This window comes from Nicotiana tabacum, chromosome 4, assembly GCF_000715075.1.
Source record: "Nicotiana tabacum cultivar K326 chromosome 4, ASM71507v2, whole genome shotgun sequence".
Classification (NCBI taxonomy): domain Eukaryota; kingdom Viridiplantae; phylum Streptophyta; class Magnoliopsida; order Solanales; family Solanaceae; genus Nicotiana; species Nicotiana tabacum.
Genome location: NC_134083.1, coordinates 78,417,491 through 78,489,579, shown reverse-complemented (window position 1 = coordinate 78,489,579; position 72,089 = coordinate 78,417,491). Strand labels below are relative to the sequence as shown.

At 38.7% G+C, this 72,089-nt stretch overlaps 1 long non-coding RNA gene across 3 annotated transcripts; it reads left to right on the top strand.

The window, feature by feature from the left end:
- The first annotated feature begins 45,087 nt into the window (after positions 1–45,087).
- LOC107768373 (uncharacterized) lies at positions 45,088–49,498 on the top strand. Of its 3 annotated transcripts, none has more exons than XR_001644132.2 (4): positions 45,088–45,611; positions 47,003–48,121; positions 49,022–49,138; positions 49,294–49,498. It is a non-coding gene; the product is annotated as an uncharacterized LOC107768373 (long non-coding RNA). The 3 variants fall into 3 exon arrangements; XR_001644131.2 differs by having other exon boundaries at positions 45,090–47,243; positions 47,402–48,121; XR_001644130.2 differs by having other exon boundaries at positions 45,091–48,121.
- The last annotated feature ends 22,591 nt before the right edge of the window (positions 49,499–72,089 follow it).

Below are 72,089 nucleotides of genomic sequence, written 5' to 3'. Positions count from 1 at the left end.
TTTGGTTGTCATTAAACACTAAACCCCTAAAGAACTAAAAGTGTCAATGAATTCAGGGCTAAGGATGATATTTTACTCAAGTTCGATGCCCCCTTTGAATCCCCCGACACTTCAAAGTTTCCAAGGGACTCAAGACCCAGGGCATTGCTTGTGCCGGGGAGAGCAGCCCAACCTAGAGTTAAACTCCACTCCCAAATACTCTTAACCACTAACAACATATTTTCCTTATGGTTTTAAATGCCAATGAGGCACTTTCAATGTAAACTAAGTGTTATATCATCCCTTACCACAAAAAATATACTTTCCCTCCTAACATAAAAACACACAGACTACATTTGACACAAAATAAAGAATATATATCAGGTAAACTTAAAGATCAGAGTTTCGAACACATATAAAAGAGAAACATAAGCATCATAACATACTCTTAAAGGGTCTGATCATTAGGGAAAATATATTCAAAGGGGAAGTGAGGAATACAGAGTTCATATACGCAGTAACACAAGAAAATGCAGGCAATCCTACCCTGACAAACTAATGATGAACTGATTAGCTTGCTACTAGCACATGCATGGGTTAGCAACATTACTTGGAATTTCAAGAAGTATTAATAAAGGTTCAGACAAATAGTCAGAACTAGCACCTTTTTACATAAGTTACCAACGACATCGGAAACATGACCAAACTCCCAACATGACTGCAGATTCACATATTTGAATATGGAATTCCTAAGGGCTCAACAGGATCATATTCCTAACAGCATTAGCTTCAAACAAACCATCATGTACAGATAGTATCAAACAGGGACTCCTCACAAGGTTAAGGATCAGATTCAGTTTCAGACTAACAATAAGGAGAGGGCTGGGTAATTCAGGACAAAACATGGAATTGGGAGTCAAACAGAGAGCATACAGTATTTAGTCAGTTATATACAGACATTTCTAGTGAGGTTGTGATTTCATATAGACAGGGAAACTTTGTACATTACAGAATCAAGTTAACATGGCATGAAGAGGGGGAGTTATAGATAAAGGCAGTGTTGTATCAAAACAAGTTTAACTCAAGCATATAGTCCAGCTTAGTATCTAAATGTGAAGTAGTCATGCTCAACTTTTTAAGAAAAATTATCACTTTTGATTATAACAAGAATGAATGGGTTCTACTATATGGAAGATACCTCATTGACAACAAAATGTAAACTTTGCAAAGTTAACAGTAGTACCAAAGGAATCTAATCAACAGAAAGATACTACACTAAATAGATTTTGAATTAAACATGTAACTAAAGGTTTTAACTAATCATGAGACAACTAAAGTTAGCTCTATAGTAATTACCAGTTGACTATAACAAAATATGATCATGGCTTATTCTATGAAGAAAATGATAACTTAATCTTAACAGAATGTATACAGTTGAACTATTGGTATTCATGAAAAGAAGACAGTTTAGCTCAAACATGATTTGTTTCATGAAGATGCATCAAACAGTTAGGTATTATCATAAGAATGCCATAGTAATAGCCTAGAAGTTGCCTTTAAAATTAGAGAAGGAAAACATATAAACACTTAGATTTTTAGGCTACAGTTAAATGATATAAACTTATGAACATTCAGATTCATCTCAGTCAGGATTATCAAACAATAAATTTGACCAAAAGACAAACATAATACAAAGAAGCAACATGTAAAGGTAAAGATCACAAGAAAATCATCACTGGAAAACTATGAAGTTTAGATAAATATGAGCAGTCATTTAAAGCACATTGAGGGAAATTAATCACGTATATTAACTAACGGACAAAATCCAGTGGTTCTCCGAACCATTGGCCTAGTCCTCATCAGTTTTGAGGATACTCAAAAATATGACAAAAATCACAGACCAACAGCACATCATCATAAACATGAAGATACCGTTCATATATCAATAATAACATCATAAACAATTACAACTAACAGAAGACAATGAGCATGTTCATGGCATTTTAATTAAAATGGTCAAAAAGAGAAGAGTTAGAAATGTGCTGACCTTTTTGATGGCAGTATACCAAACGAGGATTTCTCTTAATTTCTTAGGACCCAAAAACTTCAAGCTCGAAGCTGTGATAGTACTCAGAAATGAAAAGGACAACAGTAAGGAACCTAGGCTTTTGAATCTCAGAATTGCTCTTAGACTACTGTATATATGTTTTTCAGTGTTAGGTTTGTGTTGGTGAGAACATTAAAGATCTCTATTTATAGTGCCATTTAAGGCTCTTAGGATTTTATAGATTCAAATCGGTAGTGGAAAGTGACGAAAGGTCGATGATGATAGTAAATCGAGTGAAAATCTCAGATTCAGAGGGGAATTAGTGATAGTTTTTACATGAGTGGGGAGCAGTTGACCACTAAGGAAAACCCATCGGATAAAGCCCCAAAACCAGATGTCACTACGTTTGACCTCTGGGTATAGAATATTCATGATGAAGCTCTAAAATTTTTTGTAGAGCGAGTTGAGAAACCAGATGAAATGAAAGTTCATCAATTAGTTCTAGGGTTTCGAATTGGGAGTTTTGAATTCAAACGACGAGAATGGAAATTGGGCTCACTGGCTTCATCTCCTAGGGACAAAGGAGACGAATCTGCAAGTTGATTTGAAAGAACGAAGGAATGGTGTTTCAACCATACATGTCGTGTCTAATATCTCATATTTGGAGATAAAAAAGTGAAACTAGCGAGATTCGTGGCGTGGAGGAAGCTTTAGGTAAAGGTCTTGTGACCTTGTACTGATTTGTGCAAGTTTTCTCTGATTGATAGGTTGGAAGGGATGAGGGAAAAGATATAGAAATGGGAAATGAAGGCAGTTGGGCATCGTAGAAATGACTAGGGTTTTGGGGGGGATATGGTTGGTCTTTAGGATTAAAGATGAGAGTCGGAACGGGAGCCGTTGGATCTGTTGATCAACGACTCTGATTATTTAGTAATTGGATTTTTTAAAAATGATTTAAGTGGGATAATCGGTGACCGTTGGATTAAAAGATTATTGAAATGAAATACTGCAAACTATGGGCCTCCTCTAGAATCAACTCTCGCAACCCATCCACATTCGGAACACAGATACGACCCTGAAGCCTCAATACCCCATCATCTTCAATAGTTTCCTCCTTAGAATCACCATAATACACTGTGTCCCTTAGGACAAGCAAATGGGGATCATCATACTGACGTGACTTGATGCGCTCAAACAAGGACGATCATGATACAATGCAAGCAAGAACCTTGCTAGGCTCCAAAATATCTAATCTCACAAACCTATTGGCCAAAGCCTGAACATCCAATGCTAAAAATGTCTCTCCAACTAGGATAAAAGCAAGACTACCCATACTCTCTGCCTTCCTACTCAATGCATCTGCCACAACATTGGCCTTCCCTGAATGATAAGGAATGGTGATATCATAGTTTTTTAGTAAATCTAACCTCCTCCGTTGCCTCAACTTTAGGTCCTTTTGCTTGAATAAGCGTTGGAGACCCTTGTGACCCGTGAACACCTCACAAGACACGCCATAAAGATAGTGCCGCCAAATCTTGAGCACGTGAACAATGGCTGATAACTCCAAATAATGCGTTGGGTAGTTCTTCTCACGGAGCATCAACTGATGCAAAGAATAAGAAATCACTCTCCCATCCTACATCAACACGCACCTAATGCCAATCCGTGAAGCATCACAATAAACTGTATAAGAACCTGATCCCGAAGGCAAAACCAGAACTGGAGTTGTAGTCAAGCAAGTCTTGAGCTTCTAAAAGCTCTCCTCATACTCATCAGACCTCCTGAATGGGACACCATTCTGCGTTAATCTAGTCAATAGGGCTGCTATAGATGAAAATTCCTTCATAACATGGTGATAATACCCATCTAACCCAAGAAAACTCCAAATCTCTATAGCAGTAGACGGTCTGGGCCAACTCTGAACTACTTCATTCTTTGGATCTACCTTAATTCCCATACTAGATACCACATGACATAAAAATGCCACCGAGTCTAACCTAAACTCGCATTTGGAGAATTTAGCATATAGTTTCTTCTCCCTCAAAGTCTGGAGCACGATCCACAAATGCTGCTCATGATCCTACCAACTACGAGAATACACCAATATATTATCAATGAAAACTATAACGAAAGAATCTAGATAAGGCTGAAATACGTTGTTCATCAAGTGCATGAATACTGCTGGGGCATTGGTCAGTCCAAAATGGGACCTGATAATAGTCTTCGTAAAATCGAAAGCCCTGATCTGTAACTAATTGTATCCTAATCTTAAGTTAATCTTCGAAAATACCCTAGCAACCTGAAGTTGATCCAACAAATCATCAATACGTGGTCGTGGATACTTATTCTTGATAATAAACTTGTTCTGTTGCCTGTAGTCAATGCACATCCTCATAGATCCATCTTTCTTCTTTACAAATACAACTCGGCACCTTAAGGTGAAACACTTGGTCAGATGAAACTTTTTTCAAGCAACTCCTAAAATTGTTCCTTTAATTCCTTCAACTCTGCCGGTGCCATGCGATATGCTGGAATAGAGATGGGCTGAGTACCCAACACTAGATTAATACCAAAATTAATATCCCTATCGGGTGGCATGCCTGGTAGGTCTGCTAGAAACACATATGGGAACTCTCTCACTACCAGAACTGACTTAACGGTAGGAGTATCAACACTAACATCCCGCATAAAGGCTAAGTATGTCAAGAACCCCTTATCAACCATCTGTTGTGCCGTCAGAAAAGACACTACCCTACTAGGAACATGATCTGGGGAGTCTCTCCACACCAACTTCGGCAACCTCGGCATAGCCAATATCACGGTCTTAGCATGACAATCAAGAATAGCGTGATATGGTGACAACCAATCCATGCCTAGAATCACATCAAAATCTACCATGATGAGCAATAAGCGATCAACTCTAGTCTCATAACCCCCAATGATAATCACACACGACCGATACACACGATCCACCATAATAGACATATCCAAATAATAAGAAAAGTCTGATGATACATATGAATAAGTGAAACTAGGGTCAAATAACACTGAAACATCCTTATGGCACACGAAAACAATACATGTGATCACGGCGACAAAAGAAATTATCTCTGGCTTGGCAGGAAATACATAGCAATGGGCCTGTCCACCACCTTATTGACCTCCCCCTCTAGTGCGACCTCACCAGGTATGACCTCCACCCCGAGTTGACTGAGCAGGTGGTGTGGAAATTGATGTGGGAGTCATAGTCTGGCCTCCCTACTGCACTGGGCCTATGTAAATGGGGACAATACCTCCTCATATTCCCCAACTCCCCACACTCATAGCAGCCTCGAACTGGGAATGATTGCGGGGCCTGAGTCGGACCCCATGAACCAGAATAACTACTGGAATGGCCCAGTTCTGATGAATCTTGAACTGATAGAGTGCGATAAGAGCTCTGAGCTTGAATTACACTGAATGAAGAGTGTACGAAAGCTCCTCAGCTAGGTGGTGGCGAATGATAAACTGGTCTGCTAGACTGGCCCCTCACTAACCGACGTCAGCCTCTAGACGAGTCACCACTGAAACCTCCAAAATAATGAGGACTCTTATTAGAGATCGTCTCCCTAACTTGACCCACAATGCGCTCGATCCTCCCGACAATTTCCATAACTCAAGTAAAAGAAATATCATCCTCAATCTCTCTGGCCATCTGTAGCCTGATACCGTATGGGCCATCTATAAACCTCCGCACCATCTCCCTCTTAGTAGCGAACATGATAGTTGCATGGTGTGATAAAGCCATAAATCCGGTCTCATACTAAGTAACGGTCATGATACCCTGCTGAATGCGCTCAAACTAACTGCAGAAGTCCTCTCTCTAAGTAGAGGAAATGAACTTCTCTAATAACAACGGTGAGAACTGAGCCCAGGTGAGAGGAGGTGAACCTGCTGGCCTATCCCAAACATATACCTACCACAACCTCTTGGCAGAACCATGCATCAGAAAAACTATGAAATCAACTCTGTTGGTCTCCACTATACCCGTGTTGCGCAATATCTCATGAAAATAATCTAAGAAATCCTAGCGGTCCTAAGAAGGTGTACCACCAAAGTGAGTGGGACATAACATGGTAAACTTATTCAACCTTTTTAGCCCTTCAACTGACATCTTGGGTCTTTCTCCTGGCTGTGTAGCAATTACAGGATGAACTGCCCTAGCTGGAAGAACTACTAGGGTATCATATCTGTGAGCTATCTGCTATGGAGTGTGAGAAGTGGGAGTCTAGGCTACTCCTCCAGATTGAGAAGTGGCTGGTGCTAAGTGAAATACACCGGCCTGGTTCCACACTCTCCATCAGACCAATCAAACGGACTAGGGCGTCTTGGAGCACTAGGTAGCGATGAACCCCCCTATGACCTAAGCTGGTCCTACTAGCTTGGTCAAAAAATGGATCTCCTCCTCCTACTCTATTTGAGGCTCAACAACTGGTGCTGCTACGCATGCTTCAGCTCATTCACAAACACAAAATATTATACATGCTTTTTAAATATAATAGTCAAAGCTCAATCCTACCACCAAAATTACTAAAACATGTGTTTATCAAAGAAACTGTAATTTTCAAACTTTCAACAATCGGTAAGAAATTTCATTTACCATCTACATGAGGAAAAATACATCTCTATGCCGACATGTCAAATATACAAATCAGGTCAATTATATCACAGTAAAGCCATAAGGTATACTCACACTCAGCACCTCGTGGTGCTAGACACAAATGCCCATCACCATCACACACACAACCACACTAAGTATTGTGCTGATTCCTCGCACAAATTTCCCTCACCAAAGCACATATATGGCTCTGTGCATGCGCTCACTGGGAATACCAGACTTCGGAAGGGTGGATCCTTACCTAAGCGCTAGTCGAATATAAGCCAAAAATCAATATAACAATTATGGCGTGTAACCCGATCCAAATATCATTCCGTTACGGCGTACAACCCGATCCAAATCTCAATTACAATACTCTCTACGACCCACATAAGCCATCCACCGCTCAAGTCATAATTAACCACATCTCACAGTACTCAATTTAACAATGTTATGCATATGGGGAATCAACAACATGTGAGAAATCTTAATATGAATGTACTGAGATAGAGATATCATATACGAATATAGCGTCATGATTGAGAGTATATCTACAATTAAGGAAAACAGTTCAAAAACAGCAAGAATAGACCTATCATGTCTCAATCAAATAAGCACATAGCCAAGGCATAATTTTTAATATGAATCATAGCTCAAATAATCATATATGTATAGAAAATACGGATATAACGAGGACTGATAGAAAAGCAATTCTCATAGTAGTATGAAGTCTACCCAAACCATGAATACCCCGGTGTACTCACACACGCCCTTCAACTAGCGTGTGCGTTATTCCCAATACATCTTGAGTATCATAGTCTACATGAATAATGACCCTTAAACTAAGTTTAGATATGTTACTTACCTCAAAGTGTGCGAATCGATACTCCAAAATGTCCTTTCCATGCGAATCGACCTCAAAGAGACTCGGATCTAGACAAGTAGCTTAATATTATCAATAAAATCCATAAAAATAACCCAAACAATAAAGCTAAGATCCTGATTCAAATGTGCAAAGTAAACCCAAAAAGTCAACCCTGGGCCCGCATCCCAGATTCCGATAAAACTCATAAAACCTGAACACCTATTCCAATAAGATTCCAAATATATGTGTTTTATCCAAATCCAACTTGAATTCGACCTTCAAATCATCAATTTTCACTCTCCAAAACCATAGTAAAAAACTCCCAAAATTCTACCTTTAATTCACATAAACTAGATGTAATAATCTATGGGTAATCAATATCTAACACCAAAATCAAGTAAAGATTACTTACCCCTTCAATTGTAGTGAAATCCTCTCTAACAATCACCTTTAGCCGAGCTCCACAATCCCAAATAATGAAAAATGACCAAACCCTCAAAATTATATAGTCTGCCTAGTGATTCCACATTTGCGGTCTAAATTACCGCATCTGTGGTCAAAATCTCGCATCTACGAGTCCCACTTAAAACCCGACGAACCGTGCCTACAATCAACATACCGCACTTGCGCACCCGTATCTATTGTCCCATCATTGCAGATGCGGCCTCGCTTTTGTGCCCATCCTTCCGCATCTACGGCTCCTAACTCCTCCAGCCCATATCCGCTTTCGCGGCTCCACACCCACATCTGCGGACTCGCATATTCGACCAAAATTTTGCAAATGCGAAAACATCAGAACTCAGAAATCTTCAGCCATGCCAACTTAATAAAAAAAGATCCGAAACTTATCTGAAATACACTTGAGGCCCCTCGGACCCCATCCAATAATACCAACCAATCCCATAAAATAATACAGATCTACTCGAGGCCTCAAATTACACCAAAAATATCAAAACTACGGGTTGCACCTCAATTCAAGCCTAAGGTAACTGATGAACTTCGAACTTCCAAAACTCATGCCGAACCACATCAAATCGAATCGGAATAACCTCAAATTTTGCATACAAGTCTCAAATGATACAACAGGCCTATTCTAACTCTCGGAACTACAATCTGAACCCGAAAACAACAAAGTCAACTCCCGATCAAACCTATGAACCTTCAACTTTTCAATTTTCGCCAAAAAGAACCAAATCAACCTACGTAATTCAAAATTCAAATCCAGACTTACGCCTAAGTCCAAAATTACCATACAAACCTATTGGAACCATCAAAATACCATTTCGGGGTCATCTACACAAAAGTCAAACTCCGATCAACCCTCACAACTTAAGCCTCCAACCAATAGACTAAGTGTTACAATTCAATTCAAAATTTCCTCGAAATCAAACAAATCGCCCCCGTAAGTCACATAGCGATAAATATACATATGTAAAGTATCAAATAGATGAAACTGGCTAATATACTCAAAATAATCGGCAGGGTCGTTACACTTTTAAGTCATTCTTCATTCACAAAATATTAGGAATCAATATTTTTGCCACGAAAAGTACCGTAAAGTGCAGAAAAACAAGCTAAGGTAATAGCTGAATGCAAAGGCTAAATGGAATGAAGCTCAGGAACTATAAGAACAACAACAACATAAATCTGCGCTGATTCTCAGCTCTTTAACCCCAGAAATAATAGGAAAATTTGAAGCCAAAAACTTTAGAACCTTTGAAGAAAACACATATTTGTAACCTCATCAGAGCATCATTTTCTAAAGCTTACTGCACACTATTTTTCTCAGAAAATTTTCTCCTCCCTTAAATTTTAACTCTAGTTTTTAGCTTCTTCTTTCTGTCAAAATTCCAAGAAAATTATCTTCAGGTTTCTCTCAAATGGTATTAAGAGTCTGCCCTTAATGTGAAGAGAGGTAGACTTATATAGGATTCAAAATTAGGGTTTCCTCACCTCTCTCTTTTCCCCTAGAGGAATCCTATCATTTTTAACTACCTCATCTAGATTAGTCTTGATACTTATTGAGCATATGTGTCTTTGTACCCATACTGCACCGCTATATATTTTTATGCATATCGTGTTGTTGGTCCTAACAATACTCAAGAGAGAGCCTAACAGTACTTCTATATTATGACTCAGTTGTATTTTTATCTTAGATGCCCATAACTTTATACTACTAGATTTTAAGATATTATTGTAGTAGTATTTTTCACTTTGGGTTGATGTTGTAAGACTTATTATACTTTATTTATATCATGACAATATTTTATCTTGTATTTAACATGTTTGTGGTTAATTTTGGATGTTGACTTACGTAACAAGTTGATGTTAGGTACTATCACGATCATTAGTGGGATTTTAGGTCGTGCCATGATATTTTACATGCCCAAAATTCGCGGCTAGGGTTGAATTTGGTCCAACAAGTCTTCAACACTGCGTGTTTTCTGCAGAAACACATACGGACATCATTTTCCCTTTACGTTGATCGTCGCGAAGACCTCGACATTGAAGGCAATATGCTGTTATCTTTCAATAGACAATATTCAAATATAATATGTGGTATTTTATGAACTTTGTGATAATATACATAGCAAGAAAACTGGTAATATAGAATCTGAGGGCATGATAAACAAAAATAAAGGTGCATATAAAATTTTGTGTTTCACATAAATACAGTTAAATGCTCGCCACTGACCAAGCGCCTTCAAAAAGCTGCAGTATTGAGGCTCAAAGCAAGTATAGCGCCTTCAGTGAGTTGAAAAAGTGCAGAATCTTGTCACATCAACAGTATTGAAGGCGCTAGGTACTAGATTCGCCTTCAGTATAATTTTTTTTATTTTTTTTAACGAAGATTTCCTGGTATTCTGAATCTTTTGAAGAATTAATATAATTAATAATCTCGGTACAATGAGCAATGCAATTGCAAAGTATTTTTCTGTAGTGAAGTCTCCATTGAATTGCTAATTTCCATCTCTCTATTAACCTTCTAGCTACATGTGACGGGACATAAATGCCTTCACTAAGCATATCCTTAATTTCCATGAAAGCACAAAGCTCACTAGCAAGTGGTGCTGGCATCTCTTTAATCTCCACGAATTGATGGATATCCTGAAATTTATCAAGGATGACGAGTAACTTACCGTCTTCTTCAGCAGTAGTTGGAAGTATGTCCAATGTTGTTCTGCACGGCTCAAAAACTGCAACGCGCCTTCAGTGTACTTTTTTCCTAATAGTGCCTTCAATATAAATACAGTAAAACTTTACGTCTCGTCTAATTTTAGATGCCATATATGGACTATATTCAAAAACAATATAATCCCTCCGTTCCAATTTACGTGAACTTGTTTGACTGAGTACGGATTTTAAGAAAAAATGAAGACTTTTAGAGTTTATGGTCCTAAACAAGTCAAAAGGGGGTCCAGAGTATTTGTTTGATTATAAAAGTTTTTCATTAAGGGTGGAATTGAAAGTTTAAGCTAAATTGCTTCCTAATTTAAAAAGGATCATTCTTTTTGGAACGAAACAAAAAAGAAATATGGTTACATAAACTGGAACGGAGGGAGCATGTAGTATTTTATGAACTTTGTGATGATATACATAGCCAGAGCACTGGTAATATGAAGTCTGAGGACATGATAAAAATAAAATAAAAGCGCATATAATATTTGAAGGCTCGAACTTTGCCACACGCCTTAAGTATAATGTTTTCACTGAACCTGAAGGAGATATGTTGCGCCTTCAGTGTAAACAAAACTTAATTTTCCATCTAATTTTAGACGTTAAAAAGCAACACTAAAGGATCGTTTAGAGTCCCGTATTTTTACCATCTGTGGTAACTAATTTTTGACACTACCATTAATTAGAATTTGGCTGCATTTTGCCTCACTTTCAAGATTATCTTCGAAGAAATCCCATTACTGTATTATCTTCTTTTTCTTGTCTTTTTTTTTTATTAGAAAGGTAACATCTTCGATTTTATTTTTGGTATTATCATAGTATTCAGCAAAATAAAAATGAATATATAGACCAACAATAATAAAGCAAACACTAACTTTAAAACAGTACAAATTAAATATATACAAAAACTATTAATAAGGTAAATGTTTGACCAAAAAGTATAACTTTTGGTTTAAATAATTAAATTTATGTGATAATGGGTTAAACCTAGTTAACAAATATTATTTCTAGATGCGACTTCCGAAAGCGTGATTAGCGCAGAATAGATGTGGTAGAAAAGTGATAATAGTATGCAATAACTATTCCAAAAAGTTTGAGCTATAATGTAGCATTTAGTAACAATGAATAATAATAAATGACATTTAAGTAAATAGGAGAAGTGATTCACCCAATAAAGGATAAGCTAGATGGTTGTTCCTTCTAACAACGATGAGTGACAGACAAATGCTTGAATGTTCGAATTATTCTCGGACCTAATGGAAAAATATTGAATAATATAGACAAGAATCTTGATAAAAAGGTAGTGTTTGTATCTTAGTAAGAAAGAGAGAATCTTTTGTCAAAGTTTGTTCTTACAAAATGAGTATCACATGCCTTATATCATTGTCTCTTTTTCTATTTATATGAGATATTTTCCTAATAAACCCTAATAGTACAAGTGGATAGAATATCCACTAGAATATTCTCTTTAATATCTATTTCGAAAACTAGTCGTTATAGCTTCATCAACGGAGCTCGACCTCGACCATTATTGACGTCTCGACTACGGCTCTCGTCGACTCTTCGACTATGAGTCTCGCTGCTTCCTGTTCTACCTCGACTAACGACGAGCCGAGAATTCTTTCTTTAGCGTTATCTTATCTTAAATATTCTAGGACAGATTTTGACCCATATAATTAACCCATCCGCTTATTGAGGCCGACCTCAGGCAGTCTTGATGAGCGAATTCTGTTCATTACGGTCGAAATAATTGGACGAGCTGATCGGGTCGTGATGACTGAGGCGAGCTGGCAACGTGGCCCTTCATGAGCCGGAAATTTTGGAGTTGTGTCGTCCATGAATCAAGGTGACGTCATGACCTCATGCGTCATCATGGCGCGTATTCCCGATGCGTCACTTCGTTTTGCGTAGGTCTCCTGATTGGTCCTGTCGCTTCGATTCTGATGCCAGGTAATGATGAGCCAATTTCTCAGTTTTGACGCCTGAATTCTTATAAATAGGGATGTGAGGGTGTAATCCCAAACTTTACAGATTTCATGTATTGAAACCCTATATCTTCTTCTTCATTTTCCATTATTGTGCATCTTTTCCATTTGTTCCCATGATTCTTATCGTTTTTAACCCCCCATTGTTTGATACCTTCCTCTCTTTCACTGAAAATATGTCTAACGTACCTTTTGGGTCAAATGAGGGAAGTGACTCGGTCCCTCTAGCGATTTTTCTTTCTCCTCATGCGGAGAACGTTCCCATTGCTGTTGAGGATGGAAGCTTCCCGATTGTGGAAAAGAAAGTTCCTCGTAACCCCGATGTCAGGTCTGATTACTCAAAACTGCATGAAGCCGAACCCGGGACCTTTAAGTCGGCGATGAAGGAAGCTGATTTATTAGAGCTCAAGGAGAAATACGGCCTTCCTGATCATGTCTCTTTGATCCCTGCCAGGTGGGATGTGATGCAGTACCACTATCCTCGGTATTGCGCATTCTATGCCTATCCTTTTCACATCGGTTACACTCTTCCTCTTCTCCCGTTGGCGGAGGAATTCTATCGCTTCTACGACGTTTGCCCAGCCCAAATCACATCGTATGTCTACAAGCTCATAAGAATGCTTACCAAGTTTGTGGAGTTAACCAGGTGATCACACTTCGACACATAATGCACCTGTTCACCCCTAGCTTTTATAGGGGGGCGATGCTGAACCTTCGTCACCGATGAGGCAAGTGCCTGGTGGTAAAGATGGACGACAAGGCTAACCACCAGTTCTGGCTCAACGTTTTCTTCGTTAGAACTAAGGACGTGGTGGCCACTGTCGACGGCTTCCCTAAAGCTTGGAATTGCACTCGTAAGCACCTCACTCCCTTGCATGTAGGTACTTGGTTTGTTTTGCTTAGTTGTGGATTCTGACCTCTCGTTCTTTTCTTACGCAGCCAAGACCTCGCGTCCTCCTTTGGTCAAGGACATTTCTGGTTAGGTCGGTCGGCTCCTCATTCACATCGCAAGGATTCGTGAGTGGCTAGGCTTCTTTAAGAGGTTTGGATCGGGTCCTCCCTCGACTAGTAAATTACTCTCGTCTTTGTCCTGATAGTTATTTCTCATTTGTGGTTTGTTTTGGCTAACTTTCTTATCCCTTTGTACTTCCCTTAATTTTAGCTAGGGGGTCCTCCAGGAGGTCGAGGGCTCTCGCACCTGCGTTCCGTAAGAGGGAAGTTGCTGCCTCTTCGGATCCTGCCCCTTCTATGGCAGTGATTGATTCTGCTCACTCCTCGATCTCGCCCGCTCCTGCTTCAGCATCAATTCCTTCTTTATCTGCGGAGACTTCGGCTACTCCCTTCCACCGCCTCATAGATGAGGAATAGGAGTCATTGCTAGGTGATTGGGACTTGATGCCCCGTAAGAGGAAATCGGTGGATGTTGGTAACGGGGTTGTCCGGGTCGCTGGCTCGGTGATGGGTGATTTTACACTTCATGAGATGGCGACTATTGTCAATGAAGATGATGTCGGGATGGTGTGTGAGATTCTGAGGTCGGTGGAGGCCGACGAGGGTGTGTCTCTCCCTTCTGCGATGACAGGAGCCAAAGGGCCGACCACTAGGGCTTCTGACACTTCGTGGCAAGAGGAGCCATCGACTTTGCAGCCAGCTGATGATACTTCTTTGCCGGCCGATGGGAGAGGCAAAGGCGTTGCCGAAGAAGGCTATGAGACGGGTTCAGATGTTGAAGCTGTTGACCCGAGGATGATGGAGGAAGGGTTTACCCAGCTCGAGGTGAGGCTATAGGGGTCTATGAGGACCATTGCGATCCCCATGGACCGTGATCTGTTGAAAAATACGGAGAATGTAGTCCCTGCCCTCGGCCCTCTTTGCTCTGACATAGAGGGTGAAACCCTCAAAGAGCTGGACAATGTTACCTTGTCGAGGAGCATAGCCGGCCTTGCTCTCAGGGTGAGTATTTTAGGGCTTCGTCTTTCTCTCTATTTTTTGCATTTAGTATTTTGCCTTTGGTAGCAGGGTCGTTCTCATTTTCGCTTTCCTTCTTTTTCTTTTTATGACTACAGACCATGATTTTGGAAATTGAAAGCACCCGAAGGGAGGAAAAGCATAAGGAAATATTTGAGAGGTTGAACGCAAATATTTCGAGTACCACGACAAATACCGTGAGTTTCGAAGGCGGTTTGGTGAGGGCGGCAATTTGCAGGCCCTGCATGATGAATTGAAAGAGAAGGATGATGAGCTGGAGAGAGTCATCGAGAAGTGTAGTGTCTTTGAATGGACGTTGAGAAGTAGGGAAGAAGAGCTCGAAGTCAGTATAGTCGTAGAGGCCCAATGTGGCGACCTTAAGACGCAAGTGGTTGAGATGCATATGCAGTTGGAGGATTGTCAACTTCATGTGGAGGTCCTTACTGGTGAAATCATTGAAAAAGTGGGAGAGTTGGAGAAAGCTGAGGCGGTGCAATCAGAGGCTTTGAATAAGGCGGAGTCACTTGAGGTGGTGATTCGAACTCTTCATTCTGAGCGATAGAATGACTTAGCGACGGCTAGGCTCAAGGAAGAACGGCTCGATGAAAGGGTCGGAGAGCTGGAAAAAGAGGCCTCTGTTCTTCATGACCAAGTGGTTGCCTTGGAGGACGAGAAGGCCCAATCGCTGGCCCAACCGTCCTCTTCCCGTATCTCATACTTTCCTAATGTTCCTCGGGATTTATATGAGGAGTGGATTCACGATGAGGCCCAGTTATATATCTTTCGAGATCTGCATGCGGCAGGGTCCAATTCTGATGAGGTCCTTGAAGGCGTTCGTGTGAAGGCCCGCGAGGCCCGGCTTGCTTGTGGGTATGATCCTGCTACATCTAAGGCCAGTGACGGTGATGACGAAGGTGTGCATCGGCTTGAGGAGGCTGCATGGTACGATACCGCATACCCGGAGGGCAAAGGCGACGGTGACGAGGGTGTTGGTGGCCAAGGCGGTGACGGAGCAGAGGATCGTGATAGTGGTGCTCAATAGTCTTTTCTTCTTCTCATTTTTGTAAGCTTTTGTTTATTTTTGGCGGCGTCTTCATGAGCCTTTGTAAAAAATATTTTTAAGTATGAAATGCCAACTTTGTTATCCGCATCTGTTTCTTTTCATGTGGTTTGCTTTTTGTAATTATATGTTTTTTTACTTCTCTGCTTGTACGTCGGAATGTGGCCGAGGTCGTCGACTTGTTTGGTTGTGATCTTTCTTTAGATTGTGGCCGAGGGCCGGTAGGTGTTTATTCGAATGAGGTCGAACATAACTTTGTATTTAGTGTTGCGACCGAGGGATAGCTGTTAGTTCGAGTGAGGTCGAACATAACTTTTCATTTAATGTTGTGGCCGAGGGCCAACTGTTAGTTTGAATGAGGTCAAACACGACCCAAACTTAGTTATGGTCGAGGGCACATAGGTGTTAGTTCTAGCAAGGTTGAACATAACTTGTATTTAATTATGGCTGAGGGCTGGTAGATGTTAGTTCGAGCAAGGTCGAACATAACTTGTATTTAATTATGGTCGAGGGTTGGTAGGTGTTAGTTCGAGCAAGGTCAAACATAACCTGTATTTAATTATAGCCGAGGGCCGGTAGGTGTTAGCTCGAGCAAGGTCGAACATAACCAGTATTTAATTATGGTCGAGGGTCGGTAGGTGTTAGTTCGAGCGAGGTTGAACATAACCTGAATTTAATCATGGACAAGGGCTGGTAGGTGTTAGTTCGAACTAGGTCGACCATAACCTGAATTTAATCATGGTCGAGGGCCGGTAGGTGTTAGTTCGAACAGTGTCAAACATAGCCTGAATTTAAGATAAGTGTGTTGGTAAGTGTAAAGTTTATTGCCTTGACATTGTTGCATTTGTTACATACTTGGAGAAATTTACAGATTTTTGGTGTTGGCTAGCGTTCCAATCCTAGTCCCTGTCCCGGTATATCTAGTCCCTTTATTGGTCGATCTGGAGAGTAGTGAGAGGTCGAGCAATGGAATAGTAACCAGGGCTTTGCCTTCGCGTACTTCGATTTGGAGTGTTCCCTTCATTGCCTCATTAAAAACCTCCTTGAGAAAACCTAACTGGGACAAAACTCAAGTGAGGGAAAAAAGAGTACGACTTGGGGCACACTTTTTCTTTTAGAAGTTGAAGTATTTGAGGTGGTTGATATTCCAGTTGTTTCGTAGTAGCTTTCCTTCCATTGTTTCTAGTTGAAATGATCCATTATTTGTTTTTGTTGTGATTTTGTACTGACTGTCCCAATTTGTTCCCAGCTTACCTTCCCTGGGATCTTTGCTCTCTTGAGTTTTAGCTTTCAGTATGTCGTCCCCGACTTTGAGCGGCCTGACCTTTGCTTTCTTGTTATAATAGCACTCTGCTTGCTGTTTATGGGCGATCATTCTTATATAAGCCATATCTCTTCATTGAGTTCCTGACTTCGGCCCTCGTCGTTGCTTGTGCCACTCTCGTGGGAGTACCTTAGACTGGGCTCTCCAACCTCGACTGGTAATTACCACCTCGGTCCCGTAGACCAAAGAGTAGGGCATCTCTCTTGTGCTCATTTTCGGAGTTGTTTGGTATGCCTACAATACTTCTGGTAGGACTTCCGACCACAGTCCTTTGGCGTCCACAAGGTTCTTTTTCATGATGTTTAGTATCGATTTGTTGGAGGACTTTGTTTGTCCATTGCCCGCGGAGTGGTACGAGGTTGAGAGTATTCTTTTGATATGCCATTTCTCAAAATATTTGGCGGTTTTCTTTCCCGTGAATTGGGGTCCGTTGTCGCAACTGCTTTCTTTGGGAAAGCTAAACCCGCATATGATATTTCTCCATATAAAGGTGATTACTTCATGTTACCATATTTGGGCAAAGGCTCCTGCTTCCACCCACTTAGAGAAATAGTAAGTTAAAACAAAAAGGAATCATACATTACCTCGTCCTGCCGGGAGGGGGCCTACGATGTCCATTCCCCATTTGATGAATGGCCAAGGTGAGGTGACCGAGTGGAGGTGTTCACCCTCCCGGTGAATCATTGGAGCGTACTTCTGGCATTGTTCACATCTTTTCACAAAATCTGCAGCTTTGTTTTTCATGGTGGGCCAGTAATATCCTGCCCGTATGAGGCGTCGGACCAGTGCTCGATTCCTGGAATGTGCCCCGCAGTGGCCTTCGTGGATTTCTTCAAGGACGCGCCGAGTTTGGTTTGGGCCCAGGCACGTTGCTAAAGGGCTGCCATAAGTTCTCTTGTACAGGTAGTTATGGAGGATATTGTATCCGGATGCTTACATTCTCAGTTTCTTGGCTTCTTTTTTATCGCCTGGGAGTGTGCCGTCCTACAAGTATGCGATAATACGATTGCGCCAGTCCTAAGTTAAGTTAATAGTTCTTACCTCGACTTGGTCTAGCGATGAGTTGAGGAGATGGACCACGTTTTTGTCTCCTGTTGTGATGCTTTTGGTGACTGTGACTAGTTTAGCGAGGCCATCTTTCTCGGCGTTCTGTACTCAATGGAATTTTGTCGAGCTGACATTCGTCGAACTCGGGTAGCAGCTTGCAGATTTTGAATTGGTATTTTTGCAATATTTATTACTTGATTTGGAAAGCCCCTGTGACTTAGATGACTACGAGCTGGGAATTACATCATAGTTTTAACCATTTTGACCCATACATGAGTGCTAGTCTCAAACCTGCAGTGACGGCCTCATACTCGGCCTTGTTGTTAGTCATGTCCGGGCACCTTATGGACTGGCGAATTACTTTGCCTGTTGGGACTAGGAGTAAGAGTCCTAGTCCGGACCCTGACGCGTTGGACGCGTCGTTGGTGTATAAGACCTAGAGATCTTGTGTTTTGGGGGAAGTTTGAACGGCTTTCCTTTTGACTTCAAGCATTATTTTTGCGCTGAAGTCGGCGACGAATTCAGCGAGCACTTGTGACTTTATCAACGTTCGCGGCTGGTACGTGATATTGTGCTCGCTTAGATCGATAGCTTGGGTTTATGTAAAATGCTTCTTAGGGGGAAAGTCGTGACGACCAAGATGGGGTGACATTGGAAATGCGGTCTAAGCTTCCGTGAAGCTACTACTAAGGCAAAATCCAGTTTCTCGAGGTGCGGGTACCTCGTCTAGGAATTGACTAGTGTTTTTCTAATGTAATAGATGGGATATTTCATATCTTTGTTTTCTCGAATTAGGAATGCGCTCACAGCTACTTTGGATACAGCTAGATAAACGAGGAGATGCTCCCTCGGCTCTGGTTTTGAAAGCAAGGGCAGCGATGATAGGTATGCCTTTAGTTCCCTCAAAGCATGGACACACTCCAAAGTCCATTGGAGGTCGTTATCTTTCTTAAGTATGCCAAAGAATTTATGGCACCTATCTAACTACCGCGAGATGAACCTTGATAGGGCAGCGATGCGGCCAGTCAACCTTTGGACATGTTTTTTGGTGGTCAGGTGTTTGGGCATTCCCTCAATGGCTTTAATTTGGTCAGGGTTGACCTCGATCCCTCGTTGTGATACGAGGAAACCTAGAAACTTTCCTCAGGCCACGCCGAACACACACTTCTCTGGGTTCAGTTTCATTCTGCACCGTATGAGTATGTCGAAAGTTTCTTTCAAGTGATCGATGTGATTTTCTCCCCTTATGGACTTGTCCAGCATGTCATCTATATATACTTCCATTGTCTTACCGAGCTGATCTTTGAACATCCTCGTCACCAACCTTTGATAAGTCGCCCCTGTGTTCTTTAGTCCGAAAGGCATGACCCTGTAGTAGTACGTTCCTTGGTGGGTGATGAACGTGGTTTTTTGTTGATCTTCCTCTTCCATGAAGATCTGAATATAGCTTGAGTAAGCGTCCAAAACACTTAGCAGCTCATGTCCGATCGTTGCGTCGATGAGTTGGTCAATGTGAGGTAGCGGGAATGAGTCCTTTGGACATGCTTTGTTCAAGTCTGTTAAGTCCATGCATATCCGTTATTTCCCATTATTCTTTTTAACCATTACTACGTTGGCGACCCACTTGGGGTACTTTGACTCCCTTATGGAACCATTTTTCAGCAGTTTTTCCATTTTCTCGCATACTGCGTCGTTGATTGCGGAGTTGAATTTACGTCTGACCTGCCTCACCAGGGGGTGGAAGGGGTCGACATTTAATTTATGCGTGGCAATTTCCTTTGGGATTCCCGGCATAGCTGCATGGCTGAAAGAAAACAAATCTGTGTTAGCTTTTAAGAATTGACTGAATTTACATAGGTCGTGGAGTTTGCAACCGATATAGGCCTTTTTTCTATGGTTGCAGGGATCTAATTTAATGGGGTCGAGGTCTTCTATGGTCAATCTTGTGGCTTCGACTATGTTGGGCTCTTTGATACCTTCCTTGATCTCGTCATGCCTTCACCTTGACCCAGCAGAATGCTATGCCTCTTTTTCCTTGTCATTCCTTTGTTGAGTGGTCGTGCTGTCTAAAGCAATGTGGTAGCACTCCCAGGACGTACGCTGCTCTCTCGTATGCTGAACACTCCCCATGGAGTTAGAAATTTGATGACTTGGTATAAGCTGGAGGGGACAACCTTCATGGGGTGTATCCATGGTCGTCCCACTATAGTGTTGTACTCAGTGTCTTGGTCCATGTTGTGAAATGTCATTTCTAGAGTCACGCCGCCAGCTAATACTGGGAGTGTGATTTCTCCTGATGTTTGCTCAATTCTATTGTTAAAACTAGTTAGCGTGATGCAACACGACACTATCTTGTCTTCGAGTCTCATTTGGGTGAGCACTCATGGATGGATAATGCATGCGCCGCTCCCATCATCTGTCATAATGCATTTAACATCAGTATCCAAAATACGTAAAATAATAATGAGGGCATCACTATGAGCAAAGGTCAAACTATCGGCGTCTGACTTATCAAAGATAATACTTTCTTCGGGTTCGTTGTACCACTCGTGGGTGATTGATCGCTTGAGTTTGTGGGTGGTGCTGAACTTCATGTTATTGATGGAAATGTCATCACTGCCACTGATGATCATGTTAATGGTTCGAGCTGGTGAGGGTGGTTTTGGTGGTCCGTGATGTTCGCATCCGCTGGCGAAGTTGGTTCTTCGCCTATCGCTCAGCAGCTCTTTGAGGTGACCTTGTCGTAACATGTTTACGACTTCTTGCCTAAGGGTGATGCAATCCTCAGTTTTGTGTCCTCGTTCCTGGTGGAACTCGCAGAGGGCGTCGGACTTTCTTGTGTTTGAGTCCGATCTCATCTTTGGCGACCACTTCACTTCCGGTCTGAGTTTCTCCATAGCGTAGACCATCTCTGTAGGTGACACACAAAAATTATGAGCATATAATAAAGTAGGCATACCTCGGTCGTTTCGAGTTCCTATCCTTGGTCTGGATGGACCCTCTTCGTAGCGGGGATAGGGCGCAATGGCCTCCCTGGCATATGGTTGATGTCGTTCTCTGTTAGGTCGTGGGGTTGGATGATCTCTTCTGGCGTTGTCGTTTCGATCCTTTCTTATTTTGGCTTGTACCAAAGTTAGTCTTTGTGTTGGCCTATTGAGATCGTCTTCATCTGCACAGACCTTGGCACAATAAGCATTGTGCATTTCATCCCAAGTGGTTGGGGGTACTTCATCAACCGACTCAATAGTTTCCTAGTTGCTCTCGAACCACCCCTACTCAGCCCATTCTAAAAAGATGTGACCGCCATCCCTTTGGATATGTTGGGCAAAGTCATCCTTAATCGGTTGAACCGAGCGAGAAAGTCCCTCAGTCCCTCTGCCAGAGACTGTTTAATAGCAAATATGTCGTTTACTCTTACCTCGGCCTTCTTGGCTCCGACATGGGCCGTTACGAACTTGTTGGCCATTTCTTCAAAGATTTCAATGGAGCGTGATGGTAGTTGCAAATAACAGGTTAATGCCCCGCCTAAGAGGGTTTAGCCGAACTTCTTCAGTAAGATGGAAGACACATGTTCTTTGGCGAGGTCGTTGCCTTTTATGGCAGTGATGTAATGAGCCACGTAATCTTCAGGGTTGGTTGTGCAATCATATATCCTGAGGTAGGGTGACATTTTAAAGGTTTTTGGTATGACATGCGGGGCTGCGTCATCACTGTACGACTATTTGACGAACCGTCTGGCATCCCTCTTCGGCAACAGCTTGGGGGCGCCCGTTATTTTGTCAACCATTTCCCGGTGCTCATTCATTTAACCTCAGAGTGCCTTGTTCTCATTCTCCATTTCTTCCATCCTTTTCAGAATGGCTGGAAGGGCGTTGTCACCTGCTCTATCAATGACATTGTGAGTAATACCTATCGTTGGGGGAAGAAGATGGTTGCATTGCTCGTCCGCTTGCCGTATCATGCATGTCCTTGCATTCTCTATGGTAGTGTCCCGAGTGGGATTGTTGAGAATGTTGTTTAGCGTGTCAGTTAGCCATGCTTTGAGGAGCTTTTTTTTTACAGCTGAGGGAATCTCTTCCCCCACATATGTGGAGGCTCCCTTACCAAGAAATTTTGTGATGCTGTAGTGAGGAGGCGGTGACCCATCTCGCCTAGGGGAGGCACTAGGTGTCGCGCCTTCATCTGTCATTTCACAGCTTTCATTGATGATATTCATGAGGTTAGTTGGGAGGATTCTCATCCTTTCTTCTCGTTTACCTACCATGTTGGGATTTGTGCACACAAAGAAAGGAGATCTCGTTTTTGCTTGTTTTTTGTTTTTTACGTCAGTGACTCGTGATAGTTGTAGATCTAGAAGAAACTAAAAGCTTTAACAAGAAAATCCCCACACACGGCACCAAATTGTTTGACCAAAAAGTATAACTTTTGGTTGAAATAATTAAATTTATGTGATAATAGGTTAAACCTAGTTAATAATCATATTTCTAGATGTGGCCTTCGAAAGCGTGATTAGCATCGAATAGATCTGGTAGAAAAGTAATAATAATATGCAATAACTATTCCAAAAAGTATGAGCTATAATGTAGCATTTTATAACAATGAATAACAATAAATGACATTTAAGTAAATAGGAATAGTGATTCACCCAATAAAGGATGAGCTAGATGGTTATTCCTCCTGACAATGATGAGTGATAGACTAATCCTTGAATGTTCGAAGTATTTCCAGATCTAAAGAAAAAGTATGGAATAATATAGACAAGAATCTTGATGAAAATATAGTGTTTGTATCTTAGTAAGAGAGATAATCTTTTGTTATAGTCTATTCTTGCAAATGAGTATCACATGCCTCATATCATTGTCTCTTTTTCTAATTATATGAGACATTTTCCTAATAAATCCTAATAGTACAAGTGCTGAGAATATTCACTAGAATATTCTCTAGAATATCCATATTTCGAAAACTAGTTGTTCCAACTTCATCAATGGTGCTCGACCTCGACCATTATTCACATGTCGACCACGGCTCTCATCGACTCTTCGACTATGAGTCTCGTTGCTTCCTGGTCTACCTCGACAAATGACGGCTCGAGAATTTTTTCTTTAGCGTTATCTTATCTTAAATATTCTAGGGCAAATTTTGACACATACAGTAAGTAAGACACATGGATAGACCAAAGGATCACTTTTATTAAAACGGTAGCATGGTAATAAACCATATAGGAAAAGAAAAAAGATAATGAGCATTATTACATTTTATTTAAACCATTATATACTTCACTATAAAGTAGTAAGGGAAACTAGCAAGTCCTGTAGCAGTAGCATTGACGACGAACCCCATGACAACGTCCTCCATCAAAGGCCTCGCCTTGGCACTTTTGGTTGCAAGTGTTACCACTGACACAAACGCCGAAGTTGTATTGGCATGGCTTTGCTTCTACCTTTCTTGGACCTATTTTTACATTCATAAAATTTAATAACATTAAGAATTAATGATTTAAGAAATAAGAAAGGCTAAAAAGATTGTTTACATTTTCTATCGGAAAGGAGTCCCAAAAAGGAACAAAAGGAGAGATTTTTCATGTGGCATTTTAGGGTTTTTCTTTAAACAAATAATCGTCCATATTCTTTGTTTGCTTTTTCTAGCCATATACATAGATTATACATTGATTATACATGTCACGACCCAATTTCTCCTATAGGTCGTGATGGCGCCCAATGTCGCCGCTATACAAGCCAACGGTGAGTTAGTCATGTATCTATTCTTTTTAAAACAAATTCCAAAGTAGTCAATTTTTAATTAATTAAGTGAATGAGAAGTGAAAAAAATTAATAAAGTAAAGCGAAAACTAATGAAAGAGAAAATGTAGTGAAATAAATGCTCAAAAGCCATAAAGTGTCTCTAGCATGTTTTCAAGACCTGGTGTCACAAGTGTATGGGCAACTATTAGAATATACAAAACACTAAGCTATTGTCTGAAATAGGGTAGACAGAATGTCAATACGAAAGAGAGACTGTGGGTGCTGCAGAACGGCCTCAAAGAATAACTCACCACTAAGCCTCGGGGTAACGGGGGTGCGCGTCGGGATGACTGCCAGATGCACCTGCCTCAGATCCTGCACGATTAGTGCAGAAGTGTAGCGTGAATACATAAACAACCTGTACCCAATAAGTATCCAGTCTAACCTCGAAGAAGTAGTGACGAGGGGTCGACATTGACACTTACTATATATGAGCCAATAATAAAATATAGAAATTCTAAATAGGCATGGAATATGTGAATTATAAAAATAACACAATAGCAAGCAGTGAATAAATGATCCTTTAACTGATAGTAAATTCTAAAATCTCCATATAACACATATTAGTTCTAAATCAATTTCGGTCATCAAATAAATTATAACCTCTTAAGCCATAACATAATATCAGGTGAAATCGGGTTGCGAGTATTATCACGCATGATTTATACTGAGGTCGTACGGCCTGATTCAAAATACTGTGTGCATTGCTGAGAGTTCAACGACACGAAAAATAGATGCATCTATTATACTACCGAGCGCGAATAGCCCGCTCCCATGAGAGGAGAGAAGTTTACCTCGCTCGCGGAAGTACTTGCGACGCGAGTTGACATGGATTTCTCAGTGTTATTATGTATTCCTCAATTCTTCCCAAAAAATAAGAAATCTAAATTGAAAATTTGCAACCTTAAAATCCCTAGTCTCAGCTCTATTTAAGACAATTAATATGTATAACAAACATAACAATACAATTAAAGCATGATGTGGATCTAAGACTACCCGGGCATCTCATGGAATATAGCTACGCACGGACTCTCGTCGCCTAGTGCATACATAGCTCCCAACTCAAGTAGTACACAACAAGATACACCTAAGGGGTTGAGTTTCCTCTTACAAGGTTAGGCAAGAGACTTACCTAGTTCTCAAGCTCACTACCGATTCACAAATCCGCTCAAAATTCTCAACTGGGTGCCAAACAACCCGAAATTAGCCAAATATTATATAAATTAATCAATATACACTACAAATTCATAATTTTACTATTAGAGTAATTACCGAACCCAAATTTAAAGATTCTTAAAATTTATCCCCAAGCCCACGTGCCCGGATTATGAAAATTTTTGAAGATAAATATTACCCATGACCTCACGAACTCAAATATATAAAATTTACCCAATTCTATAATCATTTTCGTTGTTAAATCCCATTTTTATCAAAGTTTCAACTAAACCCATAATTTTTACAATTTTAAATGTTAAAATCTACCCACAATCTCGGTATTAACCTTATATTTGGTAAGAATTACTTACCTTCAATAGCTAAGTGAATACCCCTCTCCAACAAGCTCCGAATTCGGACCACACAAGTGAGAAATAAGAAAAATGGGTCTAAGTCCCATTTTAAAAATGTTTCTGCCCGAGGGTCTTTATATGCGATAGGGCATTTGCGGTCGCGAAGGCCAAAAAGGCCCAGCCCAGAAAAATGCCTTTCGCGAACGCGAGAAAAGTCACGCGAAAGAGAAGGCTTAGCAAACTTGCCCATCGCGAACGCGATGGCCTCAACGCGAACTCGAAGGCCATCGACTGACCCCTCCCTGGCTGGCCTCTCACTTCGCGAACGCGAAGGCCTGAGCGCGAACGTGAAGGCCAGTGGCCCAGAGCAATGCGAACGCGGTTTTCATTTTGCGAACACGTAGGGAAAACTCTACCCAGCCCCATTCCTTCATCGCGAACGCGATTACTTCTCCGCATTCGCGAAGAAGGAAACCAGAACAGAAATTTCTAGCGTTTCCAACTTAACTCCGGGCGGTCTGAAACACATCCGAGCCTTTTGGGAATCCATCCAATTACACCAACAAGTCCATAAATATGATATGGACCTTCTCAAACTCTCAAAACGCATAAAACAACATCGAAACTAAGAATCGTACTCCAAAACCAAATTGAATCAAATTATGAACTTCAAGTTTTCAACTTGCTCCGAACGCGCCGAATCATACTTAGACTTTCTCGAAATGACACCAAATATTGCACGCAAGTATTAAATCACCATACGAAACTATTCTCAGGGTCGAAATCTCAAACGGTACTCGATAACACCAAAAACTACTTCAAACCAAATTTTAGCAGTGGGAAGCGGATATGACAGATACTTCTTTAGCGACTGATGGTGGAATATATACACGCCTTAAAAAAGGTCGTGACTTATCATATCGCAACCAGGATTATTTTATTGAGCACTTGAAGTGGAAGAGAGACTGGAAGGAAGCAAAAGAAAAAAAGGAGGAGGAACGGGCACAAGCATCAATACCTCATGAGATTGATGTCTACTCTGATCAAGTAATGCATGCTCGACATGAAGAGATTGTTCGTACAATGTGGAAGGACTAAATTAAAGAATAATTTATTCATATTCATGTTGTTTTTGGCTTAAATTTCTACTAGTCCTAGTTGATAGTTGAACTCTGCCTACTAGAAGTTTGATTATATGATTATGAGAAATATGTGGCTATGCCTGATTTTTCACCTTCTTTGTGTGTTAGTAGAATTAAAAAATGTGATATTGATTTTTCATCTTTAGTGTATTGCAGTAAAGCAGAATATGATAACAGTTAAACAATAACATGTTTGATTGTTTATTTCAAGTAGGATAATCAAATTGGGATGGTTTTGATATTTTTTACAAGTTGTGGGGTATAAATCATGTTTCATAGTTTTGAAAAAAAGACATCCAAATATGTTGCAAAAATTATAACCAAACACAACTTCATCTTCAATTCAAATATTAGTGAAATTCCAAATTTGAATTTTGTTTTTTGGAATTCATGTCCAAACGCCTACTTAATGTGGTGTCTTTTCAAATCTTTTAGAGCTTTGTCCTAAAAAAGGTCACTTACCTTTTTATAGTTATGCCACTTGAATTAATGTGGTGGCATTGCTAGAGATGGCAATGGGGTGGGGCAGGACGGGGCGGATGCGGGTGGGTTTAACCTTAACCCGCAAAGATTTTAACTTGCCCCGCCCCGCCCCGCCTCGCAAAGCAAAAACATTTCCTTTTTCATTTTTAAGAAATAATGAACTATGACTCAACTCTTTATTTATTTGAAGGTGATTTTTCTTTTGTCTTATGATACAATAGTCAAATGGTTATTCTTCTCCTTTTTTCTACTTTTAGTAGAAATATTTTTTTTATGAAGGAAACCAAACAAAAACTTGTGCTAACAAATTATAAATTTGTATTATATAGTGCTAACTCATATTTCTGAATGCCACATCTTTTACAACTAAGATATGCGTACTACGTTTTTTTGAATTTTCTTATTATAGAGATCTTCGATTTTCTTGGTATCAAGATACTTTACAAGTTAAAGTCTTTTGGTATCTTTATTTCTTTTGAATAAGATAAATCGATGATATAGCTTACTAGTATAACTTTGACTATTACATAGCACATTATGACTGAAAAAAATTAAATAATTTAATCACTGGTTAATGATAAAAAAATCTTTACTTAAAAAGGTTTAACAATAAAGAAGTAAAATTAAATAAGAAAATGCTCGCAAGTTGTAGCTGAAAAGTAAAAGCAGAAAAATAGAAGAATGGTTGCTTTGTACAAATTGCAGTCGGGAGGAAACCCGTCAAAACCTGCAACCGCCCTGCACCGCATTAGATTTTAAAAAAAAATGGTTTCAACCCGCCCCGCATAAGATCAAACCTGCCCCACCCCGCATAAGATCAAACCCACTCTGCCCCGCACCCACAGTGTCACGACCCAAAATCCATAAAGGTCGTGATGGCGCCGAACTCCATTGTCAGGCAAGCCAACAATAAATACTTAATTAGGTTCTCATTTTGTTACTTTTGAAAACATATTTTCCTTCAATTAAATAGCAAAAGATGGAGTTTACAAAGTAAATAATAATATTTTCAATAATTTCAATACAAGACAACCCATAATCACCCCAAAATCCGGTGACACAAGTGCATGAGCATCAACTAGGAAGATAAAATAAAATACAACACCTGTCCAGAATACAAATTAGACAGGAAAATACATAAGTAACTCTGAAGGGGACTCTGTTAGCTGCGGAACGTAGATGGGAATGCAGCTCACCTAAGTCTCCACATTTAACCACACCTTTGCGCCTGCCAGGCTGTAGTCATATATGCACCTGCATAAAAATGTGCAACAAGTGTAGTATGAGTACGTAAATCAACGTGTACCCAATAAGTATCCCGCCTAACCCCGAAGAAGTAGTGACGAGGGGTCGACTTAGAAATATCAGGTCCAGTAAAGAAGTGAATGAATATGAGCTAGAGTAAATATATGAAAGAGTAAATATATGAAACAAACAAGTATAAAATACGTAGTACAATTTTCCACTTCACAATATACTCAAGCTCTCAACTAGCAAGTTCCCTCTGTAACCGGAGCATATATATAGATATAGTGAATTTCATCAAAGAGGTTGTCATAATCCAAATCAGGGAAAAACCCTAAGATACACTGGCTTCTTGCCAAACGTTACGCACGATTCCATGAGGATAACATATATATAGGAAATGCCGAGGCGTACGGCCTGATCCAACTTAAAAGTAAATTGTGCATTACCGAGGGTCGAACGACGCAAACCATAGATGCATCTATTAACCTGCCGAGGCGAACGACCCGCTCCCATGAGTGTGTGGTACATAAATCTTGCCGAGGTGAATGACCCGATCCCATAAGAGTGGTAGAGGGAAATAACTCGTTCGCGAATCATACGTGCGGCGCAATCAAATATAAATTTAAGGAATCTCTCCGCTCGCGGATCATACTTGCGACGCGGTCAAATATAAATTTAACATTAAAATCATATCTCTTTCTTGATTCTTTTTAAAACAAGAAAAATTCAGCTTGTAGCTTTTTTTAAGAAAATTACCCCGCTCGCAAAACATACATGCGACGCGGTTACACATAGATTTCTTAAGCTATTATAGCATTACTCAATCCTTTTCGAAATTATGAAGTTCAAACGAACCCTTTTAAATCTTACGTTCTTAAATTTTAACTCCTTTAAAAAATATTTAATAAGCAAACTCAATCTCGCTCCCTCTCAAGGCAGACAATAAACATAAATCAATAACAATATTAACAAGGCATGACGTGAGCCTAAAACTACCCGGACATAGGCATAGCTAGTAGCTACGTACAGACTCTCGTCACCTCGTGCGTACGTAACCTCCACAAATAGAAGCACATAATAATTTAGTTCCCTTATGGGGTTAATTCCCTCTTACAAGGTTTAAAAAGGAGACTTACCTTGCTCCGAAATTCCATAACCGGCTCCAAGGCCGTTCCGATAATTCAAACTGATGCCCGTCGCTCCAAAACTAGTCAAATATGACGCAACCGAATCAAAATATACTCATAATTAATCATTTTTTAACAATTTCCAACTCCGTTCGAAAAGTTGATAAAATCACCCACAGGCCCCATGCTCGGATTTCAAAAATTTTCGAAGATAAACTTTTCCCATAACCCCACTAACTCAAATATATAATTTATTCTCCATTTCATGCCCAAATTCGTGATCAATATCCAAGAATACTAATTTCTAGGTTTCCTACCAAAACCCCATAATTTTTATAAATTTTCATGTCTAAATCCATATATTAACCATGTATTTAACTTGAAATAGGTGGTAATCACTTACCTTGACATAGATGATGAAGATGGAGCTCTAAAATCGCCCCAAGACCGGCTCCCATGGAGAAAATGAAAAGAAAATGGCCAAAAATCCCGTTTTAAAACATCTCACTCCCCAGTCTGTCTCCTTATTCGCGAACGCGGCAACCCCCTCGCGTTCGCGAAGCTCAGCCAACCCATGCCCAGAAAACCTCCTTCGAGTTCACGTTCCTCACGATGAGTTCGCAAAGCTTTCCGCCCTCACTACTTCACGTTCGCATACCCAGCCTCGCGTTCGCGTAGGCCAAACATCCTTAGGCCCAATCCTCATTTCCTTCTACGCGTTCGCGACTCCCCACTCGCGTTGGCATAGGTTCCACAAGTTCTTCACCGCGTTCGCATCTCAACCTTCACGTTCGCAAAGGCCAATCTCAACAGCCCCATAATTTTCCTCTTCGCGAATGCGGGACTTCCTTCGTGTTCGCGAAGAAGGACACCAGACACCAGCAACAACGGTTCCCAAGCAGCTCCAAATGATCCGAAACCACCACGAAATACACCTGAGGCACCCCGGGACCCCGTCCAATCATACCAACCAGTACCATAACATAACACAAACTTGCTCGAGACATCAAATCACATCAAACAACATCTAAATCATAAATCGCACTCCAATTCAAACTTAATAAACTTTGAACTTTAACTTCTACAATCGATGCTGAAACCTATTAAATCACGTCCGATTGCCCTCAAATTTTGCACATAAGTCACATTTGACATTACGGACCTACTCCAACTTCCGTAATCGGATTCCGACCCTGATATCAAAAAGTCCACTTCCGGTCAAACTTCTAAAAAATCTTCAAATTTCTAGCTTTAGCCAAATGACTCCAAAATGACCTACGGACCTCCGAAACCACTTCCAGACGCGCTCCCAATACCAGAATCACCATACAGAGCTATTCCTAGACTCGAAATCCCAAACGGACATTGATAACATTAAAATGCACTTCAATCCAAATTTATGAAATTCTTCCAAAATGCCAACTTCCACAATAGGCGTTGAAATGCTCCTGGGTCATCCAAAACCTGATTCGGACATACGCCCAAGTCTGAATTTATCATATGAACCTGTTGGAACCTTCAAATCCCGATTCCGAGATCATTTACTTAAAAATTCAACCTTAGTCAATTCTTCCAACTTAAAGCTTCCGAAATGAGAATTTTCTTTTCAAATCAACTCTTAACTTCCGAAATTTCATTTCTGACCATGCGTATCAGTCATAATACCTGAATATCGGCCACAAGCACGCTAAGTGCATAATACAATCCCTGGGGAGACAGATAGCGCCATACGCTACAAAACTCAAGCACAACTAAGGTGCGATATATGATTTGAATCTCGAGAGCCATCCTGCTCATATAACACCATCGCTATGCGGAACCTCAACACATAAGAAATTTACCAAGCTGTTTCACAACTCACACGGCACAATATAGTATTACATGAAATAGCCGATGATGAAACGACATCCAACGTCCGAATACTCCTCCATAAGGAGCGCTATGCTGAAATGAACACATCCGGCCTGATATAGAGCCTATATTCATATTTAAATCCATCCACAGACCTCAAGCCGATTCTAATGGCACCGTACTAGGCTAATAACCTTTCAAGGATCCATAGTAACCCTTTTTCCCATAACACAGAAGAACAACCATCATAATCGGAACAAACTTCCATAGTCCACAACTAAGTGAATCGAGCGCTCTCCAGGCATAAATTCTCGAATCAGCGATATTACCACAATCTTCATACTTTGTTTCAATCTTCACTCAATCAAGTAACTACATGCCACTCTTACACAATATTTCTGTGGGACACGCTCCCATGACCTTCCGCACCAGGTAACAAGTCTACACATCCATACCATCAGTCACACTAATGCTGTAAAGCATATCAAGAATCCGCAATCAGTACGCAAAGCCTCGTATACAGGACACTGATCTCAGGTGACGCTGGAGACAAAACCATTCTAAATTCTTTTTCCTGCTCATCCGAGCTCGTGACATCCTTGTCAATACCGAACTGCAACCTCAATCCCTAATCTTTTAAATTTCATGCCGCTCACCGCACCTATCTTACCAATACGCGAGGACCCAAAAATTGCATCATAGATCCTAAACCACTAATAGGATACACACTTCACTTTGTAGAAACCTTTCACTTTGCTCGTTTCAGGAGAATCATTGCAACACATGACTGAATTCTCATAACCGTAGAACACACAAATCCTCAAGTAGTGGTCTAAACCACCATAACCCTTTCGGGATCCGCCTACACATAACATGCCATAATACTCGAATGCATCCAAATACAATCAATTACAGTGGTCGTCAAGCCTCGCACGTCCTGCCATAAATCACATGCATAATCTAATCACGCTGGAGGAACTGATCACTGCCACCATCATGCCAATTCAACCATGGCTAACCGATCCGACTTCTTCTAACTTATCCTTAACTTGTCTTAGAAATAATAATAACTCCAGTCAACATATAATGAACTCAATCCGCATTTATCCTGAGTGGCCTTGAATCACGAGACCATGTCATCTCAAATCCCACGAATCATCTCATACCCTCCTTGTGCGCATATTCGCATCTTCAACTAGTACACCCATTCTGATAATTCCTCTATGAGTCTGAAGTTATTTTCGCTCATTCCTCCAATACTACACCGCAGACGAAGGTAACATAGAACACTCCAAGCCCCTTTTCATAATCTACAAAAGCTCGATACTCAACCATACTACTGGCTCGAAATCCTTAGGCACCGCACTCTGAATTTATTTTTGAACCCACTAGAATCATTGCTGCGAGTCACCCACTCCGACCTGGTCCCGAATATATTCAACTACAAGGCTCTGCTAGCACATGAACACTCTCTCAATAAGCACCCGACTGAATCGCTTTCCTTGTACATCATATCTACATGAAACATAAACTTTGAGTCTTCCCAAAGCCTGAACATGAATCGATAAGGCCAATTATAGCACACATTCCTCAAATTCTTTGCCCAAATCACCACTGATGACCCTCTTCCTTAGTCATAATATCCCACCAATATGCCGATAACCATAAATCTCACAATTAGTCGACCGTGCAATCCAACCGTAGGCGGTGGAACTCTCCCACTTAGCTTGAAGCTACCATTGCATAACTCTAGAACTCGCCAAGATTCTTTCTTCATCGTTGAACTAATCTTGCACAACCAACTCGCCAAATTCCTCGAAATCCTTCCATTTGACCTTTCTTGAACACTCTAAATCACTAACCACATTCACATATTTGACCTCTTGCCAGATAACCAGTAGAATTCTTTCGTGATAGCCCCATCAACACCACGCAACCACTAACCTGCTCACAGGAGATAACCCACCTGTGGAAATTCCATGCCGATATCATCCAATGCCGCTGCACAAGATTCAATAACTACGAAATCAGTAACCCATCCTGAGCCCGAGCTCATTCACCAGCTGTATAGGTTCGTTCACTCCTCATGGACATCAACTAAAGGTGCGACAATACATTTCAATCCAAAGACATGTTGTATCCTTCTTCATATCAAGCAACTCCATCCTATCACACCCAATCTTCCTCAATATAGCAGCCAATATTCCAAATTAAGTCCGTAGACCTAGTCACGGTCCACCATGAATCCTAATTCACTCTAAACTTTCTCAAGGCGTGTAGTCATCCTACCATATAACCCATATGCTACCCTGCCCCAAAGGCGAATCGAAGAAAATCATAACACCAGCGAACTCAACACATTCAATCAAGGACGATGATACCACACCTCGGATGAAGATTCCATCACACTAGAAAATACCAAGCCTCGTTACTCCATCAACCCAAATCTGGACATTCATAGGCCAATTGCTTTTCTTCCGCCGAAATAAGATACTGAATCTCAGAATCATGCACTAAGTAAACCTCTTTCCAAGTCATTCACTGTCCCGACACATAGGCAAGCATTCTACCATCACATCAATACTGTGCGACAATAACTCTTGAGCACCATAGCAATTTGTGCATAGCCTCAAAGCTCTTAGAAGTACAGTTACTGAGCTGAAATGACAGAATATCCTTCCGCAAGGCAACGACAATAGCCCAAACAACTACGCATGGAGAAACATTCCGCACCACATCTGTAGTTCTATTAAAATTCCTCAATTCCCGATTTGTAACAAACATTTCACGTTGCACAAGATTGAATGGGAAGTAAATGAAGGCATAAGCCTCAAAGGAGTCAAATTGCACAATGAGGAATCAAGAAGGGAAGTGCTCCTAACAGCCTTGTAGCCTCTCGAAGATAAGTACAGACGCCTTCGTACCGATCCGCAAGACTCTACTAGACTTCCTCATGACTCGTGAGACCTAACTGAACCTAGTGCTGTCACGACCCAAAATCCATAAAGGTCGTGATGGCGCTGGACTCCACTGCCAGGCAAGCCAACAATAAATACTTAATTAGGTTCTCATTTTGTTACTTTTGAAATCATATTTTCAATTAAATAGCAAAAGATGGAGTTTACAAAGTAAATAATAATATTTTCAACAATTTCAATACAAGACAACCCATAATCACCCCAAAACTCGGTGTCACAAGTGCATGAGCATCAACTAGGAAGATAAAATAAAATACAACACCTGTCGAGAATACAAATTAGACAGGAAAATACATAAGTAACTATGAAGGGGACTCTGCTGGCTGTGGATCGTAGATGGGAATGCAGCTCACCTAAGTCTCCGTATTTAACCACACCTCTACGCCCGGCAGGCTGCTATTCATATATGCACCTGCACAAAAATGTGCAACAAGTGTAATATGAGTACGTAAATCCACGTGTACCCAGTAAGTATCCCGTCTAACCCCAAAGAAGTAGTGACGAGTGGTCGACTTCGACACTTACTAGTGGTCCAATAATATCAGGTACTGTAAATAAGTGAATGAATATGAGACAGAGTAAATATATGAAACAAACAAGTATAAAATACATAGTACAATTTTCCTCTTTATAATTTACTAAAGCTCTCAACTAGCAAGTTCCCTCCGTAACCGGAGCATATATATAAATATAGTGGATTTCATCAAAGAGGTTGTCATAATCCAAATCAGGGAGAAAAATCCTCAGATACACTGGCTTCTTGCCAAACGTTACGCACGATTCCATGAGGATAATATATATATATATATATAGGAAATGCATATATATATAGAAAATGCCGAGGTGTACGACCCGATCCAACATAAAAGTTAATTGTGCATCGCCGAGGGTCGAACGACGCGAACCATAGATGCATCTATTAACCTGCCGAGTCAAACGGCCCGCTCCCATAAGAGTGTGGTACCTAAATCCTGCCAAGGCGAACGAACCGATCCCATAAGAGTGGTAGAGGGAAATACCTCGCTCGCAAATCATACGTGCGACGCGATCAAATATAAATTTAAGGAATCTCCCCTCTCGCGGATCATACTTGCGACACGATCAAATATAAATTTAACATTAAAATCATATCTATTTCTTATTTTTTTTAAAAATAAGATAAATTCATCTTGTAGCTTTTTAAGAAAATTACCCCGCTCGCGAAACATACATGCGACGCGGTTACACATAGATTTCTTAAGCTATTATAGCATTACTCAATCCTTTTCGAAATTACTAAGTTCAAACGAACTCATTTAAATCATACGTTCTTAAATTTTAACTCCTTTCAAAAACATTTAATAAGAAAACTCAATCTCGCTCCCTCTCAAGGCAGACAATAAACATAAATCAATAACAATATCAACAAGTCATGATGTGAGCCTAAAACTACCCGGACATAGGCATAGCTAGTAGCTACGTACGGACTCTCGTTACCTCGTTCGTGCGTAGCCCCCTCAAATAGAAGCACACAATAATTTAGTTCACCTATGGGGTTAATTCCCTCTTACAAGGTTAGAAAGGAGACTTACCTTGCTCCGAAATTCTATAATCGGCTTCAAGGCCGCTCCGACAATTCAAACTGATGCTCGTCGCTCCAAAACTAGTCAAATATGACGCAACCGAATCAAAATATACTCTAATACTCATAATTAATCATTTTATAACAACTTTTAACTTCGTTCGAAAAGTTGATAATTTCACCCTCAGACCCACCTGCCCGGATTTCGAAAGATTATCTTTACCCATAAACCCACTAACTCAAATATAAAGTTTATTCTCCATTTCATTCCCAAATTCGTGATCAAAATTCAAGAATACCAATTTCTAGGTTTCCAACCAAAACCCCACAATTTCTACAAATTTTCATGTTTAAATCCATCTATAAACCATGTATTTAACTTGCAATAGGTGAGAATCACTTACCTTGACATAGATGAAGATGGAGCTCCAAAATCGCCCCAAGACCGGCTCCCATGGAGAAAATAAAGTGAAAATAGCCAAAAATCCCGTTTTAAAACATCTCACTTCCCAGTCCGACTCCTTCTTCACGAACGCGACAACCCCTTCGCGTTCGCAAAGCTCAGCCAACCCAGGCCCAGAAAAGATCCTTCGCGTTCGTGTTCCTAACGACGCGTTCGCAAAGCTTTCTGCCCTCACTGCTTCGCGTTCGCATACCCAGCCTCGCGTTCGCGTAAGCCAAACATCCTCAGGCCCAGTCCTCATTTCCTTCTACGCGTTCGCGACTTCCCATTCACGTTCGCGTTGGTTCCTCAAGTTCTTCACCGCGTTCGCGTCTCAACCTTCGCGTTCGCGAAGGCCAATCTCAACAGCCCCACAATTTTCCTCTTCGCGAACGCGGGACTTCTTTCGCGTTCGCGAAGAAGGACACCAGACACCAGCAACAGCAGTTCCCAAGGAGCTCCAAATGATCCAAAACCATCCCGAAACTCACCCGAGGCCCCCCCGGGACCCCGGCCAATCATACTAACCAGTCCCATAACATAACACAAACTTTCTCGAGACCTCAAATCACATCAAACAATATTGAAATCATGAATCGCACCCCAATTCATACTTAATGAACTTTGAAGCTTCAACTTCTACAATCGATGCCGAAACCTATCAAATCACGTCCGATTGTATTTAAATTTTACACACAAGTCACATTTGACATTACGGACCTACTCCAACTTCCTGAATCGGATTCTGACCCTGATATCAAAAAGTTAACTTTCGGTCAAACTTCTAAAAAACCTTCAAATTTCTAGCTTTAGCCAAATGACTCCAAAATGACCTACGAACCTCCGAATCCACTTCCGGATACGCTCCCAATTCCAGAATTACCATACGGAGCTATTTCCAGACTCGGAATCCCAAACGGACATTGATAACATTGAAATGCACTTCAACCCAAATTTATAAAATTCTTCCAAAATGCCAACTTCCACAATAGGCGTCGAAATGCTCCCGGGTCATCCAAAACCCGATCCGGACATACGCCCAAGTCCGAATTCATCATACGAACCTGTTGGAACCTTAAAATCCCGATTCCGAGACAGTTTCCTCAAAAATCCAACCTTATTCAATTCTTCCAACTTAAAGCTTCCGAAATGAGAATTTTCTTTTCAAATCAACTCTGAACTTCCGAAATTTCAATTCTGACCATACATACCAGTCATAATACCCGAAGTGAAGTTGCTCATGGCCTCAAACTGTTGAACGACGCTCTAGAGCTCAAAACGAATGGTCGAGTCGTTACATTCTCTTTCATTTAAACATACGTTCGTCCTCGAACGTACTAAGAACTGCTTTGTGGTTGTCCGAAATCACTATTTAATACCTCGTGCACTTACCCGTGCTGCCACAACTCAGTTGAGCTCACTAGCTCGAGCCAGTCTAAAGATTCTCCCTTTTTACTTAGCCAAATGAGCTTTAGAGTCCAATTCCAACATCCGAAATTCTCTGCCAGGCATGTTCCCATCATAGGAACACCGTATCAATCACTACACGATGCACCGATACATGATTGCATACCTTTGCTGAATTCACACTATGCACTGCATAACTCACATGACCATAATAACATCCTCTGATAACAATAGCCGAAAATTCCACGAATCTGATGCTCACAATGCACCTCATGACATACATAAGTCTTGTTCCAACTCTTGCAATACCGCCACGACGGAAGAGATGTATAGAAATTCATAACCAACTATAGAGTCAACAAATCATTGAATCTCTCCCTTTGACTAAAATCATCACCCCATTATGAACCAAATAATGGTATTTGCTCTTTAATACACTTCATATAATCCGATCGCACTGATCCTAGATCCAAAAATCTCGTCTCACTCAGTATAAGCTGCTCAGGCAACAAGCCACCCCAGACATGACCAAAAGTCTCATATGATGCCGCAATGTGCCAATACGCTACAAACTCGAACGTGATACATAAGGAAAACGAATCTCTCGAAGGGACTACTCAACCCACATGACTAATTAGACAACCGAAAAGGTGTTATGAACCTTCCCCAGAAAATGGAAAACAAAACACATGAAAATAGATATAGGGGATTGTAATCAACATCCCACTGTTGTGGCGTGCAACCCGATCCAAACAACATACCCGTGGCGGTGTGCCACACGATCCACACAGAAAATCTATATAAAGAGATACTTACCGAGCTAGAATGCTCGTTACTACAAAATACCTGAATATCGGCCACAAGCACGCTAAGTGCATAATACCATCCCTGGGGAGACAGATAGCGCCATACGCTACAAAACTCAAGCACAACTAAGGTGCGATATATGATTTGAATCTCGAGAGCCATCCTGCTCACATAACACCATCGCTATGCGGAACCTCAACACATAAGAAATTTACCAAGCCATTTCACAACTCACACGACACAATATAGTATTACATGAAATAGCCGACGACGAAACGACATCCAACGTCCGAATATTCCTCAATAAGAAGCGCTACGCTGAAATGAACACATCCGGCCTGATATAGAGCCCATATTCATATTTAAATCCATCCACAGACCTCAAGCCAATTCTAATGGAACCGTACTAGGCTAATAACCTTTGAAGGATCCATAATAACCCTTTTTCTCATAACACAGAAGAACAACCATCATAACCGGAACAAACTTCCACAGTCCACAACCAAGTGAATCGAGCGCCCTCCAGGCATAAATTCTCGAATCAGCGATATTACCACAATCTTCATACTTTGTTTCAATCTTCACTCAATCAAGTAACTACATGCCACTCTTACACAATCTTTCCGTAGGACACGCTCCCATGACCTTCCGCACCAGGTAACAAGTCTGCACATCCATACCACCGGTCACACTAATGCTGTAAAGCATATCAAGAATCCGCAATCAGTACGCAAAGTCTCTTACATAGGACACTGATCTCAGGTGACGCTTGAGACAAAACCAGCTTATTCTAAACATCTAAATTCTTTTTCCTGCTCATTCGAGCTCGTAACATCCTTGTCAAAATCGAACTGCAACCTCAATCCCTAATCTTTCAAATTTCATGCCGCTCACCGCACCTATCTTACCAATACGCGAGGACCCAAGAATTGCATCAACACGTGACTGAATTCTCATAACCGTAGAACACACAAATCCTCAAGTAGTGGTCTAAACCACCATAACCCTTCGGGGATCCGCCTACACATAACATGCCATAATACTCGAATGCATCCAAATACAATCAATTACGGCAGCCGTTAAGCCTCGCACGTCCCGCCACAAATCACATGCATAATCTAATCACGCTGGAGGAACTGATCACTGCCACCATCATGCCAATTTAACCATGGCTAATCGATATGACTTCTTCTAACTTATCCTTAACTTGTCTTGGAAATAATAATAACTCCAGTCAACATATAACGAACTCAATCCGCATTCATCCTGAGTGGCCTTGAATCACGAGACCATGTTATCTCAAATCCCACGAACCATCTCATACCCTCCTTGTGTGCATATTCGCATCTTCAACTGGTACACCCATTCTGATAATTCCTCTATGAGTCTGAAGTTATTTTCTCTCATTCCTCCAATACTACACCGTAGACGAAGGTAACATAGAACACTCCAAGCCCCTTTTCATAATCTGCAAAAGCTCGATACTCAACCATACTACTGGCTCGAAATCCTTAGGCACCGCACTCTGAATTTATTTTTTGAACCTACTAGAATCATTGTTGCGAGTCACCCACTCTGACCTAGTTCCGAATATAATCAACTCCAAGGCTCTGCTGGCACATGAACACTCTCTCAATAAGCACCTGACTGAATCGCTTTCCTTGTACATCATATCTATACGAAACATAAACTCTGAGTCTTCCCAAAGCCTGAACATGAATCGATAAGGCCAATTATAGCACACATTCCTCAAATTCTTTGCCCAAATCACCACTAGTGACCCTATTCCTTAGTCATAATATCCCACCAATATGCCGATAACCATAAATCTCACAATTAGTCGACCGTGCAATCCAACCGTAGGCGGTGGAACTCTCTCACTTAGCTTGAAGCTACCATTGCATAACTCTAGAACTCGCCAAGATTCTTTCTTCATCGTTGAACTAATCTTGCATAACCAACTCGCCAAATTCCTCGAAATCCTTCCATTTAACCTCTCTTGAACACTCTAAATCACTAACCACATTCACATATTCGACCTCTTGCCGGATAACCAGTAGAATTCTTTCGTGATAGCCCCATCAATACCACACAACCGCTAACCTGCTCACAGGAGATAACCCCCCTGTGGATATTCCATGCTGATATCATCCAATGCCGCTGCACTAGGTACAATAACTACGAAATCAGTAACCCATCCTGAGCCCGAGCTCATTCACCAGCTGTACAGGTTCGTTCACTCCTCATGGACATCAACTAAAGGTGCGACAATACATTCCAATCCAAAGTCATGTTGTATCCTTCTTCATATCAAGCAACTCCATCCTGTCACACCCAATCTTCCTCAATATAGCAGCCAATATTCCAATTTAAGTCCGTAGACCTAGTCACGATCCACCATGAATCCCAATTCACTCTAAACTTTCTCAAGGCGTGTAATCATCCTACCACAGAACCCATATGCTACCCTGCCCCAAAGGCGAATCGAAGAAAATCATAACACCAGCGAACTCAACACATTCAATCAAGGACGATGACACCACACCTCGGATGAAGATTCCATCACACTAGAAAATACCAAGCCTCATTACTCCATCAACCCAAATCTAGACATTCATAGGCCAATTGCTTTTCCTCTGCCGAAATAAGATATTGAATCTCGGAATCATGCACTAAGTAAACCTCTTTCCAAGTCATTCACTGTCCCGACACATAGGCAAGCATTCTACCATCACATCAATACTGTGCGACAACAAATCTTGAGCACCATAGCAACCTGTGTATAGCCTCAAAGCTCTCAGAAGTATAGTTACTGAGCTGAAATGACAGAATATCCTTCCGCAAGGCGACGACAATAGCCCAAACAACTACGCATGGAGAAACATTCCGCACCACATCTGTAGTTCTATTAAAATTCCTCAATTCCTGATTTGTAACCAACGCTTCACGTCACACAAGATTGAACGGGAAGGAAATGAAGGTATAAGCCTCAAAGGAATCAAATTGCACGATGAGGAATTAAGAAGGTAAGTGCTCCTACAGCCCTGTAGCCTCTCGAAGATAAGTATAGACATCTCCGTACCGATCCGCAAGACTCTACTAGACTTTCTCATGACTCGTGAGACCTAACTGAACCTAGTGCTCTAATACCATATTGTCACGACCCAAAATCCATAAAGGTCGTGATGACGCCGGACTCCACTGTCAGGCAAGCCAACAATAAATACTTAATTAGGGTCTCATTTTGTTACTTTTGAATTCATAGTTACCTTCAATTAAATAGCAAAAGATGGAGTTTACAAAGTAAATAATAATATTTTCAATAATTTCAATACAAGACAACCCATAATCACCCCAAAATCCGGTGTCACAAGTGCATGAGCATCAACTAGGAAGATAAAATAAAATACAATACCTGTCCAGAATACAAATTAGACAGGAAAATACATAAGTAACTACGAAGGAGACTCTGCTGGCTGCGGATCGTAGATGGGAATGCAGCTCACCTAAGTCTCCGCATTTAACCACACCTCTGCGCCCGGCAGGCTGCTAGTCATATATGCACCTACACAAAAATGTGCAACAAGTGTAATATGAGTACGTAAATCCACGTGTACCCAGTAAGTATCCCGCCTAACCCCGAAGAAGTAGTGACGAGTGGTCGACTTCGACACTTACTAGTGGTCCAATAATATCAGGTACAGTAAAGAAGTGAATGAATATGAGACAGAGTAAATATTTGAAACAAACAAGTATAAAATACGTAGTATAATTTTTCTTTTCACAATTTACTCAAGCTCTCAACTAGAAAGTTCCCTCCATAACCGGAGCATATACATAAATATAGTGGATTTCATCAAAGAGGTTGTCATAATTCAAATTAGGGAAAAACCTCGGATACACTGGCCTCTTGCCAAATATTACGCACGATTCCATGAGTATAATATATATAGGAAATGCCGAGGCGTACGACCCGATCCAACATAAAAGTAAACTGTGCACTGCCGAGGGTCGAACGACGTGAACCATAGATGCATCTATTAATCTGCCGAGTCGAACAGCCCGCTCCCATGAGAGTGTGGTACCTAAATACTGCCGAGGCGAACGACCCGATCCCATAAGAGTGGTAGAGGGAAATACCCCGCTCGCGAATCATACGTGCGACGCGATCAAATATAAATTTAAGGAATCTCCCCTCTCGCGGATCATACTTGCGACCCGATCAAATATAAATTTAACATTAAAATCATATCTATTTCTTGATTCTTTTCAAAATAAGAGAAATTCATCTTGTAGCTTTTTAAGGAAATTACCCCGCTCGCGAAACATATATGCGGCGTGGTTACACATAGATTTTTTAAGCTATTATAGCATTAGTCAATCCTTTTCGAAATTACTAAGTTCAAACGAACTCTTTTAAATCTTACGTTCTTAAATTTCAACTCCTTTCAAAAATATTTAATAAGCAAACTCAATTTCGCTCCCTTTCAAGGCAGACAATAAACATAAATCAATAACAATATCAACAAGGCATGATGTGAGCCTAAAATTACCCGGACATAGGCATAGCTAGTAGCTACGTACGGACTCTCGTTACCTCGTGCATGCGTAGCCCCCACAAATAGAAGCACACAATAATTTAATTCACCTATGGGGTTAATTTCCTCTTACAAGATTAGAAAGGAGACTTACCTTGCTCCGAAATTCCATAATAGGCTCCAAGGCCGCTCCGACAATTTAAACTGATGCTCGTCGCTCCAAAACTAGTCAAATATGACGCAACCGAATCAAAATATACTCTAATACTCATAATTAATCATTTTATAACAATTTCCAACTCCGTTCGAAAAGTTGATAATTTTACCCTCAGGCCCACGTGTCCGGATTTCAAAAAATTTTGAAGATAAACTTTACCCATAAATCCACTAATTAAAATATATAATTTATTCTCCATTTCATGCCCAAATTCGTGATCAAAATTCAAGAATACCAATTTCTAGGTTTCCAACCAAAATCCCACAATTTCTACAAATTTTCATGTCTAAATCCATCTATAAACCATGTATTTAACTTGCAATAGGTGAGAATTACTTACCTTGATATAGATGAAGATGGAGCTCCAAAATCGCCCCAAGACCGGCTCCCATGGAGAAAATGAAGTGAAATTGGCAAAAAATCCCGTTTTAAAACATCTCACTGCCCAGTCCGACTCCTTCTTCGTGAACGCGGCAACCCCTTCGCGTTCGCAAAGCTCAGCCAACCTAGGCCCAGAAAAGCTCCTTCGCGTTCACGTTCCTCACGACGCATTCGCAAAGCTTTCCGCCCCACTGCTTCGCGATCGGATACCCAGCCTCGCGTTCGCGTAAGCCAAACATCCTCAGGCCCAGTCCTCATTTCCTTCTACGCGTTCGCGACTCCCCATTCGCGTTCGCGTAGGTTCCTCAAGTTCTTCACCACGTTCGCGTCTCAACCTTCGCGTTCGCGAAGGCCAATCTCAACAGCTCCACAATTTTCCTCTTCGCGAACGCGGGACTTCTTTCGCGTTCGCGAAGAAGGACACCAGACACCAGCAACAGCAGTTCCCAAGGAGCTCCAAATGACCCGAAACCACCCCGAAACACACTCGAGGTCCCCCCGGGACCCCACCTAATCATACTAACCAGTCGCATAACATAACGCAAACTTTCTCGAGACCTAAAATCATATCAAACAATATCGAATTCATGAATCGCACTCCAATTCAAACTTAATGAACTTTGAAGCTTCAACTTTTACAATCGATGCCGAAACCTATCAAATCACGTCCGATTGTATTCAAATTTTGCACACAAGTGACATTTGACATTACAGACCTACTCCAACTTTTTGAATTGGATTCCGATCCCGATATCAAAAAGTCGACTTCCGGTCAAACTTCTAAAAAACCTTCAAATTTCTAGCTTTAGCTAAATGACTCCAAAATGACCTACGGACCTCCGAATCTACTTCCGGGCACGCTCCCAATTCCAGAATCACCATACGGAGCTATTTCCAGACTCAGAATCCCAAACGGATATTGATAACATTGAAATGCACTTCAACCCAAATTTATAAAATTCTTCCAAAATGCCAACTTCCACAATAGGCGCCAAAATGCTCCCGGGTCATCAAAAATTCGATCCGGACATACGCCCAAGTCCGAATTCATCATACGAATCTGTTGGAACCTTAAAATTCCGATTCCGAGATCGTTTACTCAAAATTCAACCTTAGTCAATTCTTCCATCTTAAAGCTTCCGAAATGAGAATTTTCTTTTTAAATCAACTCTGAACTTCCGAAATTTTAATTCTGACCACGCGTACCAGTCATAATACCTGAAGTGAAGTTGCTCATGGCCTCAAACTGCTGAACGACGCGCTAGAGCTCAAAACGACCGGTCGGGTCATTACACACACCGCCCCATTGCCATCCGTAGGCGTTGCCTCTCCACTACAACATTTTAGGCATAAGGAAACACTAATATCAGACAACGGTTAAAAAGTGTTGCCAAAACCATTTATGGGCACGCTTTTCATAGGGTGGTCTTTGTGGAAAGCTTCTGGCCACGAATTTATGAAACGCTTAAAAAGTATGCTTCTTAAATATAAAGACTACACAATTTAAGCATTGCCAAATCATGAAGTGTTTGGCAACACTTATTCACTCGTACAGCAACGCTTTTGAAGCGTTTCTATTTCTTAATTCTAAAACTACACTTTGCAAGTGTGCTCTTAAGTTTTCCAATAAAATTTTAAAATTTTCACCAAAACCTTCCCCCTATTATGAAAAGTATACTCGGGAAATCAATTTCGAATTGCCTTTCTCCGTTCAACCTCCGCTAAATGTCCATCAATTAGTTGACAAAAAGAAAAAAGAATTTCCATCAATTAGGCAATAGGCTAGCCCTATTGAATTTGTTTTTGATATTTTCATCTCCCTTTCATTTTTCATTAGTGTTTCAATTTCTTCAATTCCTTGCTTTAATTTCGTGGAAACCTCCCAAAATTTATAGCTCCCAAAACTCTTACACACAATGGCATATTTTTACGATATGGAAAGATTGAGCCGCCGAAGGAGCTGATGGAAAGAATGGGTGTCGCAGAGAAATTTGTCGAAGCAGATCCCTGTGCTATATTGAAATGGGTCTTTGTATGTGTTTGTATCTCTTTACTACTCTACTAAATTTCATCCTTTTTTTGTGTTTTCCTTTCGGTAGTTAATAAGCATTTGAGTAGTACATCAGATTATCATATCTCCTAGGGCACAATTAAAAATCTCCATTGTCGAATAACCCTAACTCTGACAATTATTCTACTTAAACCATTTTTGCTTCATTTATTGTGGCTCAAATGAATGGTGCAACTCAAAAATGATGAAAGCTCCAAGAGGTGATTACATTTACAGGGATGACTTGAGCGTGACCCAGCTAGCTATTTTCACAACCTTCGTGATTAAACTAAGGGATTCGTATAAATGACTTAGCTTCGTTCTTGGTAGTCTTCCTTTTCTTTATCACCGAGTTTAGATCTTATCGATGCTTTGTTTCTTTTGATGTTGATTCTCGCATACAATTTTAGTCTAATATTTAGCCAAAAAATATTTTAAGTATACTTCCAAAGCTATAACCTTACTCTAACTATGTAGAGAAATTAATTTGAAGCTTAGTCGCATAACAAGTGAATCCAATTCTTCTTAGCCGTAGATTGGATTAATTTCAACGTTCTTTAAGTAAATTATTTTAGTTGAAATATCTCCTTTTTACAATCATGTTATTAGAAAATACTTTTATAGCCTAGGTCTGAATCCAAATCTAATTCTTGCACCTTTAATTTTGATAGTGGAGTCAAAACAGTTAGAAGTTTAATTCAGTTTCTTGGTAGAGTTTTGCGATGTTGTTGCTAAATAAGATTTTCTCTTAATGGCGAACAGATGAACAAAATGATTATTGCTGAAGGATTATCTTTCATTCAAGTGAAATATTATTCATCTAGTGAAAATATAATTGGCAATATTTATGAATATACTTGTCGTGTTTCTTTCCAATGTATAAACTGTATATATTAGTTAAGGATTATCTTTTTTGTTCTTATATGAATACAATACCAACTGTAGTGAGTAATGATAGATACCGATATTGATTGTTCTTATTATTCGCATATGTGTATGCTCTTTTTTCCACAGTGCAAGCATACAGATATTGATTGTTCTTATTATTCACATGTGTGGATGCACCTCTTTCCACAGGGCAAACATATAGATACTGATTGTTCTCTAAGTGTTGCTTCTTAATTTAACTTATACCTATTATGTCTTGAGCTTGCATATGAATGCGATATATCTGTCGTTTTAAGTTTCGAGCTGCTAATGTTTTTCCTTTCTTTAGTTTTTTTTTTTTTAATTTTTTATTTGATTTCTTCGTTAGGATTATTTTCATTCATTAGCTCTTTGCTTAATTAATGTTATTACTGCCCAAATGATTAAACATTTTTTGAAAATTCATATTTGATACACTTGTTGTTTTGAAATGAACTCTTGCTTAGATTCAGTTATTTTCTGTGAATGATGAAATGCAAGACATGAAGGAAGAAGTGCAGGAACGAGAACAATTGCGACATCTTGTTTAATGTATTGGTGCAACCAACTTTGGTCTGTACATTCAGATATAGGAGGGTATGTCGAATCTAACTTACCTTCTCTGATTGATGCGAGTAGTGCACGGGATATGAGAAGCCGACATCTTCAACATTTCTATGGTCAACTTATGGTTTGATTTGTGAAAAGGTAAATTTTGATTGTTCTGAATTTATTCTCTGAGTATCAAGGGAGCAAATATGCTAAGGTAGCATAGAGTTATATTACTATTTGGGTTTGAAACTATGGATATTTTCACAATGGTTGCTTAGTGTTAACTTCACAAGTATATATTCTTCATTTGACAGATATGTTTAGGCTATGCCGAGGCTCGAGTAGAAGAAAGAGTACTTGAATAGAGGATTGTCTCAAACCCGTGAAGATCTGAATAATCGGGAAAATGATCCATTCCCTTTCTAAGAGGACTAGGATCTTAAGTTGTTTTGCCTTTTCCCCTCCTTTCTTCATACATTATTATCCAGGGGACACCTATACAAAAAGCTCAGTATGCAAAATTTTCAGAAATTCTTGTATGATTCTTAATTGGGAAAGATTAACCACAAGCAAAATCCGCAGTAAGATCTCAAGGGAATGTTACTAATAGAACATGTAGGAATATAATTTGTCCTATTCTTTTTTTTGCCGACCCTAATTTCATTTGCTCGGATGCTTGATCATCCAATGTGCTACTTTCCCTTTTTGTTTTAACTTTTTCCTATTCTTGAAGAAGACTTTTTCTTGTGATTAGGCACTAGAGAATTTTAACACTATCTGAACAAGGAAGAGAGGTTAGTATTTCAAGCAATCAGGGGTGTGATATAGCAGTCAATGAAGTGAGTGAAAACCATGATGTTTCAGGTTAAAATTCCGATGAAAACAAAAACACTAGGTGATTTTTTCCCATCATTCCAAGCCTTGGTGGATAGAGTTATCTAATACTTGTTGTTGGTGGGAGGTGACACTATCCCGTGAAATTAATCGAGGTGCGTGCAAGCTGGCCCGGATACCATGATTATAAAAAAAAAGAGGTTAGTGTTTCATTGTGAAACTTATTATCCAACTCACAAACTCTATGCAAATATTTTTGAACTCAACAAGTATGGAAGACTTTATCCAACTCAAATACACTATGCAATGATACTTTCATTTTGGCATTTACATCCTTAGCGGGATATTTTCTGTACTTATCTTTGGGATTGGAAAGAAATCTGACTACTTCACTGCTTTATTAGTGTTTCACTTTTACTTTGCTCTAGAATGTAAAATGTATGTGATGTGAATGCAGAATAATTTTAATTATTTTATGCCTTTGGGCATTATAATTCCAGTTACACTTCCCTTGCAAATGTTAAGTCTTTGTTGGCATATGTCATGAGATTTGCATAGTGGTTCTTGACTTTATTGTTGTCTGGCCTTTTTTTTTTTTTCCAAAGTTCTGCTTGTGTTAGTATTTTTATGTCAAAGCTAGTACCTGCTCCAATTGAGCCAGTTACCGTTATCATACCTATTTTCGGAAATGTGTGTTTAAATGTGTTATCATTTTTAACATTGTTTTAAGAACTTGTATATCAGTTGTGAACTTTTCTTACTATTTTCATTTTTATACTTCTTTCTGTGCTTGAGTTGTTACTTGAGTTATTTACTGTATTCATCCCTATTTTCAGAAATTTGTTTAAATGAGTTCATCATATTCAATACTGTATTATTATGCAAACTTGTATGTAAGTTGTAACTTCGAATTAACAAGCAACTTTATACCATATTGCATAAAAGGTCTACTCTAACCAAGATTAATCATCTGAATTTTCAGATAGGAGCCATATTGTTGATTCAACATAGTACATTAAATATTAACCATATTATAGATTCCAATATGATATTGTATACTTATATTCTTTTTAATTCTTAATTTTATTTTGACTGTGTAGGAAAATACGGGTAATGCAACTGAAATGGAGACTACAATTTAATCTGAAGTGAATGATGAAGACTTTTTGAACAATTGTGATGTTTATTATTTATGCCTTCATGATACTATATGAAAGGTCTACTCTAACCAAGATTAATCATCTGAATTTTCACATAGGAGCCATATTGTTGATTCAACATAGTACATTAAATATTAACCATATTACAGATTCCAATATGATATTGTATACTTATATTCTTTTTAATTCTTAATTTCATTTTGACTGTGTAGGAAAATGCGGGTAATGCAACTGAAATGGTGACCACAATTCAATCTGAAGTGAACGATGAAGACCTTTTGAACAATTGTGATGTTTATTATTTATGCCTTCATGATACTATATTAATACATTCTTTTTTGTAGAGTTCATTACTAATGCACATCTTAAAACATTGTGTTATTAGTACCCATAGTATATAAGATATGTCTTTTCGAAGTCTGTTGCAAGTTTAACTAATATGTAATTTATAAGCTACTTTAGTGCTTTAGATCATCAAAATGGGATAAAAATGTATATTCTTGAAATAAATATGATTGTAGCATCAACCACAAAATTATGGCTTGTATAAATTTGTTTTTAAGAAATGTTTTATAACCTAGACCACGCTTCAAATGTGTGCCATATGGACCGTCAATTGTGTGGCCTGTTGATTGTAAAGTGGCACATAAGCTACGCTTCACAGGTGTTGCTCTAGCAGCCACACTTTTTGCCATATGAGGTACTACCATACGTGGGTGTCACAAGTGCATGAGTATTTTCTACGGAAGAAAATTTACACTTTTAAATTCATGGGAACGTACATAAGTAGCAGTTTACAAAAGAAATGAAAGGTGATAATGATATATAAATCCGTAAGCAACAACTAGTGTCACACCTCTTTTTGTCCCACAACCCTATTACATTAAAGTGACGCTTTGAAAAAGAGATTATTTATTATTTAGAGTCGCCACTTGGAATTGAGTTTTGGTGTTCCAAATCACCTTTTATTTGAACCCCTCATTAAATGGAAGGTTTGACTCCTAATTTATGGTCTACGAAAATAGAAGATTGAGTAAGGAATTCTGTTGACCGAGGGGAAGGTGTAAGGCACCCCTCGAGTCCCGTGGTTCTAGTACGGTCGCTTCTATTGACTAATGTCCGGCTTAAATAAATTCATGACTATTCTTGTATTTTATTGATTATATCACTTAATTAATTATTAAATTTTATTAATTGTTTTGACCTAGATGCGGTATGCACACAAGGTATTTATTTGAAATTGAATGTTAAACCAAGGTATGGGAATGTATACATGATTAAAACATAACTATTTAAATTTAAAGGTATCAAGACGTGGGAATGCGCACATGATCCTTTTATTATTTAAGCATATCAATCCAAAGTTCGGGTATGAACACATAGGCTAATATTTAAAGTGAGTCTAAAATTTTTCTATCATATTCAGAGTATTCATTTATTTTTGTCTCTTTCAGATTCGAGATATTTATTTTTATAATTTATTATTATTAAGATTGTTTTGCCAAAGTTGTACGAATGCGCTTTGGTTTTAATTTTAAAAATCGTAATTATGTCACGCGAACATGTACATGGTCACGATAATTAAATAAGTCGCACATACTGGCGAAATTGAATTATTCTTTCTCTAATTTTGGAATCAATATGAGGCCACAGAGTTATGGATAAAAGTTGTTGCGGAGGAAATGATGTAATCTAGTCATTAGGCTAATTAGATCAAATGCTTCTTAAAGCTGTCATGCCCCATTGACTATAAAAAATTATCTCAAAACAAAAGTTTCTGTCAACTCCACAATACTACCGTGACCCAATTGTTATCAATCACTTTAATGTAAACCCAAATTACAAGTTCTAATTAACCCCCATTGCCCGGTTAATTTACCAGTAATACTTATGCATCAAACTTAAATAAGAACTGACAACAAATTAATCTAAAACAGTATTAAGCAACAAACTAGCCAACAATGAACCAAGGTATTTATTACTCACAAATGAAAAATATGGCATAACATGGAATAAGTACTAAATCTAGTAAATAAAAATAAAATAAATCGTTTACCATCAAAATTTATAAATCACCCATTTAATATGGTAATTCAAGATGATAACCGTATATACATATATAAAGACAAAAGAAATAAAATTATGTTAAAGCCAAAAACGCATGAAGACAAAGAAAGTGCCAAGAACTTTTGCATTAATTAAAAATGGGATAAGAATTGAACCTCAATAGCACTGATGCAAAGTATATAAAAGCTTCCTACGGACTAAGAGCCTCAAGCGTAACCTTAACTAGACTTCACCAACACCTCGAACGGAACTAGCGACTAACGTCCGGAGCATTAACTGAACTCGATCCCAAAAATAATATTGTACATGGCTGGTTTCTCGCAGTACTGTTGCTGCGTTTTTTTTTTTTTTTTTTTTTGCATCAGTTACAGCTAATTTTTGGTGGTTGTTTGGAGCTAAAATTTAGGTGGTGTTCATGGCTAGAATCTGAATTTCTTCTCTGGAAGCTTGAAGAACAAGAGAAGAGCATTTTTTTTTTTGCGTTCCTCTTCTTTGCCTTCGTTTTTATTTCTTTGCTTCAGATTCCTCCCCCTTTGCTCTTTCTTTTTATGTATATTTATAGATGAATGGAGATTATCCTTAAAAGAGTGAGTTGTTGGTTAGATGTGTGTATGTGATATCGTGTGTGAGTGACGTGAAAGATGGAGCAATGTGAGGGTAATTGTGTGCAAATGGTCGTGTGCAAGTGAAAAAAAAAATGGGAACTGCTTTTGTGTACTTAGTCAGCATGATTCTTAGGAAATCAAATATTGCAATTGTGGAAAATTCTTGTCTCGTTCTGTGAGGTATCAAAAATAAAAGAAATCATATAATTAATAAAAAAATACTAAGAAAAGTATTAAAATCACTAGCTCTCTTATTAAAAATCTAATTAAAAGAAACCATATATATATATATATATATATATATATATATATATATATATATATATATATATATATATATATATATATAGAGAGAGAGAGAGAGACTCTAAGAATGTGAATATTTTTGTATTTTTTTTAATTCTTTAAAATTTTTTTTTTCAAATAAAACCTATTAAGAGTAAGATAAAAGTTTAAAAAATCAAGATTAGACCTAAAAAATATATTTACACTAAAATAGTATAAAATTTGGATCCAGTCAAAAATTAAGTGTTCACAGCATGCCCCTCTTTGCTTGAAAACATGAAGAGTTTTCAGGTAAAGAAAATGAACAAGGTGACTAATTTTTGACCTCACTATTATTTTAAAAAAAAAGATAAATGAAAAATATGTGACCGCGCCTTGGTTTTAGGCAGCTTACATATCCCGGGTTATAAGGAAATCGGGTCATGTGTAGTTCAAGTGAAAGAAGAGTGATAGAATATGCTTAGAGGGAGAGTCGAGTGAAGTTCCGTCGAGGTTCCGATCTGCGGTTCCTACTATTACATCAAAATAAAAAGAAAATTACATACTCTTGAAATCTAAGAGTTATAAAATTTCTATCTAAATTCCATCTGGAGTCTTGTCTTGATTCTTGATTTGCTTCCCCCATTGACTTTAGACTAAAACTTGATGCTCTTGATGTAACAAACTATGAAATATTCTCCCAAGTTTGATTCTTGATCAGATGATGAGAAGAGGGATCTTAAGACTCTATGTCTCGGCATGCATTACGTCAAAGCTGGTTTGGCTGGTATTGAGATCAAACGTTCCATTTTCTCTGGTGAGAGCTAGAATCTTATTTTTGCACATCCAATCCGTACTTTGCAGAAAAACCTGCAAGCCATCAGAAACAAACAAAACGAACAAAAATTTTCTGCCCCAGTTTGCACTAGAAAATTTTTGTGAGTTATTGAAAATACAATAAACTATCTTTCTATCGCAAAATAAAGAATTGAAAAAAAAAATGAGATTTTTTTTTATAATATTTTATAGTAGGGATTGTCATACCCTATGTTAACAAGAAATGCAACCATGGGATGTAGTACCCTGTGTTGGCAATAAGGTGAGGCTCTTGGCACTCTGGGATGCTACTAGGGAATGTTGTACCCTATGTTGGCAATAAAATGAGGCTCGTGGCACTCTGAGATGCTACTAGGGAATGTCGTACCCTATGTTGGCAGAAAGTAATGCAGCCAGGGGATGTAGTACCCTGTGTTGGCAATAAAATGAGGCTCGTGGCACTCTGGGATGCTACTAGGGAATGCTGTACCCTTTGCTGGCAATAAAATAAGGCTCGTGGCACTCTGAGATGCTACTAGGGAATGTCGTACCCTATGTTGGCAATAAAATGAGGCTCGTGGCACTCTGGGATGCTACTAGGGAATGTCGTACCCTATGTTTGCAATAAGAAATGCAACCAAGGGATGTAGTACCCTGTGTTGGCAATAAGGTGAGGCTCTTAGCACTCTGGGATGCTACTAGGGAATATTGTACCCTATGTTTGCCATAAGAAATATAACCAGGGGATGTAGTACGCTGTGTTGGCAATAAGGTGAGGCTCTTGGCTCTCTAAGATGCTACTAGAGAATGTCGCACCCTATGTTTACAACAAGAAATGCAACCAGGGGATGTAGTATCCTGTGTTGGCAATAAGATGAGGCTTGTGGCACTCTAGGATGCTACTAGGGAATGTCGTACCCTATTTTGACAAAAAGTAATGCAACCAGGGGATGTAGTACCATGTGTTGAAGATAGGGTATTGGTTCCCTAAAATGAAACTAAAAATAAAATGATTATATGTATATTGGAAGAAAATCAAGGATTTGAGAACTTCACTTGGTGGCTTCGTCTTTTCACGAACTGTTTCCTACAACTGTTCTGAACAAATAAAGAATCGTTAGTTTTAAAATGGAGGTCGGTTTGTGGCCTTGATTATTTCGATCTATTGATCCCGGCTCATCTTCTTCTCAACTACAACTGATTATTTCCTGAATACCAACTCTATTTCTGACCCCGGAGAACTTTTGGCATTTCCAAACTTTGCCATGACGGTTAGTTGTTTGAGACTTAACCTTTTTTTAAACTTTATTTTGCCTTTGTGGGTATTTCACTTTTGACTTCTTTCAAAGTTTTCAATTTCAAAGCATCGGCCAATCATGGCCAGTCGGGGTCGACTTGATTCCCTTGCCGAGGCTGGGTGCCTTTTTAAAAGTATCAGTTCGCTTCAAACGAGAACCTTGTAAATCGTTCTTGCCGTCTTTTCTTTGCCTTATTTTTTTTAAACAAAGTTAGACCGAAAGGGATTCAAAGAAATATAAATAATGGAATAGAGAATGAGTTTAAAACAAGAGGGGTCCTTTTCGAGGAACAGAAAGACGAACTTATCTGGGAGTATATGCGGACTTCAATGAATATGACATGCCTTTTGGACTGGATGTCTGATCTGTGTAAATTGTCCGACTCTTAGAAACTCTTCACAACTTTTGACTTGAAATCAAAAAATATTGCTCAGGACTGTGTTGATGCCATGACTGCGTGGTTCCTCTTTTCGATCAACAATATCTTTTGCGGGTTTTTACTAGCTGATCTCTCTCATATCTCTTCTCGCTATCGCCTTATAGTGCCCTTTGTGGGTTTTCACTAACAAGACTCTCATTTTTATTTTCTCTACTCACCATCGCCCTACAGTGCCCATGAGAGTTTTCACCAATAGGACTCTCTCATTTTATTTCTCTAATTTGGTTGCATCCGATCCTAGTAATCATATCCTCCAACTCTTGAAAATTCTCGCCAATTGATCGAAAGGACTTGAAAGGAGTTGGGTAAAAAGAATTTGGATTGAATTACAACTTTGGAACCTTTCGAGCGAAATCATTGCCGAACCATTGTGACATCTGCCCCAGTTTTCACTTTGGGGGGAATGTGAATTTTTATTTTGGTGTGACCGAACCCTAGATTGAGGCTGCCTACGTATCCTTTCGGAATCAGGTCGAATGTAGTTCAATTAACTTAAACTTGTTTTGATTTTTGTTTTGTTTTTCTTCTGTTTTGTTTTCTTTTGCTTCTTTTCTTCTTTTTTTTTTCCTTTTTTTCTTCTTTCTTTTTTTTTTGTTTTTTTTTTCTTTTATTATTATTTTTTCTTTTGTTTTTTTTTCTTTTTCTTTCTCATTACATACAAGGTTCCAAAGAGGGTGGCCAAGGAAAAAGTATCTGGTTCAAAGGGTTAGCAAAGGGTTAATAGTATTTGGGTAGTGAGAATGAAAGCCTTCGTCATCCCAATCAGAGAGCATTAAAGCTACGTAAAGGGTCAAACATAGTACCTTTTGACCGCGTCTGCATTGACATTTGTATCGGGAACATTTCCTTCGATGTCTCCCAAATACAGTACTCCCTTTTGGCAACACTCTTGTTACAATGTATGTACCTTCCAATTCGGGGCAAATTTTCCTTTAGCTTTCTCGTGATGCGGAAGAATACGCCTCAGAACGAGTTGCCTTACTTCAAATTTCTTGGGCCGCACTTTCTTGTTGTAGGCACGGGCTATTCTTTGTTGGTACAACTGCCTGTGACAAACTGCAGTCAATCACTTTTCATTAACTAAAGTCATTTTCTTCAATCGGGTCTTGACTCAATCTTCATCCTCAAACTCAGTTTTAACAATGATCCGAAGAGAAGGAATTTCAACTTCTACTGATATCATGGCTATAGTGCCACAAACCAATCAAGTAAGGGCGGTTTTCATTTGGACTTAGTTTAGGCTTGTTGTCCCTTCTTTGTTTATTTTCTTACAAGCCTTATCTTCGGCACATTCTACTTCTTGATTCATTATTTCAAGGTCTGACATTATTTTAGGATCTGGGCATGATCCACAAGTATGTCATGTTATTAAAATCTGCATTAACAAAACTGAAAAGAGAATAAGAAAGGTGACAAGATTAATAAAAGAGACATTCATGGATGATGAAACAATGATTTCATTTATTTGAATTTTATATGTAAAAATAAATAGAAGGGTTTACATCAGAAAGTAAGACTGTAAAGTAAAAGAATTCGGATTTCACCCTGAAATAACTCGAAATACAGAAAAGATAGCAAGACCGGCTACCAAGATTCCCGTATGATAGGGAAAGTTTCAGGTTTGAAGCCCATTTTTAGGTTTCTTTTCTATTGCGACAATGGCTACAATGGCTTTCAGAGCCGGATCAAATTCTTCAATTGCACTTTTGAGGGTCCAATAGTCCTCTGTATCATGTCCCACTGCTACAGAGTGATATTCACATCTAGTATCAGCTTGGTATGAGGGGGACTCGGGATTTGGCCGGTTCGAGACCACTAGCTGTAGCAGACCTAGCCCGATTAGCTTTTGAAACAAACTTGAATATGATTCACCAATAGGGGTGAACTGATTCCTTCTGAGGAGCTCTCTTGGGCGAAGATTGTATTGGGGAACATTTGGTTGGGGATTATATGGAGCTTGGTAGGGACAGGCATTTCTGAGAGGTGGAGCTCAGTTTTGTGTATAATGTTGTGGTCGCGTGTAAGGTTGCGCGTTCATCACCGCATAGAGAGACAGTGCCACGGCATAAACAATATTTTGATGGGGATAATATTATTGTGGGACCTTAGGAAGTATATATGATTGGTTGAATGACCTGCGGGCCCCCCTCAAGCTCAAAGCCATCATGGCTCCCTCTTCCCTCCTGTTTCTGTTCATCAAACTGCCCGAACCATTTTGAACGGTCTGTGATGTGGCCTTAAAGGCAGCATGACTCAAGATTTGGCCTGTTTTTAAACCATTTTCGACCATTTCTCCAATTTTGATAGGCTCGCCGTACGGATTACCCATAACGGACATCATGTTATGAAAGTAGTCCGCTTCTTTTGCATGTAGGAAGACCGTAGCCATTTATGCTTCATCCATTGGAGACTTTACCCTGGCGGATTGCTTGCGCCATTTAACAGCATTCACGGAAACTTTTCGCAGTTTTCTTTTTCAAATTGGACAAAGAGTTCTTTTTTTATATTTTTTCACTCTTGCTTTCTTTTTTTTTTTTTGGTTGTTTTTCGATCTTTGTTTTTCTTTGTTATTTTTGTCACTCCTTTCTTTTTCTTCTCTCTTTTTTTTTACTCAGTTTATTTGATGGCAATGATCGAATTCGATGGGGATTGCCTATATATCATGACGCCGCATGAATCAGATCTTGCGTAGTTCAAAAATATCGGGAACAAAGTACATAAGCTGACTCTTTTTTTTTCTTTGGGAATTTTGGAATGAAGACTTCTTAAAGGAGAAAGAAAACATGTTTTTGGATTTTTATTGATTTTTCTTTGAATTTTTGAAAGAAAGACTTCTAAAGAAGGAAAAAAATATATTTTTGGAATTTGATTTGCAAATTTTTTATTTTTTTTTCGAATGAAAGACTTCGGAAAAAAAATTATTCTTTAACTTAATGATTTCTTTTTGAATTTTCTAAGGAAAGAATTCTAAGAAGGAATTAAGGAAAGGGAAAATATTTTTGGAGTTTTTAAAAATTGGGAGCCGGAACCGATGAGGTTTGCCTACGTATCTCACATCTGGTGAGAATCAGACCCGCATAGTTCGGTTTAAATAAATAATTAAAAAAAACTATTTTGAAAATTGTGATTTTACACATTAGAACCCTTTAAAATTTTATTTTAAAAAATGGGTACTTTATGAAATTTTCTCTTTCTCTCTCCCATGTTCAATCAATCTATCCTAAAGCAGGTCAACATTTGAGTAAATCCTATCAAATAATATTACATGTAGTACAGAAAAATGAACATGTTGGTCTAAAAAAATAGTACCTGTCCTAGATGGGCCCGACCCCTATGCCGAGTCCCGCTAAGTCCAATGCACATGATGCAAATAAAGCATAGCCTACTAGGGATATTCATTGCTGGTGGCTTGTTCTTCTAAGTTTTCAAATCCTAAAGGAGATGGTATCTAGACCTGGCTTACCCGGGTGGACGACCCGAGTCGAGGAGCGTCAAGCGTCACCAGTAGTAGAACAACACTGGCTAGCTAACGGCTCTCCCGCCTAAACATGTGTGATTAAATCCTTCACCAGAAGCTGGTAGGCTAACTGGCTTTATCTCAAGACAGAAATTTTATGATGCTGGTGGGCAAACATAACATAACTACCTATCAGAAGACTCAGAAGGGTGCGGGAGAGGATACAATTTATATCATAGTTCACATAAATATTAAAGCGGTAAATAAGCGACAAATAGCACATTAGGCTCCCAAACACAATAATATCCAAAACATGATAAAATCCAAATAAGAATCAATATACAAAGCTCGAATTCTTATTAATTACTCCCCAGCGGAGTCGCCAGAGCTGTCACACCTCTTTTTTTCCCACAACCCTATTACGAGGTTGAGTTTGAAGAGTTTTTTTTAATTAAAATGACGCTTTGAAGAAGGGATTATTTATTATTTAGAGTCGCCACTTGGAATTGAGTTTTGGTGTTCCAAGTCACCTTTTATTTGAACCCCCGCATCAAATGAAAGGTTTGAATCCTAATTTATGGTCTATGAAAATAGAAGACTGAGTAAGAAATTCTGTTGACCGAGGAGAAGGTGTAAGGCACCCCTCGAGTCTCGTGGTTCTAGCACGGTCGCTTCTACTGACTAATGTCCGGCTTAAATCAATTCTTGACTATTTTTGTATTTTATTGATTATAACACTTAATTAATTATTAAATTTTATTAATTATTTTGACCTAGATGCGGTATGCACACAAGGTATTTATTTGAAATTGAATGTTAAACCAAGGTACGGGAATGTATACATGATTAAAACCTAACTATTTAAATTTAAAGGTATCAAGACGCGGGAATGCGCACATGATCCTTTTATTATTTAAGCATATCAAACCAAGGTTCGGGTATGAACACATAGGCTAATATTTAAAGTGCGTCTAAAGATTTTCTATCATATTTAGAGTATTCATTTATTTTTGTCTCTTTCAGATTCGAGATATTTATTTTTATAATTTATTATTATTAAGATTGTTTTGCCAAAGTTGAACGAATGCGTCTTGGTTTTAGTTTTGAAAATCGTAACTATATCACGCGAACATGTACATGGTCACGATAATTAAATAAGTCGCGCATGTTGGCAAAATTGAATTATTCTTTCTCTAATTTTGGAATCAATATGAGGCCGCAGAGTTATGGATAAAAGTTGTTGCAGAGGAAATGATGTAATCTAGTCATTAGGCTAATTAGATCAAATGCTTCTTAAAGCTGTCATGCCCCATTGACTATCAAAAATCATCTCAAAACAAAAGCTTCTGTCAACTCCACAGTACTACCGTGACCTGATTGTTATCAATCACTTTAATGTAAACCCAAATTACAAGTTCTAATTAAAACCCCCACTGCCCGGTTAATTTACCAGCAATACTTATGAATCAAACTTAAATAAGAATTGATAACAAATTAATCTAAAACGGTATTAAGCAACAAACTAGCCAACAATAAACCAAGGTATTTATTACTCACAAATGAAAAATATGGCATAACATGGAATAAGTACTAAATCTAGTAAATAAAAATAAAATGAATCGTTATTGAATCACCCATTTAATATGCTAATTCAATATGATAACCGTATATACATATATAAAGACAAAAGAAATAAAACTATGTTAAAGCCAAAAACGAATGAAGACAAAGAAAGTGCCAAGAACTTTTGCATTAATTAAAAATGGGATAAGAATTGAACCTCAATAGCATTGATGCAAAGTATATAAAAGCTTCCCACGGACTAAGAGCCTCAAGCGTAAACTTAACTAGACTTCACCAACAACTCGAACGGAACTAGCGACCAACGTCCAGAGCATTAACTGAACTCGATCCCAAAAATAATATTGTGCATGGCTGGATTCTCGCAGTATTGTTGCTGCATTTTTTTTTTTTGTGCATCAGTTACAGCTGATTTTTGGTGGTTGTTTGGAGCTGAAATTTAGGTGGTGTTCATGGCTAGAATCTGAATTTCTTCTCTGGAAGCTTGAAGAATAAGAGAAGAGCATTTTTCTTTGCGTTCCTTTTCTTTGACTCCGTTTTTATTTCTTTGCTTCAGATTCCTCCCGTTTGCTCTTTCTTTTTGTGTATATTTATAGATGAATGGAGATTATCCTTAAAAGAGTGAGTTGTTGGTTAGATGTGTTTATGTGATATCGTGTGTGAGTGACGTGAAAGGTGGAGCAACGTGGGGGTAATTGTGTGCAAATGGTCGTGTGCAGGTGAAAAGAAAAATGGGAACTGCTTTTGTGTACTTAGTCAGCATGATTCTTAGGAAATCAAATATTGCAATTGTGGGCAATTCTTGTCTCGTTCTGTGAGGTATCAAAAATAAAAGAAATCATATAATTAATAAAAAAAATACTAAGAAAAGTATTAAAATCACTAGCTCTCTTATTAAAAATCTAATTAAAAGAAATATATATATATATATATATATATATATATATATATATATATATATATATATATATATATATATATATATATATATATATATATATATATATATATATTATTCCTTAAGAATGTGAATATTTTTGTAGTTTTTTTTTAAATTCTTTAAATTTTCTTTTTTTCAAATAAAACCTATTAAGAGTAAGATAAAAGTTTAAAATATCAAGATTAGACCTAAAAGATATATTTACACTAAAATAGTATAAAATTTGGGTGCGGTCAAAAATTAGGTGTTCACAACTAGCATATCCCAAAATTCGGTGTCACAAGTGCATGAACATTTACTAAGGAGTACAATAATAATACAACATCTGTTCGGAATGTGAATAAGATAGGATAAAGTAAATAATACGACAGAGACTTTGTGGGTTGCGATACTTATCCTAGAATGCAGCTCACCATAAAATCTCCTCAGCAGCTGCACCTACGCGTCAAGATGACCGCCAATTGAACATGTCAGATCCTGCAATGCAGAAGTGTAGCATGAGTACTTAAATCAATGCGTACCAGCAAGTATCAAGTCTAACCCCGGAGAAGTAATAACGAGGGGTCGACATCGACACTTACTAGAGGTCCAATAAAGCAATATAATAAATCATAAGCAGATATGAAGCACAACAACAATAATGGGGTAATACTGTAGATTACATAATCTTTCAAAAAAATTCTTTTAAAGATATAAATTTCTCAATCTCGTACTCTATCTCAATAGCTCATATGTATCAAGTTCCAGTATCAAACGGATAAGGAATACCATAAAAAATGCCATGCATCAATTTAAGGATAATCTCGTGAATATTCGGACGGGTAGCGATATAACGCACGATTATACCGAGGTTGTATGGCTCGATCCAGAATAATGTGTACACTGCCGAAGGTCAACCTGCACGAACTATGTATGCATCTATTATACTGCCGAGGCATTCGGCCCGCTCCACAAGAAAGGAACTTACCGAATTACGAGACACGTGCTTACAATATTGTACATGAGCATAAGGTGAATATAACCTTTACCATTTTTCAATTAATTTGCCAACAACTCAAGGTGATAAGGCTCGGCCTAATATATATATATATATATATATATATATATATATATATATATATATTTCTAAATTAATTTCAATTATGAATTCAATTAATTAAGCCAGTGAAATGAGTTCAAATATTATATGATAAAGTTCTAAGTCTACCCGGACATAAATATGCTTTAGTTACGTACGGACTCTCATCACCTCGTGCGTACGTAACACCCACAACTAGTAACATATAACAATTACATTACCTAGGGGTAGTTTCCCCTTCACAAGATTAGACATGAGACTTACCTCGCTCTCAAGTTCCATAACCGGCTCCAATGCCTCTCTAACATCTCAACTCAAAGCCAAATGTTCTGAAACTAGTCAAACAACGTGCAAATCAATCAAAATATACTCCAATGCTTACAATTTAACAATCTATAATGATTCCCAACTCCGTTCGAAAAGTCAACCCTTAGGCCCACGTGCCCGAATTCCGAAAATTTTTGAATATAAACATTACTTATAACATTACTAACTCAAATATGTAATTATTCCTAATTCCATTTTCAAAATCGTGGTCAAATTTAAAATTATCAAATTCTAGGTTTCCTACAAAAGTCTAGCAATTTTCATAAATATTTATCCTTAAATCCACATATAAACCATATATTTAGCTTACAACAAGTGAAAAATTACTTACCTTGTGTTGCATGATGAAAATCTCTTCAAAATAGCTCCCCTAATTCGGCCACCCAAGAAAAAAAATGAGAGAAATGAGAACTAAGTCTCAATTTAAAAGCACCACTGCCCAGCGACTTTCGCACCAGCGGACCCATAGTCGCACCTGCGAAAATTTCAATCGCAGGTGAGGTTCTCAATGAGCCCAGTCAAGTCCGCTTTTGCGGACAAAAATTCGCTCCTGCGGTCACGCTTTTGCGGAGCACTGACCACCACTACAGTCCAATACCAAAGGCCCATATTCTGCATCTGCGGTGCCTTCTCTGCTTCTGCGGATGCGCATCAAGCTCCGCTCCTGCGCCCCTTCCCCTGGCTGGCCTTCTTCGCTCCTGCGACGATCTCCCTCGCACCTGCGACCAATCTCACCGCAGGTGTGATGACATCAGACTTCAGCAGTCTTCAGTATTCCCTCAAATCCAAATTTCAATCCGATTTCAATCCGTTTCAAATAAATGGCCCCCGGACCCCATCCAAACATACCAACACATCCTAAAATATGATACAGACTTAGTCAAAGCCTCAAACCACGCCAAATAACATCAAAACTATGAATCGACGATTGAACCTTTCTTTAATCTTTCAAACATTTAAACTTCGACGAACTTGTTCGATTCATACTTAAACATTCCAGAATGACGCCAAACTTTACGTGCAAGTCATAAATCATGATACGAACCTATTTCAAGGCTCAAAACCCCAAACGGACATTGATAACATCAAATTCTATCTCAAACTAAACTTAGGAAATTCTAAAACCTTCAAAATACCAACTTTTCACAGTAAGCGCTGAAATACTCCCGGGCGACCCGATACTCAACCCGAACATACGCCCAAGTCCAGAATCATCATACGAACTTATTGGAACCTTTAAATCTCAATTCCGAGATTGTTTACTCAAAAGTCAAACCTTAGTCAACTCTTCCAACTTAAAGCTTCTGAAATGAGAATTTTCCATCCGAATCAATTGTGAACTTCCCAGAATTTAATTTCCGACTATGCGTATAAGTCATAATACATGAAGTGAAGCTACCCAAGGCCTCAAACTTCCGAACGATATACTTGAGCTCAAAACGACCGGTTGGGTCGTTACAGTAGGACTTATACCTGATAGGCCACACTTTTGAAGAGTAGCATCTAAAGCAACACTTGAAAAGTGTGGCCTTAGGGAAAAGGTTACGCTCATTTAGGCCACCCCTGGAAAACGTTGCTTAAAATTGAAATGTGTAGCCTTTGATCAAATGCCACACTTTTTGATAGTTTAGGCCACACTTTATCGGGGTGGCTAAAGGCCTAAAATGGTGTACTGCTCCTTTTATAAATAGATATAAATTAAACTCTAATCTTTTGGATTTTTGTCCTGAAAAAGTGAAACATGTCCGGTTATGCCACTTGGTTTAATGCGGTAGTTTTCAAATCTTTTGGAGATTGTCCTAAAAAGGTGTCACTTGCCTTTTTGTGATTATGCCACTTGGCTTAATGTGGTAATTTTGCCTATTCTTTTATGTGGTGGCTTTGCCTCTCCTTTTATATATAGACTAGATGGCTTTTGCCCGTGTATAGCACGGGCCCAATACTGTAGAATATGGAATTACTATTTGTGATTAATTTATTTTGATATGAAATTGCATAGAAGAGACAAAAATTGAGACATCATTGAAAAGTGACACAATATTCACATTCATGAGAATGCAAAATATATATATATATAAACATATAGTCATTTATATATCGATAAAAAGAGATGCATTTTACTTCGAAAGTGGCATAACTTTTACATCCATGAGAGTATCTATATTCACAAAAGGTGATTCTTTTTTCATACTGTAATTGTTCTTCTTCTTTGTAGTGCAACAAAAGTACTGACATCTGCAAAATCACAGAAAAAAACTAAGTTTCAGTACCTATATAACATAATGAAATAAGTTTTAGAGTAATATCAATGCAATCGATATTTTTAGTGTGGAATGATGCCTCCCTACAAGATTAATATAAGTAGGCCTTCTGTTATTGATCAATCAATCCTTAATGATACAATATTCTAAGGCAAAGCACGTCAATTTTCATTAAAGAACAAATTCCTTTAATAAAAGGATGATGAAACACACACACACACACACAAAAAAAAAAAAACAGCAAAATTTAGAAAGACATCATCTTATAGGCCTATTAATTAATCCCAATTGTTATGCAAATCACATCCTAATTCAACTGGTAGACTGTAGATAAATTCCATCTTCACGTATATCCTAAACGCAAAACTTGTCTTGACATAACTTAGCAACATTATCAAAGTTAAACAACTGAAAAACTCCATGCTTTGGCCCTAAACTTATGTTGCATACAATTGTATTATCCCCTTCGATAACTATGGGAAAAGTAATTATTTATTCATCTTTTTGTGGAATTGGATGGTTTCCAAGATCTTTCCCTCCTACGGAATATTTCGTTTGAACCAAATTCGGAGTTTGATTGTATATAAGAATATTATAATCAAACAATGTTACTGAAGAAACATGCAATGAAAAAGAACTTAGTACTAAGCAAAATATGAAGAGGTGAAGAGGTGATATAATAATGAGGAAGACATGGTGATTTTTTCTTAAATAATTCTGTATTAACATGTTAATAAACCATGGAGAATGAGTTAATTGAGTAGGGAGATGTGGTAGTATCATAAACAGATAGTAAATAGGTAAACTAACCTAATATCACACCAGCAAAAAATTAGCTTTAACCGCAGGCAGAAAGCAGCAACATAACTGTGGCTTTAACCGCATCCAAAAATGGCAGCAAAATACCTTCAAATGCATCCCAAAACAGTAGCAAAATGTGGCTTCAACTAAGAGAGCAAGTGAAATTAAGTAAATATGTTGTATTGCTAGAACGTTCCACGAGAAAATTAAACAGTGCTAAGAGGTGCAAGAACAAGTGTATGTAGGAATTACACATGTGTTGAGATATTTTTTAGAACTATCATATTAATTCAAATAGTAATATGAAATATGTACCTTGACATGGTAGATGCCATAAATTTCTTCTCAGCTGAGGCTTAACATTTTCTCGGCAGGTTTATCAGAAATAATGGTTGTTGCAAAACCACTATAGTCTCTAACAGTGACTTCAAATTGACATCTGTTATAATGTAGAGCAAATATTTGGTTAGATGAATAAAAACAAAATAACTGTAAACTCTAAATAGTCATATATAGAAGAATCTAGTAGTATTTATACCTTAGAATTAGATGAGTGGATCGTTGACAATTTGTACAATTAATTGTCCTCCGAGAGAAAGATCTAGTGAACAATTTCTTACAGTCAGAACAAGTTAGCACACGAAAGCGTTGGTTCTCATTTGACATAGAAAGTTCAGCCTCGACATAAAATACTTGTCCCTATATAATTCAAGAATGCCACGTATTTCTTTTTTGTGACTACTAAAAATAATTAAATTTCGGTAGAATAATATAATTTATGTAGTTCTTACTTGAGGTTGCGCTTGGATATTGGAAATAGCTATGATTTCATCCTCAAAGGGAACCACCATACTTGTACGCATTAAGCATTGGTTCAATTGTTTTGGCCCTACAAGAAAGTTAAAATCTAAAACATTTGCTCTTGCATATATTAATGCACTATATCAACAATATGTTTCTACAGATGCATAATTCACAAAGAAATACATGCATAATACCATGACTTCAACTCAACAACTTGTGGGTAAGGAGGATTGAATTGGATTGTTGTACTAAATATGTTTGACAGTCCACTGAATTTGTTCGACGATCCTACATGCATTCAAATCTTAAGATTTGATTTCACTGTTTGATATTTGAAAAGGAAAGAGGTAAAATCATGTATGTACTAATACCTGATGATGATCTGCCTATTTTTCTAGCAAGAATAACCAGGTATTCATTCAGTTGTTTCAAAAGTTTATTCCCATAAAGATCAATGAATTTTGTTGTTTTTTTCCTATAAAAAATGAATAGAAGATGTTCAAATAATATATTGGAGTAACAAAAACTAATAGCTAAGTTGACAACTTGGACTGTAAAATAAACCTCAAATGTAAGACATTCTTTATTATTTATAAGGTAATGTAAATTCAGAACTTTCAAACACGAAGACACAAAAACCGAAAAAGTAAAATACCTGCCATGTAAATAAAACCTCCCAAACATTTATGTTGCAAAAAACAAAAGAAGTCCAATGTTTAGGGAAACAAAGAACGAAATATTTTACTTTGCAATCACAGAAATCAAGCATCCAAGCTACATCACATATACCTGATGCTTAGGAGTTCAATATGAAACAGTGAACAATAACAAATATCTAGCTCAGCCAAAAAAAGGATGTCCACATACAATGGAAAATGACAGAGAGTCAAAGTTCACTTAACATTTCTGCAACGTTTGGAAAATTGCAAAGGTTGGAAAGAATTGGTCTTTTGAATCGGTTAGCGTCCAAGTCGAAAATCTTTTGTTTTCATAACAAGCCAATCTCCTTTTTATGACACTGTAGATTTTTGTATTGTACTTAAAACTAATTCAAATAACTTAAAAGCCAGTTTTATTCTGACCAAAATGTTACCTTAATATATCATCGAGGCAACAAATTCTGTTGATCTCAAGGAACGAACTAAGCCATTCACACATCTATTGGCTATTGTATTACATCAAAAATACATATAAGGCTACTCATTTTCAATAAAAGGAATCCCTGCTTCCCTAAGAAAAACTTTGGTACTATGAAAATATATGATGGAAGTTACACCTTCAATCTGGTTAAGGTAATGCACAAAGTCACAACCTAATGGCTAAGACGTTCTTTTTCACACATTGCATTTTCCAGAATCTTAATAAAGCCACTATCCTGAGTTTTAGCCTGAAGCTTTCATTTCTATGTGTGCTTTATTTAGCAAGAACCATATTACAAGGGTGCGAGTGCTTCACCCTCTTACCACTCAGCAATACTACACTATGGAAGTACAATCTCAAACTAAAATACTGCAAATGGTTAAAAAATTAAAATTCTGAATTAATATCATATATATGATTTCAAATTAGACAATATATAGGCATTGCTAGACGATGTAGAAAAGACAAAACAACATCATAGTTGAATTATGTGCAATCTTATTTTGCCACAAAAAGATAAAACCAGCAACTACAGCCGAAAAGAAAGAGGTTGTTGATGAGGAGGAGGAGGAAGTGAAGGAAGATAAGGAACAACAAAAGAAACAGAGGAAAGGAATAGGAGGAGGTATATCCTTACTTCTTATCCATAATGATAAATTCTTGAATTCTTCTTCCATTTGCAGTATATGTTGAAGGGCCGCCATTAATCATAATAGCAAGGACATCTTGCGTTAAACCAAAAAAAGAAACAACAAATAAGTTAATACATTATGAAAATCATTGTGTCATAATAATGAAAAGATTTTTGAGAAGGTATAATAAATGGACTGTATATGCACAAATATAGATAATTAAATCTTTAAATACCAAATTTAGATTCTTTGGGTTGATACTCGAAAGTGTCAAACGCAGTGATAGTTAGTCGCGTTGACAGAGGTAATGGATCCTCAGGAGGAGTGACCTTTACAATTGGCTCAACAATAGTGCTTCTATCAATTGTCCAAGTGAATTTGTTAAGTGGATTTCCATATAAATAAGATGACTCCTTCACTTGTGCAACTGACACCAAGTAGGTGTGGAAAGGATCAAATAGATCTTCAAAATACGTTATATCAACATTGAACATGATGACCTAAACTTGATTTTTCCGTAAGAAAATAAGATACAATTAGATTATAATCATATTCAAAGAAATTGGGGGAAATTATACCAGCAAAATATACCAAATTTGTATATGAGCAACCTCTAATATATGAGCAAAAGATGGATTAATTCAATTATTGTAGGCAAAGTTGTGAATTTAAAAAAGAATACCTCTTCATCCTGTAGAGTCACGAGTTGATAATTTTTTTTTTCTCTTTGTTGTCTTTGGGACGACCTTTATCAATTACTTGGATCTTACAGGTACATTCTTCTGTTTTGGGAGTGATCATGTTATTAGTTAAACTTTAACCCATAGTGGAATTAATCTTCAATTACAACATATTAATATTAGTGTAACAGTGTACATTAACAATAAAAATAGACAAAGTTTAATATAAATGAAAGAATAAAGAAAAAATCAAGTTATAATTAGATTTACCATAAGAAATTATAGCGTACGGTCAAGAAAAAGCTTTTTTAATTGTAACGACCCGACCGGTCATTTTGTGCTCTAGTACATCTTTCGGTGGTTTGAGTCCTTGGGTAGCTTCACTTCAGGTATTATGACTTGTACGTGTGGTCGGAATAGAATTTCGGAAAGTTCGGGATTGATTTGGAAAGAAAATTCTAATTTCTAAAGCTTTAAGTTGAAAGAATTGACTATGGTGAATATTTGAGTAAACGACCTTGGAAACGGGATTTGAAGGTTCCAATAGGTTCGTATGATGAATTCGGACTTGGGCGTATGTTCGGGTTGAATATCAGATCACCCGAGAGCATTTCGACGTTTATAATGGAAAGTTAACATTATGAAATTTTAAGAATTTCATAAGTTTGGTTTGAAGTGGATTTTTATGTTATCAATTTCCGTTTGGGGTAGCTTCGTTATATCAATTATGACTTGTGTGCAAAATTTGAGGTTAATCGGGCCTGATTTGATAGGTTTCGGCGTCGTATGTTGAAATGTTTGAAGTTCTAAACTTCATTAAGCTTGAATTGGGGTGTGATTCGTGGTTTTGGAGTTGTTTGATGTGATTTTAAGGCTTGACTAAGTTCGTATTGTATTTTGGGATGTGTTGGTATATTTGGTTAAGGTCCCGAGGGTCTCGGGTGGGTTTCAAATGGTTAACAGATTAAAATTGGCCTTATGAAAATGCTGGTGGCAACATATCTGGTATAACCGCACCTGTGAGGTTTTTGCCGCAAAAGTGGCCAGGCATGATTGGGGATGGGGTTGCAGAAGCGAGCAGGTGGACCTCAGAAGCGAGATCGCACCTACGGCGGATGGATCGCAGGTGCATAAAGTGTGAGAGAGGACTGCTTCGCAAAATCGGCAATGCCGCCGCAGAAATGAGTCCGACAATAGTGGACCTTCGTCCGCAGAAGCGAGGGGAGCCGCAAAAGCGGTCAATGGACCGCAGATGCGAGGGGACGCTGGGCAGTGAAGGTTTTATAAAAATGGGACTTGGCTAATTTTTCTTCCATTTTTCACTTGGTTGTGGCGATTTTGGAGAGCTTCATGGGGATATTTTCATCAAGCAACACAAGGTAAGTAACTCCCACCTATAACAAGTTAAATACATAGTTTGTATAAGGATTTAAACATGGAAATTAGTAGAAATTGTGGAATTTTAGTAGAAAACCTAGGATGTGGTATTTTTGGATTTTTACCACGAAATTGGACATGGAATTGGGAATAAGTTATATATTTGAGTTTGTAAGACTATGGGTAATGTTTACCTTCGAAAATTTTTGAAATCCGGGCACGTGGGCCCCAAGGTCGATTTTATAGACTTTTCGAGCGGAGTTGGGAGTTTGTTTAAATTAATTAATTATGGGTATTAGAGTATCTTTTGATTGGTTTACACATTATTTGAATAGTTTTGGATCGATAGGCTTAGGTCTGAGGTGTTTGAGGGGAATTGGAGTCGGTTATGGAACTTTGGAGCGAGGTAAGTCTCATGTCTAACCTTGTGAGGGGGAAACCACCCCTAGATGTTATTATTCATTATATGCAACTAGTAGTGGGTGCTACGTATACACGAGGTGACGAGAATCCGTACTTAGCTAAAGCTTTAATGTCCGGGTAGACTTAGGATATTATTTTGTAATATTTGAATTATTTGAACTCATGTTGCTGGTTTAATTAATTGAAACTGTAAATGAAATTGATTTAGAAATAAATATGTGTATACTAGGCCAAGCCCTAACACTTTGAGCTGTGGGCGAGTTATTTGAGAAATGGTAAAGGTTATATTCATTTTGTACCTATGCACGGTGTTGTAAATATGTGTCTTGTAATTCGGTAACGGCCTTCCTTTTCTTGTGGAGAGGGCCGAACGCCTCGGCAGTATATAGATGTATCTATGGTTCGTGCCGCTTGATCCTCGGCAGTGTACATATTATCTTGGATCGGGCCGAACGACCTCAGCAGAATCCTGCGTTATATCATTAGTAGTTCGAATATTCACGAGCTAATCTTTCTACTGATGCCCGATATTTTATGGTATTCCTTATTTATTTGATGATGGCACTTGACATTTTTTGAGCTGTTAAGGTAGAATACAAGATTTAGAAATTCTTGCCTTAAAAGAAGTAACTGGAAGGTTATGTAACTTACAGATTTACCCCATCATTGTCGTATGCTTTATATCTGCTCATGTCTTATTATATTATTTTATTTGATCTTTAGTAAGTGTCGATGTCGACCCCTCGTCACTACTCCTCCGGGGTTTGGCTAGATACTTACTGGATACGCATTGATTTACGTACTCATGCTACACTTCTATACTAAATGTGCAACATCTGACCGGTTCATTGAGGACCACCTTGGCGCGTAGGTGCACTTGTTGGGGAGACTTCATGTGAGCTGCATTTCAGGCTACGCATCACAGTCCACCGAGTCTCCATTGTACTATTTATTTTATTCTGTCTTATTACATTCGGGACAATATTGTATTATTATTGTACTTTTTAGAAAATGCTCATGCACTTTTGACACCGGGTTTGGAGGTTCCTTCAAGTTATTCATTATGGAGGTTCGTGTAAATATTTTCGTTTACTCTGTAAATTCTATTTTAGGCGCCATCACGACCTATAGTGGATTTTGGGTCGTGACATCTTAGTATCAAAGAATTAGGTTCATTAGGTCTCACGAGTCATGAGTAAGTCTAGTAGAGTCTTGCGGATCAGTACGGAGACATCTGTACTTATCTTCGAGAGGCTACATGGATGTTAGGAGCACTTCCCTTCTTGATTTCCTCATCGTGCGGTTTGATTCCATTAAGGCTTGTGCCTTTATTTCCTTCATATTCAATCTTAAGCGACGTGAAGTGCTTGTTATCAAAGGGGCGTCGAATAGTTGTAGTGATACTGCAGACGTAGTGCAGGATGTTTTTCCCTACGTGTTCGAAAATGCTAATGTCATCGCCTTGCGGAAGGATGTTCTGTCATTTAAGCTCAGCAACTGTATTTTTGATGGGTTTGGGGCTATGCACAAATTGCTAGATGTCCATGCGTTGTTATCGCACGATGTTGGTGTAATGGTAGGGTGCTCGCTTATGTGTTGAGGCAGTGAATAACTTGAATGAATGATTTTTCAGTGCATGATTTAGAGGTTCAATATTTAATTCTAGCAAAGGAAAAGCAATCGGGCTATAGATGTTTAGGTTTTGGTCGATGGTGCAATGAGACTTGGTATTTTCGAGCGTGATAGAATTTTCATTGTAATGCGGTGCCGTCGTCCTTGTCTGAACGCATTACGGTTTGCCAGTGTTATAGTTTTCTTGGATTTTGCCTTCGGGCATGGGTGTTGTAAAATGGTGCCTGAGGGGCGGTTTCTAGCTGGGTGCAACGGTTTAGAATCAAATTGGTAATTCTAATGTTGATGGATCGAGAAAGATGATATTCGAAGAGGCTTAGAGTCGGTAACATTTTATTGGTTCATGTGCTGCCGAGATGCATTTTTATCTGATACAACATTTGGGC